Below are 72,089 nucleotides of genomic sequence, written 5' to 3'. Positions count from 1 at the left end.
CATTAACACACAAAATTCGGCCAAGGCCCGGCCACATTCAAGATCCCCGGCTGCCCCAAGAAACAGAAAATCATCAAGGTAGTGCATTACATCTTGGAAACCTGTTTTCTTTGTGAAGACCCATTGTAAAAAACTACTGAATTTCTCGAAATAAGCACAGGATATAGAGCACCCCATTGGCATACACCTATCCATGTAATAACAACCCTGAAACATGAATCCTAGGAGACGCTGGTCGTCTGGGTGTACCGGGAGCAATCGGAACGCTGACTCGATATCTGACTTCGCCATCAGCGCCCCGGGCCCCAGGCGATTCAAAATGGCTACGGCCTCATCGAAGGATGCGTACCGCACCGAACACACTTCTGGATCGATTGCATCATTTACGGAAAGACCTCGTGGAGCTGATAAATTATGAATCAGTCGGAACTCACCGGGGTCTTTCTTGGGGACTACCCCTAAGGGAGAACAAACAAAATTCTGGACCGGGGTACACTAAACGGGCCGGCGACCCGACCTCGAGTCACCTCTTTCCGGATCTTATCCTGTACTACGGTCGTATGCTGCAGGACGGAAAGTTGATTTTTACACTTTTCCACACCCTGAAAGTCCCCTACCGGGATGCGGAAACCATACGAAAAACCGTTCCGCAGCACCCCAGCAGAAGTACGATCCGGGTATTCACTGAGCCAAGGAATCATCGCCAGGGTATCAATCGGAGTAGGTAAAGGCGCCCCTCGGACTATATTAGACCTGTTTGGCACCTCCTCTCCCCCCGTTATCACCCGTTCTGGCTCTGCACGAGGACTCAGGATGGGACGACCCACAACCACTACATTCATGTTTGAATTTACACGATCCCTGGGGTCTAGTACATTTACCTCTGTTGTAATTAAAGCAGAAACCCCTTTTTCCGGTATTGCCGGTAGGTTTCTGGTAATCGTCGGCACCCGAACCTGATCGAAAGGGCGTCCCCGCATATTGCCGGGAGGATTCGCCAACATTACTTCCCACCAACGGCATTTTCAACATTCCTGACTCCTTCATTTTATCCCAAGTCAAGGCATCATAACAGTCCCAGGTTAAACTTTTATTATGCTCCTTTTCCTTTCTGAACAGATTATCGTAACAAAACCAATGATTACCCTGGTGCGATGTCGAGTACCCCATGATTCGTGATTGATAGATTGGGAACTCAGAAAGCAACTCAGGTCTACGTTCCCCCAAGATTGATGTAAAGATTCCCCAAGCATTGCCCCAATTGCCGATATTCTCATTCACTTTAAAGGCGGCCATTTTTGCGCGCCAAACACTCGGATGCATGAGATCCTTCTGACTCTTTACATGCTCTACCTCATAATGATCAACAAGCAATGAGAAAATGTTCACATACTCCCCCGCCCAAATCTTTTCCTTAATTGCCAAAGGAACATGTTGCCCCAACTTTTCTCTCCGAGAGGGTGTTGACTCATCCCTCGCGATCGGCAATGGCCGCTTACCTGCACCTGACGCTGCCTCTGTGGTCGCAATCGTCCCTGGTGTCTTGTCCCCTACTGCAGCCGGCACGGGCACCTTGGCTGCTTCCCGTTTCTCACGCAATTGCTTTATCAGCGCCTGCGCATCGACAGCGGTGGCGCCCTCGTTACCTTTACCCAACCACGCTGCCAATTGTGCTGCCAGCTCGGGCGGCATATCATCCTCGGACACGGGGGTGACCACAACGGGAATCGGATTCCCCTCCTCCGGCACGGGAGTTGGAGCCTCGAGCGGGGCACTGGGACCCGGGATGTCTTCACCCGCTGCCCCCCTCCTGGGCCTCTTGTTTTTCCCTCCCGGGGCTGCTCCCGCCAAAGGACGTTTTGGACCCCTTTCCTCATTCTTGTCCACCCGCTTCTTTAGCTCGGACATCTCCTTCATGAGAACACGCAGCATCTGGTCAGTAGTCATGCGCTTTCCCACCTTCTTCGGCATTCTCCAACAAAGTAACTGCAAAACAAACAAGAACGATTAAAACGCTCAAAATTGGCTCTTCGTTCCGTCTCGAGCTCACGTGCAGCGAGGAGGTGCAGCTTCAGAGCACAGGAACAAGAGGATGTCTTCTGGTCTTGCGTCCCTTTTTATCCATCTTCAGGGCGGGCGTAAACCCGCCCCTGCCTGCCCCGAGGGCGTGGCCGGCCGCGTCAGTGTCTAGGCCAGCCCACTCTAGGGCGGGAAAAAGCGCGCCCCGGCTACGCCGCTTCGGGCATACCAGCCGAGACGCGCCTCCCGCCCAAAATGGCTTCCCGGGGGGATCGAGGCACTCTGCCATACGTTCGGGGGGACCGAGTGGTCGCCCCTTTCCATTCGCGCTACTTATCCGCCGTCAGAAGACGTTTTACGAGAGGAATTTAAATTACCCATTAACAAGGTTAGTATGAAATTCGACGAAATTAATAATAAATCTAAAATTCGTGTAATGTAAAACGTTAGCGAGACAGGGTCTATGTGTTTTGTTTTTGGGCCTCTACAGCTATACAACGGTTTCAAAACACAGAAACACAACAATCCTTCGCATCTGTGATTACTGAAAGAGTCGCTACATGATCTAAGGGTCAGGCGTTTTTGGATGTAAGGTCAGTAATAAATAGACAACACCAGTAAGAAACCTAAACATGTCTTCTCAATACCAAGCATTAGTAAGACAGGGTCTGTTTGTTGTTTATTTCTGGGTCTCTGCAGATAAACATCGGTCTTAAAAATAAATGAACACAACTATCCTTCGCATCTATAACTAGTGGAAAAGTCAATACCTGAGAATATTGGTAAGCATTTTGGATACAATTACTTGAAAACTCCTTTATTAAACCGCAACATCTCAGAAAAGTGATAACATTTGTTCTCACTCTGATACAGGAAGTTACATAAAAATAAGCCCTGAAGTCATTGCTTGAAGTTGGATAGGAGTCCATTCATAAAATTGAAGGTATACTATTTACCAAATCTACGTCTGTTTTTTTTAAAGTGACAATAATCTCACCCTGCTATGTGGAAATAATCGTGCATATATGAGATAGTCTTAAGCCAGGGAGACTCCTCTGAGATAAACAGACAGTCACATATAGAGTCATCCAGCTACGTTTCTTTTTGCTTAAAGTGACAATACCCTCAATTTGTTATTTAGTAATAACTGTGTATATATGAGATAGCCTTCATCCAAAAAGTCTCCTCTAATAATAGCACACATCTTGCATGAAACTTTAAATTACCCTTAATGATATAAAACCCTACAATAATTGATGAGGTCAGGGTTTTGTGTCTGTGATGAGAGTTTCAGTGATACAGTTGCATTGCTTATTTCAGGTTCAAACACATGAGAGATAAAATAACTAAAGAATAATATATGTAAATGAATAGTTCTTTTTGGTTGTACATAGGGCAACGCAAATAATTCAAATGATGTAAAAAAGATATGAATTATGAAGAATAATTGAAACAAATGTATGTTATTTATCGTTACAGATACCCAACCATGCAGGGGCTATAAAATATCGTTTGTGAATATATGAGTATTCTGCAAGATAGGTCCTGAGGAAGGCGGTCTTACACTGCCGAAACGCGTCGACCTTGCGTATTAATTCGCACTTCTATCAGCAATCCCTCAGATGCAGAATTAAGAATGAATGCAGTATGTATGATAGGAATGGTGTACATGTAGTTGTGAGAATGTTCAATTTTTCATATATTGTTTTCTCTGCATGGAATGGCTTTTTATTGATTGTATTATAGTATTGTGTGTTTTACATTATGTGTTTTTTGAAAATATATAAACTGATGTGACAAACTGATAAATGAGAAATTTTTGTACTAAGAAATATAACTAAAGTGGAAAAAAAATAATAAAACTATAAAATTTAAAAAAATGTTGATGTCTGCCCTTATGTATTGAAATACAATAACTAAAGTGTTGGATGTGTATCGTTAGAAAATTATAGAGGTCAAGGGGGAATATTGATAGTGTTTACCCGAGGACACCATTTTGCTGCCTCATCCCTTCTCATATATGAGGTTTGCCCTGGAGGATGCTCTCTCTGGGGGCCCCTACTCCCACCCTTGTCAGGGTCCTCAGCAGTGGTCTGTGCTGCCTCCTGCTCTCTGGGGCCCCCACCCCATTCTCTTTCTGGCCCTCCTGCTCTGACTGAAGAGAAACAATGTTAACTTGTTACATTGTTTCTCTTCAGTCAGCCCAAAGTTTAGGGGGAGGGGCTCAGAGCAGGCGGCAGACAGCCTTCACCTGCTTTGGAGGGAGAGAGGGTTGCTTTAGCACAAGCCTCTCTCACAGCTCTCAGAAGAGCTGAGGGGGCCTGGGCCCCCTTCATTTACTGAAGAGAGTGCCCCCCCCCCCCACCGCCGGGGCTGCGGGGGTGTTTATATGCCTGTTCCCAATTAGCTAAAAATATCCAAAAAGAGACAACCGGTAGATTAATATCCACTACCAAGCATAAGGGGAAAATTAATTAAAAGTGACAATTAATTCATATGTAGCCCACTCTGAATTTGTGGCTGACGAATCTATGAGCATAGCCCCAAGAAAATTTAACAAATCACTTACTGGTGATCATTCCAAACTTTATGTAATTGGGATCGGAACTTGAAGATGCCCAGATTTCTAGAAAAGGAGCAAAGACAAACAATAGTTGTAAAGTCAGCTCCTCAACTGACTAGGGACAAAAAACACAAGGGGACAATTAACAAAAGAGCCTCAGAGTGTGCATTTCCATCACTGGAAGAAACCGATTACGTCCGTCCGCGGCAGCGTAAGACAGAGCACTGAGGCAGCAGCCTATAGAAGGAGAACGGTACTGTGCAAGCATTACGTTCCAGTTGGCAGAGGCTGAATGCTGCTGTACGAGGGCTGCGCTGTCAACAGAAACGTCACCCATCAGAGGGAGATTGAGAGGTCACGTAGTCTCGGCTACTGGTATTCCAAAATTAATCAGAGAAGAACCAGTATGTTTGTAACCGGGTTATTGTGGGGCATGGTATTCTAAAGCAAATAATGTTTGTATACAATGGATCAATAATTGTGTAGAACATTCCGGCTGCCTACTATAAAACGTTCATATATGCAATCACTAAATCACGCCATTGAAGGAACCATTGGGATTACGTCAGTGTTCAATCAAAAACGTCCTGTTTTGTGTCCCTGGTGTTGGACATAGTCACACTGTGTTACCGACATCTAGGAGGGCTTATGGATACATGATGAAACTATGATCATAAGCATGGGTATTCATGTCACTGATTATTTAATTTAGACAGTGGATGCTGAAATGAAGGCAGTCCTAACAGTCCAGAAGACAGTTGCATATTAAAACGGTATACACAGAAATATTAGTATCATCAAGTGATATGCAGTGGGATATAAAAGTTCATATATGCAATCCCAAAAGTGGAACATTGAAGAACCAATTTGGATTACATCAGTGTTCAATCAAAAACGTCCTCTTTTGTGTCCCTGGTGTTGGACATAGTCACACTGTGTTACGGACATCTTACAGGGCCTTTGGATACATGATAAAACTATGATCATAATCATCTGTATTAATGTCACTGAGCTGGTAATTTAGACAGTGGAAGCTGAAATTAAGGCAATCGTAACAGCCCAGAAGTCAGTTGCATATTAAAACTGCATACACAGAAATATTAGTATCATCAAGTAATATGTAGTGGGATACAGTCATACGAGTCCACCCCATAGTTGCATATTGGCACACAGTACACAGCAGTAATGGGGTGATCAACTAATATACAGTGTAATATAGCTGTAGATACCGAGGATACAGATTACTCCGTCATTAGACAGGCTAATTGGGCATTACTAGTGTCCAATTTGTTCAGTCCACTGTGAATTGTGTCAAATGTATGCATCCATTTACACTATTGTATGCTGAGGACCTGCTGTATATCGCCACCCCTGATTCCCAAGGTAATCGTTTCCGAAATGACCCATCTAATGTTCCCAACCTGATGGTTTGCTGTCTGGAAATGTCTTTTGGCATGTCTGTCCAACATACATCAGTTTGCATGGGCATAGGATAGCGTAGATGTCATCAGCCGTGTTACATTTGGAGTGAATTTTGAAATCAATTGTGTGTTGTTTTATTATACGTTAGTTGTTTAGTCTGGATGGTCAAGCTACATGCCTTACAGTGCCCACATTTATTATGTCCAGTAACCTCAGGGAGATCCCAAAGTTTTTGGATGGTGGGCGCTGGTGTGGTGGTTAGTAGGGAGTGTGCTACATATTTGCGTATGCTCTTCCCTCTCCTGAACAAATGCATGGGAGGGTCACTCATGTCCAGGTCCTCCGCAATAAGTTCCCAGTAATGGTTGATGACCATTTAACAGCATTACTGCAGGTATTGAACATGGTGACACATATCATTCGATTCACAAGGTTTTTCCTGGCTTGTATTGGCAATCAGTAGATGTTCCTTTTGGTTAAACCAAGCCCTTTTTCTTGCTTTTTTTGACTAGCCTCCATGGGTATCTACTCTCTATGACACGGTCAATTAGGTGGTCTGATTCGGACATATAGTCTTGTTTGCGGGAACAGTTCCTGCATATATGCAAGAATTGCCCAAATGGTAAGATGTCGCATAGACCCCTGGTATGGTGGCTGCTGTACCTGAGTAATGAGTTATGCTCCTCCGGTTTCCTATGCAGGGTGGTGTATAACTTGTTATTGTCCACTCTGATTGAAAGGTCCAAAAAGTCTATGCTAGAAATGTCTGAGTGCATTGTAAATTTAATGTTCCCGGACTGTTCATTTAGCCACTCGAAGAACGTCTCAAGCTCATTAGATGATCCCGTCCAAATCATAAAGACGTCATCGATGTATCTTTTCCATAGGTTAAGGTGTTGTCGGTATGGATTTTGTTCACTGAGAACGAAGGTCTGTTCAAAGTGGTCCATGAATAAAACGGCCATGTTAGGGGCAAAGCTGGCCCCCATGGCAACTCTTTTCGTTTGCAGGTAGTATTCCCCTTGAAAAAAGAAAAGGTTATGCATCATAGTAATTTCCAACAGTTTGACAATGAATTCGGTAGGCACTTGAGCTAGGTGCTGGTCTTCTGTTGAGGGCAGCACAAATAACGTTAAGTGCTGGTTGTTTGTGGGATGAGCATGTATAACAAAACTATGTCCACTATGTAGAGCTCAGCAGTCTGACAATAATGTATCTGGCTCATCCGGTATCCAGTGCCTCTGCTGAGTATGTAATCAGTGCAGCTGGCACACTTGTCACAGTGAAAAAGACCAGTCTCTTACCTCAAAACATGAAAAGATTGGCCATGATCAAAATGAACCAACACTACAGACCACACAATTACACAGTTCCTGAAATACCACAGGTGGATGATGAGGGTGATTGGTCAGACTCAAGTGTGTTAGATCATGAAAACCAACTTCTGGGTGAACCACCTGAGTTTGAGGATGAACTCTACTTCTTTGACTGAGAGTGTTTGACCTCAGAATATTTTAATTATTTATCGTCAAACTGCTTTGCCACAAAAAAGAAATTAAAAAAGATATAGCTAGTGGAACATTATGTTTGTGTCTGACTTATGCAGCTCCACCATTTTTAGCCGCATGTGTGGATGGATTGGAGTTGGACTATTGTGAAGTGAAGAATCTTTCCTATTTCCTTCTAGGGCATTGGAGACAACGGGTGCCTCCCTCCTATGCCTTTCCTTCTTTTTTATCCCCTAGCAGGTGTACCCCAGTACAGATCATTTGATTTACAAGACTGCCAAATTCCAATGTTTTGCATGCATCAAAGAGGCGATACAGATGTGTACCTTACACCTACAAGCATGCTTGGATTGGAACAAGTAACTATTGAACCAATGAGTGATATATTACTGAGCGAGTGTGACTAATGACTGATGATTCATGTGGTATCAGACAGTGGGGGATGGTGTTCAACTAATAATTTGTAAACTTGATTTTGAGGATTTGCAATGTTTGGGGCCTGATGGGTGATATTTTTTCCTGAAGGCGATTGGCCCTTTTACACTAAATGAGACTTACTTGCAGGGTCCACTCCCCTTTTCTGGTTCTTCAGGGACAGGTACAGTCACTTTAGTTAACAATCACAAATCTACACAAAATACTCAAATTATATTTCTCTTCTTGTTCTTCAACAGCAGTGCACTACAGTTATCGAGATGGAGTTGGACTGGTTTGTTACTCGGAGTCAGGAGGACAATAGAAAGACTCAGGGTGGGACTACCTTATTAGCCAGAAGAAAGAAGGTGGTTAGTCTATTGATTTCATGAGGCAATCAACATGATGACTACTCTGAGGTCTCCTCCGCTCTGTGGACTGAAGAGAGGTGGTTGAATTGGGAAATGCAGTTGAGTGTGTGTGCTGGCTCAAATGTGAAACTCCTAATATGTGGTTGTGGTTGGGTGGATCTGTTTCTTGTAAGTGGAGGTAGACTTGTGATGCCACAGGATCATCATCATCATTGTCTTCATCACATGATGCCTGCACTCGGCTAAATGCTATGATGACAGTTGTGAGGTTGATCAGCCTGGTACATGCAGCTACTAGTCTGAGTTTGGTTGTGAATTGCTCTCATTTCTCGGTTAATTGATCGGCATGATTTATAAAATGAATGATTGCAGCAGCATATGCTCTTTATCTGCCTATGAGTCTTGGTAGTTGGTACACTCCTCATTAAGCTTATCTTTTGTCCTTTTCCTTGACTCTACAATATCATTTCTATTTTATAATCCACAAGTCTCTTCTTCTCCTATCTGTAATGCAAAAGCTCAATAACGCTCGTACTTACCTTACCACACCAGTTTAGTTAGGCACCAAACACAGACTTTCCGAGAAGAATACAGATGCCCTGCCCAATTTAGCAATACAGTATCATTTTTCTTTTAACAATCATCATTTTTAGAACTGTGTAGGATCACTGAGTACATAGGGAGCCAGGCTGCACACAACTTGGTCAGGGTTGTACAGGAAAATTTAGCATGGAGCTTTTGACCCCCCCTAACTGTGGGACCACATCCAGGATCCCCATACTTCTCTGCCTCTTACACATTATTTGACCTCTCAGACAGTATCCCATCTCATTGCCTCTCAAATGTTCCCTCCTGAAACCCAAACTTTGGTAACGCACCAACCCATTTTCAAGCCTTTGAGGGACTACAAACAAACACCCTTTCTATTTGCCATCGATTTGCATTCTCTTAGTAACCCAGGTGCTTCTGTCACTGTTCAGTCTCAAGTGGCCAGTTGAATGCACATTGCTTGGGAATCCAGGCAATTTTTATTCCATACAGCGCCTCTCAGCACACCCAGACTACACTTCATTTCACTCCTCCATAATTGGTATTTCTTAAACCTAGATGACAGAACATTTAGATATATAAAAACTTGGGTATGAGGACTGTTTGTTATGGATCTAACTGAACTGTGTCACTCATTTCTTAATTTCCTTACATAAAAGATTTGCTGTTGATGTACTGTTCATCAGCACTCTGATTAAAACTGTTGTTGTGTAGCAAGCCTTTTTCACACCTTTCCCCAAATCTCCGTTCCTATCTATTCATCAAACCTCTAAGCCTCTTTCCCTGAGCTGTGTGATTTATTGAGGTGACTTAAATTATACCATAAATGGATCACACACTTGGTGGGGCCGATGTGGTGAAAGCGACACTGACTCACTGTTGGATCTTCTATTACCTGAGCAATATCCCTCAACAGCTCCACTTACCCAATCACACATAAAAGTTATATAGATATAGAACATAATTTGTCAACATCACCATTCAGGACTTGCATCGTGTAAACTCTTCACCTTGTTGACGCCACCTGACTATGAATGAATGAACGAATTAAGCATTTATTGAGCGCATAGCTACCCTAAGGCATCCCAGCGCTATCTGCGGATGTTAACCTAGAAGCCAGCACTACTAAGTGGTAAGTTAGAAGAGCCAGGTTTTAGGTTGTTTCCTGAAAGACAGATAATTGGTTTCCTTTCGAACTTCAAGGGGAGGACGTTCCATAGTTATAAGCGAAGGAATGGCAACCGCTTCTTGCCCTCTTTATTTTTGGAACTGTTGCAAGCAACTTGTTTGTTGAATAGAGGCTTCTGTTTGGGTGGTATCGGGTAATCATGGGTTCATTGATTACCGGTCCCATTCCCTGGAAGGACTTTGGGGCAGTACAGAGCGCCTTGAATTTGATCCTTTCTGATATTGGCAGCCAGTGTAAAGTCTTCAGTGGCTGATTGCCTATGGGAGAGACCCAGAAGCAGACGAGCTGCACAATTCTGGGTAATCTGCAGTCTGGTTATCGTGGCCTTTGGGGCTCCCAGATAAAGTGTATTTCCATAGTCCATTCATGAAAGAATGAGGGCCTGGATCATTATCCTTCTTGCCAGGAACAGAAGGAGGGGGAGCACTCTACGATGCATCCTCATGATGCCATAGCAACATTCCGGCTGCCTACTATAAAACGTTCATATATGCAATCACTAAATCACGCCATTGAAGGAACCATTGGGATTACGTCAGTGTTCAATCAAAAACGTCCTGTTTTGTGTCCCTGGTGTTGGACATAGTCACACTGTGTTACCGACATCTAGGAGGGCTTATGGATACATGATGAAACTATGATCATAAGCATGGGTATTCATGTCACTGATTATTTAATTTAGACAGTGGATGCTGAAATGAAGGCAGTCCTAACAGTCCAGAAGACAGTTGCATATTAAAACGGTATACACAGAAATATTAGTATCATCAAGTGATATGCAGTGGGATATAAAAGTTCATATATGCAATCCCAAAAGTGGAACATTGAAGAACCCATTTGGATTACATCAGTGTTCAATCAAAAACGTCCTCTTTTGTGTCCCTGGTGTTGGACATAGTCACACTGTGTTACGGACATCTTACAGGGCCTTTGGATACATGATAAAACTATGATCATAATCATCTGTATTAATGTCACTGAGCTGGTAATTTAGACAGTGGAAGCTGAAATTAAGGCAATCGTAACAGCCCAGAAGTCAGTTGCATATTAAAACTGCATACACAGAAATATTAGTATCATCAAGTAATATGTAGTGGGATACAGTCATACGAGTCCACCCCATAGTTGCATATTGGCACACAGTACACAGCAGTAATGGGGTGATCAACTAATATACAGTGTAATATAGCTGTAGATACCGAGGATACAGATTACTCCGTCATTAGACAGGCTAATTGGGCATTACTAGTGTCCAATTTGTTCAGTCCACTGTGAATTGTGTCAAATGTATGCATCCATTTACACTATTGTATGCTGAGGACCTGCTGTATATCGCCACCCCTGATTCCCAAGGTAATCGTTTCCGAAATGACCCATCTAATGTTCCCAACCTGATGGTTTGCTGTCTGGAAATGTCTTTTGGCATGTCTGTCCAACATACATCAGTTTGCATGGGCATAGGATAGCGTAGATGTCATCAGCCGTGTTACATTTGGAGTGAATTTTGAAATCAATTGTGTGTTGTTTTATTATACGTTAGTTGTTTAGTCTGGATGGTCAAGCTACATGCCTTACAGTGCCCACATTTATTATGTCCAGTAACCTCAGGGAGATCCCAAAGTTTTTGGATGGTGGGCGCTGGTGTGGTGGTTAGTAGGGAGTGTGCTACATATTTGCGTATGCTCTTCCCTCTCCTGAACAAATGCATGGGAGGGTCACTCATGTCCAGGTCCTCCGCAATAAGTTCCCAGTAATGGTTGATGACCATTTAACAGCATTACTGCAGGTATTGAACATGGTGACACATATCATTCGATTCACAAGGTTTTTCCTGGCTTGTATTGGCAATCAGTAGATGTTCCTTTTGGTTAAACCAAGCCCTTTTTCTTGCTTTTTTTGACTAGCCTCCATGGGTATCTACTCTCTATGACACGGTCAATTAGGTGGTCTGATTCGGACATATAGTCTTGTTTGCGGGAACAGTTCCTGCATATATGCAAGAATTGCCCAAATGGTAAGATGTCGCATAGACCCCTGGTATGGTGGCTGCTGTACCTGAGTAATGAGTTATGCTCCTCCGGTTTCCTATGCAGGGTGGTGTATAACTTGTTATTGTCCACTCTGATTGAAAGGTCCAAAAAGTCTATGCTAGAAATGTCTGAGTGCATTGTAAATTTAATGTTCCCGGACTGTTCATTTAGCCACTCGAAGAACGTCTCAAGCTCATTAGATGATCCCGTCCAAATCATAAAGACGTCATCGATGTATCTTTTCCATAGGTTAAGGTGTTGTCGGTATGGATTTTGTTCACTGAGAACGAAGGTCTGTTCAAAGTGGTCCATGAATAAAACGGCCATGTTAGGGGCAAAGCTGGCCCCCATGGCAACTCTTTTCGTTTGCAGGTAGTATTCCCCTTGAAAAAAGAAAAGGTTATGCATCATAGTAATTTCCAACAGTTTGACAATGAATTCGGTAGGCACTTGAGCTAGGTGCTGGTCTTCTGTTGAGGGCAGCACAAATAACGTTAAGTGCTGGTTGTTTGTGGGATGAGCATGTATAACAAAACTATGTCCACTATGTAGAACTCAGCAGTCTGACAATAATGTATCTGGCTCATCCGGTATCCAGTGCCTCTGCTGAGTATGTAATCAGTGCAGCTGGCACACTTGTCACAGTGAAAAAGACCAGTCTCTTACCTCAAAACATGAAAAGATTGGCCATGATCAAAATGAACCAACACTACAGACCACACAATTACACAGTTCCTGAAATACCACAGGTGGATGATGAGGGTGATTGGTCAGACTCAAGTGTGTTAGATCATGAAAACCAACTTCTGGGTGAACCACCTGAGTTTGAGGATGAACTCTACTTCTTTGACTGAGAGTGTTTGACCTCAGAATATTTTAATTATTTATCGTCAAACTGCTTTGCCACAAAAAAGAAATTAAAAAAGATATAGCTAGTGGAACATTATGTTTGTGTCTGACTTATGCAGCTCCACCATTTTTAGCCGCATGTGTGGATGGATTGGAGTTGGACTATTGTGAAGTGAAGAATCTTTCCTATTTCCTTCTAGGGCATTGGAGACAACGGGTGCCTCCCTCCTATGCCTTTCCTTCTTTTTTATCCCCTAGCAGGTGTACCCCAGTACAGATCATTTGATTTACAAGACTGCCAAATTCCAATGTTTTTCCTATTTCCTAGACGACTTTTGGCTGTTTGGTATCCAAAAGTCAATGAGCGGTACAGCCACATACCCAGACTTTTAATCAGATTTTTTCTGGTGGGGCTAAAACAGATTGGCCATAGTGGCCCTATGCTAGAGATAGGAGAGTTGCCTAGGCGCATGAGCTCGGTCTTGTCTCCATTCAATTTTAAGCAGGAGAGCTCCATCCATTGTTCGACCTTCTCTAGACAGGGACCTAAACTTGCAGATGTATTTTCTGGACGATTTTAGGCCACAACAAGTTGTGTGTCATCGGCGTACGTGACAATTTTTATGCCAAATGGTTGTACTTTGTTGGCTATTGGCCTAATGTATATATTGAATAGGGGTGGGGATCAGGAAGGATCCCTGAGGCACCACACAGCTGAGGGCCATATGCTTAGACACCACTTCTCCTTTGAAGACCTGAAAAATCTAACTTCTAAAAAGGATTCTAGTCATGTGGCTACATCTCCTGACACTCCCAAACTCCTGAGTCTATACATTAGAATGGCATGGTTGACGTTATCAATTGCGGTGCTGAGGTCCAGGAGGATGATGGCTGCAACACCTCCCTGATCCAGGATCCTCCTGGACTCTTCAGCCACAGTTAAGTGTGCGTTTTCTGTCCCATGACAGGGCCGGAACCCCGTTTTGAGGGGGGAGCAAGAAGTTAGATTCTAGAAATCCAGATGGAACCGAATTGACATGCCTTTCTAAGATTTTGCTAACTACTGGGAGTAGAGAAATCGTCCGGTAGTTCCCCATTGTTCTTGGGTCAAGGTTGGGTTTTTTCAGCAGTGCTTTTACCATCCCAGAGGAGATGGAACTCTTGATAAGTTCTAGAATCATGGAAAGAAGGGGTAGCCTTGGCCAATTTCAAAACATGTGGGGAGGCTGGGTCCTGGGGTGATCCTGATTTAACCTGAGTGAGAATGGATTTTAGTGAACCAGTGCCCAAAAGGGGAATATGCTCTAGTTCTATTTGTGCATCCGGGAATTGCGTATCCGATATGAGTCGACGTGAGCTGATGAACCCGGGAATGTGAGGTATATGTCGTGAATTTTCTTATGGAAGAATTCAACTAGGTCATTGCAGCACATGAGGGCGCCATCTGTGCTAACTGGTGGTGTGGAAAGTTTGGTGAGGATTTTAGCAATACGGAAACTTTTTCGTGGTGCATTTGCGGCAAGGGCTATTCTTTCAACATAATATGTAGCTTGTTATTTTAATTACTTTTTGGTAGATTTTAATGCTCGTCCTATATTTTTATTTGCTAGATAATGCATAATCTCTTCTCCATTCTCTCTCTAATGTTTTGAATGCTTGTTTAAGATCACAAAGTCTCGAAGAATACCATGGTGATATCTTAGGTCTATTATTTTTTGGGCATGATTGTTTAGGAAGGGTTTGATCTAGCGAAAGTTTAAGCCTTTGATTAAACATGTTATTGGCCACATTCGGGCTGACATTTTTAGGAGGTATGGTGGCGTCCAAAACTGAGATCCACTGTTCAAGGGGAAGTTTGGACCATAGACGATCCTTGCCAATAGTCTTATTAGATAGCATTGGTGGTCCCATAGTGGCCCATGAGAAGGGAATAAAAAAATGGTCCAACCATGAGAGTTGAGTTGAGGCCCCTACCCAGAGATCCTCGATGTTGGTAAACATTGAGTCCAGGAGGTGGCCTTTGATGTGAGTACAGCTGGACACTTTTTGATTAAACTTAAGTGCTGAGAAATTCTCAACTAATTCTGAGATAACTGAATTGTCAGTGTCATCTTAGTGCAAGTTAAGATCTTCCATATCTGTAAAACTGGAGGAGATGCTGGCTAAGTTGGCGAACATTTCGCTGAAGGATTTGAGAAACCGGCCTGGTGTTCCCGGGGGACGGTAAATCAATAATCCCGAAAACGTTTGTGTAGGTGAGAAGCTAATGGAAAATGTGAGGTTCTCACAGTTAAGTAGTAGGTCAGGTAACCCTGGGCATAGTTTGCGCAGAAGCGCTGCGCTATCGAAGTGCACTTTGCACTACGCAAGCTACGCGAGCTGCGTAGTGCGGTAGGGAAAATACTATCCGCACTGATTGCACAGTGCCGATGCTTGTCCACACTGTGCAGTCATTGCAAACGGCATCTTGCACAGTGCAAGCGGTCGTCTTCTGCGGCTCAAGTAGATTTGTACTCGATCAGCAGTTTTCTCAATGAGGACTGGTAGTTTCTGATTGCGAGGGGTCGTGAGCATACACGACCACTCGCTATGAGAAACCTGACCTCCCAGTGTTGAGAATCTCGCTGGGAGGTTTATTTTCCATGCTCGCGATCAGCAAGTTGACGTTGCTGAGTGGAAACAAGGAGAAAGTCTTGCCGGGTTGTCAATTTGGTCGCTCACTGTCACCAACTTGACGTTGTAGATCGCAAGCATTCAAAAAATGCCCGCTACGCTATGTGTTTTTGCACTGTGCAATTTGTGTGGCGTGTAGTTGCGCAAACTACACAAACTACGTGAGGGTAGCATAGCACCTCGCCAAGGGTTAAGGTCAGGTGTGACGCGACAGGGGAAAAGGTCTTTATATATAATGGCAATACCTCCCCCTTTACCGCTTTTGTGATCTAATCTCTGAGTAAGATAGCCGACGGGAAGAGTTTGTACCAGAGCTGGGTCACTTCTCCTCCTGACTTGAGGATTTTGTCAATTTAGTTTTAATTAAATTGCTCCTCATTGCTCAGGAGAAGGTAATATTGCTAGTTTTTATTATAATATCAGGTATTCTCTTCCTTGTTGAGTGATTGTGGAAGTAGACTGGTCTCAGTAAAGCTATGATAAAAATATATAACCCACTAAATCTGTGCTTTTATTTCAATGTAGTTGCCTGTGCTGGATAATCCTTTTAGTTAATCCTATAGTTGGAGCTCACCTAGGTGGGAGTGGGGCCGCATGTGCTGTGATGCCTTCTCTGTTAGTGTATTAGTCTGCTACTACTACCACCACCATTAGGAAAGCACCTTGGGAAACCATGCAGTGAGGTTTGGAATAACCCTGGGCAAAGTACTACGCTACGCTCGCGTAGTTTGCGAAGTTTTCGCTACTTCGCACTACGCAAATTGCACGTAGCTGTGATGAAATCACATGCAGCTGTGGGATAAAGAAGTTTCATGCCTTTCTTGTAAACTCAATAGTAAACAGTAGCTTTGTTGGTGTCAATGCTTGTTTGTTTCTTTAGCCTGTATCGATCTCCTTCCATGATGTAGCTCTGCACGTTGTACTAATTTTAATAACGTTCTCCGCTGACACGTGAAAGCAGCCAACGCCCTGATTCAAGAAAGCTATAAAAACCCTGCTCACAAACTCGGAAACGCTTCGCTTCCTGCTCATCGGTGTCTTCGCGAGTGTTCCTGTCTGCAGCTCCGGTGCCCGTCGGACTTCAGCATCTGGCTTCCCAGCCCTCCTCCTGCAACCCATTCCTGCTAAACCCTTCCGAAAGCTGAACTCCTTAACTTCTTCTCGTCCTCTCCGGTCATCTTCCCCGTATGCCGGCATCTCCGGTCAGGTTTCCACCGTTCTCCCCGGCATCGCGTCTTCGGCCTGACTTCCGGTTGGCTCCTCGCTCGGACAACAACTTCCTGGAATAACAGTAAGGTTGTGGCAGAAGCCATCAAACCTTGGTAAAAACAATCTATATCCTTTTAAGAGACTTGTGTTTATCGAACTTTGGCAATTTGCTAGAGACAGTGTTATCTTCGGAAACAAGCATTGGCAAACTGCAAAAGACTTTGAATAAACGAACATTGGTACATTGTATTGTTGCTGCTTAAAAGAAACTAGTGCAGTATGATTAAGCAATATTGCGCTATAGCTTATAAATTACTGCATGAGGGGTTGTGAATGCAGTTGCTGATATCAGGCAATATTTTAAAACCATTGTAAATTCACAGCAACTAGAGAGGTTCCGAGAATTAGGAAACTTTCTATGTTCTTTTGTTTCTTTTTCTTTTCTCTTGTTTTAAAACAAAAACCCCTTTGGAAAAGTCATCATACAATTGCAAGGTAGGGTGTGATGTTTCTTTAACCCATAACTAACCACTAATAGACTTTTAGAGTTTTAAGATAGTTTGTATATTTAAGCCGAGAGTCTTTTTTTCACTAAGTGTTATTTTCTGGCATTTATCTTGAAGGTTGCAAATTACCAAGCACTTGGCATTGTAGAAGTGTGTACAAGGGCTTCTAGTTAATTTGGTATGTACCAGAAGATTCATGCATTAATGCTGAGGAGTAATATATGTTGTATTGATATAGGCGGAAGAATCTATTCCTGATTTTCTTGTTATAACTGTATGTTCATTCAGCAACCGGACAAACGAAGTCTCTTTGAATAAAGAAGCCCAGAACACTTCCAGAGAAAAAACCTCGCTGAATTCTCAAGAAGAGATCCAGTGTTTTTTCTAGTTTTTTCTGTCCAATTCCCCTTTCCCTTGGGGGTCAGTCAGCTTGGTCAAGTTAAAAACATTCTTGCTAACTGGTTGACTCACTAGGGACTTGGGAGATTGCATCACCAAAAAGAAACAACAGGAGCCTCGTGAGCATCGCCTGACAGTAGCACAGTGCAAACATGCGTAGCGGTCATTTTTTACTTGCTCGTGGTCCTCTACTTCAAGTTGGCGATCGTGAGTGAGCAAAATGACATCCCGACGAAACTTTTTCCTCGTTCGCGCTCAGGAATATCAAGTTGCCGATCGCGAGCGTGGAAAATAAACCTCACGGGGAGGTCAGGTTTGTCATTGCTAGTGGTCGCGTCTGCTTGCGACTGCTCGCGTTGAGAAACTACTAGTCCGCGTTGGGAAAGCTGGCGCCTGAGTAGAAATCTACTCGAACGGCAGAAAACAACCGCTTACACTGTGCAAGATGCGGTTTGCACTGATTGCACAGTGCGGACAAGCATCCGGCAGTGTGCAATCCGTGCGAACATCATTTTGCACAGTGCGCGTAGCTACGCGTACCTCAAGTAGTGCGAAGTGCACTTCACGTAGCTACGCATAGTGCTACTACGCGAACTACGCCCAGGGGTAGTTTGAAAGATAGAGGGAGATAGCAGCCATCACTTCATCTATTCAGGTAAGATAACTATTGAGTAAAGTAAACTAGTTTAGTTAGTAAGTAGCTAACTTCTGTTGCAGATTTGACTTTCCTTTATTGTTTATCTTGGTAGTTGTAGGCAATACAGACTATGGCAACATACCCTACCCCCTAATATTAAATAATATAGTAATAGAGGGTAGTATGATTTTCATCATAGAAACACACCCTCTCCTCCAACTGCAGGCTAACCCTCTCCCCAAATAAATAATCCCGCCCCCAACCACTTGCTAAGAAATCTCAAAGTAAGTTAACTACCCTTCCCAATTCCCACTTTCGCCTCTCACAACAAAAGTCCATCAAACCAAAACAAAAAATTTAAAAAGGGCCAGAAGAGGGCATTCTCCATGTGTGTCCCTAGCTCCTCCAGCTTTGCCTCCATGTGTGCCATCCTACCATCCAGGTGCGTCAGATGCTGCAGGGCACAACATTGAAAAAGACGGTCTGAGCGATACTGAGCAGCAGAGGTGGTTGGATTGCAGCTGCCAGATGTGCTGATAATGTTGTGACCGCTAGGCTTGTAAAACTGGGTCCCTGGGCAGTGGCAGATGCATGAGCCCCCTCCTCCTCCAGGACCACCAACCATTGGTATTCTATGTGGCTGGCCCCATCCTCTGCTGCCGCAGCCAGGCTGCTATCTCCTTGTGTGTAGGTGGACTAGCAGGAGTAGCTATATCGAGAGAAAAAAGAAAAAGACGAATTGTAAACAGTGCTCTGTGCCATCACTTGTTTAAAATTATAATGGGACAGTAGCAGTACATTGCTGGTCCCCTAGGGCCACTGGAATTTGATGTGATTACACGTCACAGGGCCATTTTCTACCCACACTTGCCTCACTGACTGCTTGAGAGGAATTCGGCAGAACAATAGCACACCATATTGAAAAAAACGGTTTTGTTTTCATTTAAAGGATTTCCTAATAAAAAACTAAACAGACACTTTGTGTGGAAAAATAAAAGTATATTACCTCTTATTAATGAGTAAGGCATTATGAACTATGGAGTACAAGTTGTGCTTAATTAAAGGAAGCATGCCAGCTAACACGTCAGGTACTTGACTACTCTCTGCAGTCTGTAGCTGGGGCAGCTGTAATGGACAATTATCTCAGCTTAGTTCCACTTGCCCTGCTCTTCTCCAAATGTGTTTGTTTTCAATCCTATCCTCACTCCAAAGAGGAATATGAATAATAATTGTAGTATGTCACACATGTCACTAAAGTACAAGGAAAGGAACAGGATACATAGATAGTGGCAGAGGTGTGGCACAGCAGCCAGGGTGTCTGACCCCGGACCACGGGGTTCATGGTTTGATCGTTGGTGCAGGTGGCAGGTTAGCCAAGCACCATGTGATGCCGGGCAATAATTCTCCTAATTTTCCCGACAGCCCGCAGCGCCGGGATACCTCTCCAGAGGTAGCTGTGCGCTTTACAAATGCTGGTATTTCATATTTCATTTTGTTTCATATTTCATTTCATTTAATTGTATTTGGCATGTTTGTCACAGACTGTCCCATCCACAAAACACAAAATCAGGAACTTAGTCCCACTTTACTTGCCCTGCAAAATAAATTATTTCCAACAAATGCATTTGTTTGTCAGTAAGGAAAAAAAACGTAACTTACTCAAAGTCTCTATATGAGGGAAACTTACAGAGATTAGGCAGAGTAGGTAGAGTTTTTTTTATAGAATAGTAGGGAGTCACTGATCATCATCATGTGCCTCAGCTTTGGCTTATTCAGTTACTATAGTTGACAAATGTCGAAAGGGAACAATTTGAAAGCCATGAAATATATCAATCTTTGGCCAGAATGTGGTTTTTAATGTTTTGAGTAGGCAGGGACATAATTTAGGAAAGAATAAAGGAGTGAAGTAGCAGTAGGTGACTGAGTGGGATTTGAGAGGGAAGGGAAACACTCCTTGTTTTCGGTTTGCAATGCATGGAAACCTTTGTAAATGCCACATTTACTGAAGCAGATGAACATTGCACAGCCAACACTGTAGTGCTGAATTGAACCATTCTGCAATTAGGTCATGAGTTGGAAATGCTATGGGCAGGGAGGTGATGAATGATGATGGGTGGGATAAATATCTGCCCTGTTTAATGAATATAGTGAGTCAAGGGAGTAGAAAAAAAATTAAAATACCCCCCACTGTGAACCAACGCTTGTGAAGGAGCTGAGCAGTGAGCATGCCCCTCTCCAGAAGGGATCTCTTGTTTCTTCATCCAAGCAATTATCCATTCATCCTTTCATTGTTCTATTCACCTTTGAGAACCACCATTTAAGCTTTACTTTCTCTCATCCGGTCTTTCCTATTCCAATCCATCCATCCATCCATCCATCCATACATCCATCCATTCACCTATCCATACTTTCAACCATTCTTTCACCCATCCATCCATTTACCCACCCATGCATCCTTTTACCCATCCACACTTTCATCCATCCTTTAACCCATCCACTCACCAAGTATTTTTTCACCCATACATCCATTTATTTATTTATTTATTTTGCATCTTGTACCGCGCAAACTAAAACCCGAAGGTGTCAAGGCGCCTAACAAAAAAGATCAGAAAGCGGGCACTCATGCACTTACATGTACGCTTGAACAAAGAGGCGTGTTTTAAGGGCAGCTCTGAAGGTTTGGAGGGAAGGGAGGGACCTAAGTTCTAATGGAAGATCGTTCCACCATTTAGGGGCCAAGAGGGAAAATGCCTTACCACCCCATCTGGCTTTCCGAATGCGAGGGATGTGGAGGAAAGAGTGATTGGAGGAGCGGAGGCTCCTGCAAGGGTTGTAATAGGTCAAGATGGCTCTAATCCCTGTGGGTCTGCTTTTAGCCAAGGCCTTATAGACCATACACATGGATTTGAAAACAATCCGCTCCTTTATCGGAAGCCAATGCAGCTGCTTCCTGGCCAGCGTGGCCGAAGAGCGACGGGGAAGATCGAGGACAAATCTAGCTGCCGCATTCTGGACTACCTGCAAGCGCTGCATCTGACTCTTATTCAGTCCAGCATACAACGCATTACAGTAGTCCAGACGCGATCCCAAAAGGGCGACAGCAAGTTGCCTTCTTGCCGGCTGGGAAAGGTAGTTCCTAATTTTCCTAAGAACATGAATTATGCCCCAACAGGTCGATACCGTCCTATTGACTTGCTGGCGCATGTCCAGGGTGGGGTCAATCATTACCCCAAGATTTTTAGCCGAAGAAGTTGGTTTAGGGCAAAGACCGAGCGAGTCAGGCCACCACTCCATGGACCAAATATCTTCCCTTCCGCCGAACACCATCACCTCGGTCTTCTCCCCATTCAATTTGAGTGAATTGTAAATCATCCACTGGCCGACGGCCTCCATACAGGATCTAAATCTGGAGGCGGTCAGCTCAATTGACTGGGAGAGAGACACGAGGATCTGAGTGTCATCCGCGTAGGAAACTACCTCCATCCCAAAAGATCTGATAAGTCTGGCAAGGGGGGTCACATAGATGTTAAAAAGGGTGGGACTAAGCGCCGACCCTTGAGGGACCCCACATTGCACAGACAGGGATGGAGATAGAAATTTTCCCAGCATTACCCTCTGCTCCCTATGGTCGAGAAAGGAAGAGAGCAGACCCAAGGCTGCCCCCCGGACCCCAATCTCACCCAGTCGAGATGTTAAGACCTGGGGAGATAGGGTATCGAAGGCAGCTGTGAGATCCAGAAGGATCAGGAGGGATGTCCGGCCCTCATCCACACTCATGCGGATGGAGTCGAGAACCAGGGTGAGGGCGGACTCGGTGCTATGTTCCCTCCTGAAACCATGCTGGGAAGGGTCAAGGCAGCCTGAATTCTCCACAAAGGCAGCTAGATGCTCGTTAAGATGGGACTCGAGCATCTTTGCAGGGGCCGGAAGCAGTGAGATGAGGCGAAAGTTTTTTAAAACCCCAGGATCTAGGGAGGGTTTCTTAAGAAGAGGTTTGACCACAGCATTTTTCCAATGCTGTGGGAAGACACCCTCCCTCATGGCCCCGTTCATGATCTCAAGTAGGGGGGGTAGAAGAGATCCCCTACACTGCTTCAAGATCTTAAGAGGGCAAGCATCTAGTGGAGACCCTGACTTGGTTTTATCAAGCCGCGTGTCGAGATCTTGTAGGGAGAGCGGGGGGAAAGATTCCAGATAGCCGGCCAAGGGAGGCTCTGCCGAGGGAACATCCGGGACTACAGTAACTGGTGGCTCAACCGTAGAAAGCCTCTGAGACTCCAGAGCAGTGTAAATGTCCGCTATCCAGGCATCCTTTCACCCATATAGCCTTTCATCCATCCTTTGACCCACCTGCGCATCCTATCACCCACCTATGCATCCTTTCACCCACCTATGCATCCTTTTATTCACATAACATTTCCCCCATCCTTTCTTTTACCCTTCCACCCTTCTTTCCCTTTTCCATCAACCTATCATTTTCAGCATTCATTATGAGCTTTTGTCTGCTGAGTTGGAGATAGAAATAGGCCATAAGAACTCAACCCCGCTGTAGCTGCTAAAGCTGGTGCTTCATGACACCCTTGCAGAGTTTAATAGTAATTGTCAATAAGTACCGGCCATCCCTGCTGCCACTGGGACTCCCCCTCCAACCGACATCGCGTCTATCAAACTGGTGCTGCCACTGGCCCTGGCAATGGTGGTCTGTGCGTCTAGAAAACAAATTACACATTTTAGGATGACAGATACGCCTCCCCATGTTACTTTTTTTAACAAAATAATACAACCACAATATATCACTATAGTCGGTTAGCAGAATCTTCTTTCAAAAATATCACTTTGGGCATTTTCTTGGTTAACACTGTTAGGGAAGCCAGGTAGTCAAGCCAACCAAAAATGTTTCGTAATGGAGGGGCAGAGCTATGATGACTCTAAGTCATTGAGGTGCAATGAAGGGGTAAAAAAATTGGTCAATGAAGGGCATATGGTCTTGGTTGGCAAATGCAAAGGGACTGTCCTCATACTAATTTCAGCCATATTGCATTAGAATCAAAATTACTGGTATACAACTGTATAAATGATTGATGGATGATAATACGTACAACACATTGATGATAATACATACAACACGTCATTAGGGTGGTGTACACCATGACAATGGTCACTCTCTTGTTTTGCTGTTTGAGCTTGAGCTAGAAAAAGAAAGCCTTCTCAACAAACATGTTTAGAATAACTTACTTGGGCATTCAATCATCGCTGTTCTGTTAGTCTTACAGTGCCAGTCCACAAGACAGGAGAAGCCAGTTACAGACACATGAAATATAGAAAAAGAACTAGGATAATGCAGAGATGACAAGAATTTAATAAATATTAGAAAGAATGAAGAGCGGTTGAAAAAAGGAAACAGACACAGCAAAAGAAAAAAAGGAAATAAAATTCTAAATGAGGAGAGGTAAAAGTTAGGGTAATAATAATATTATTAACAGCAGATCAGTCAGCCTTGGGACTCGTAATGGCACCCCTGGCTCACTGACCCACCTCCAAAGCTCTGTTCTTGACCTTGGGTGCTGATATAAAAAACATACAAGAGAAAAACAATGGATTAGTGGTACAGTTAATCTCCCCAGAAATATTTTGATAGCCAAAGGCAAATGCAGTAACATCATACTTTGAAAAACAGATCACCTATAGCACTACCATAGAGTTGACCTATACCTAATTTCCTAAACCTAAGGCCTATTCCAAATTTCCAAAACCTAAACTACATTAGGAACTACTAATGCATTGCAACAAAAAGTATTTGCTTCTTATCTCATTCTCAACACCCTTTGATGGGGCAACTCAGTCTCCCTCTATAGATGCACATACTAAACATTACTGGGAGATTGCTTGTTATTGGACGAGCTACATAAGGAAAGGCCCAGAGAACACTAAGTCACTGATATTACTTACTACTACCAAAATCTTTGTGACAGGACAGAGGAGTCTGCATGGCTTCTTAAATAATCAGCCCAGTACGATTAGGTAGCGTAGAGCAACTGGCTCACACAAATTGAATCACATAATATTCATAATGTGAACTTAGCTTACCACTGAGTGTGAGCAGCATACTATTTGAAAACAACCAGAATTGTAGAAGACAACACAATAAATAATTACTCACTGAGCCCTGCAACGTTGAGGTTGCAGGGCTTAGTGAGGCTGAGCAGGTCCTGCTCCTGGTCAAATATGTAAACCCAGCTGTGCGCCAACTGTAGTTTGGTATGCCGGACCCCACTGTTCTGCAAGCCACACCTGCGCGCCCTCCCCCACAGCATCCAATGCTCCCTCAGGGCGTACACACTCCCAGACCTGCCGCCTGCTGCCAACATGGAGGGGAGATGATGCTGCACATAAAAAAACAAGAGCAGCCCCCTCCACTTCTGAAAAAATGTCACAGGGCTGCACCCCTTGGTGACGGAAGTGATCACAAGGTAAGAAGGTAACAGCACCACTGGCGCCACCACTAGTTGTCATGCCCTCCTCTGCCATGGTGTTGGGTAGTAAAAAGAAAAATACAGAGGAAGGAATTAACAAGAAGAAAGAAGAACTAAGGAAGTAAAGGGAAAACCATAAAAAGGTACCAAAAAGTCACAGGAAAGGGAAACAAAATACAAAAACTTAAAATACACAAACATAAAGACACACACTAATAAAATGAAGGTAAATGAGGGGTGAATGAATGATATAAGGAAAGAATTGCAAACATGTAATTTAAATTACAAAATCAGGCCCAGCACATGCACAGAACAGGAAAGTAGGTGAAACAACTTGGCTGCACCCATGCGAATCGCGTGGTGCCGTTTGTGCTGATTTTGCAACACGGAAAAGCACATCATTCTTCTGGCATGTAAAAAGCCAACGCAAATGGGTGGACGAACACTTCCACCCACTTGCAAAGGTCTGCAGAATCCCAGAGTTTTTTGCACACTCCACGGAATTCCGTGGAACAGAACTCTGTAAGTTCTGTCTACCCCTACAGTTAAAGAATTATTCAAATCCATAGGGTTCTGGTGCTACAAAGAGGAAGGAATGGCTGCCAAATTACTCCTTAGTCTGAAAAAACTCCCAAGAATGGCAAGGTTAGTCCCCGAGCACTCTTATCATCCAGTCAAAAAAAGCAAACCCAGCACTGGCAAAATAAAGGAATATTCAAGATTATTTCCAGTACTGGGTTTCATTCTTATGACTGAATTATAAGAGTGCTTGGGGGACTAATCTTGCTATTTTACATTTTGTTTTTAAACTCTGAGACCTTTTTTCTATTTTGATTTCTTTGGGGATAAATAAATCCTACGTGTAGATCACTAAGCATTGCACACTCGGTGAGTTTGATTCTTGTTTGTTCTATTTATTTGTCTGTACATTTAGTCATTGTTTTTCTTCTATTTTTGTTTTAGATAAGTTCATATAAGATATGCGATTCTGGCACTGCTGAAGTAATTTTCATTTTGCAACACTTGTTGGCCTATCTTTAAATTTAAATAACAAACTTTGAATCAACATTTTATTGGCCCCTCACCATCTTTGGGATTTTAGTATATATTTTTAACCTGGATAGTACAGTTCATCCTCAAATTCAAATAGGCCAGCTGGAGGATGACCACTCTCTGCACTTGTGGTGTTTAAGAAATTTCCATCACCTATGTTTGTTTAATCTGGAGCCTTCTTTTAGGTACAAAATGTTTACTAATGCTAATCATTATCAGTCTCTGCATGAGGAGAGAGACTGACAATTCCCCCAGCTGCCTAGAACATGCCTTTCAAAAATACTCTGAATAGAGGACATGCTAGATACTTTATTGTCAGTCTGATGAGTTCAGTCCATTGTTCCTTCTTCCCATGCCAATGGGTCAATAGTCTTGATGCAGATAGACCTCTGTTGAGTCATCCATATAGTCTTGTACCATCTTCTCAAATGTCATTGTTATTGACACTTGTGTTTGTGTTGCCTACTCCCTTTGCACTTGATTTACTTCCTGTCATATCAAGAAACGAGCCTATTGTAGATGTGAGAAGTGAAGCAAGAAGTGCTGTAGGTTTCATATTAGGCTGTGGTGCTACCACTGGGGAGCACAGCAGCTAATGTTACAATATGCTTCTGGACAGAGAGCCAACACTGCACTCTCTGGAGGTTTAAGGCAGCACTTCAGTTATAATATGACCCCAAATACATGTTTTGATTGCTCATCTACTAGGACACCTGCTTTCATGACAACCTAATTATTGTAAATTAAGACATCCACTGTTGAAAAAGCAATAAAGTGGCCAGTACTTGTTTGCACTGTTGATCCAGTATCATGGCACAGATGTACTTTTCAGGGCATATCATTTATTTTTGTAGCCTTTAATTTGTATTTACATGAAGGATTAAGCTTTTGACCAAAGCAGCAGCTTCTTCACTAACATTGGTAAATGTTCACCCCACCTTTTGTAAATGTTGATTCTGCACGTGCAACAATGGGATCACCCAGCTCGAGGTACTAACCTCCTTACTGACCTACTATGTCAAGTCAATAGCATTCAGATCATGTACTCCACTAGTCTCATTTGTCAACCTCCATCATGATGGCTTTTGTAGTTGCATTCCTTCTCCTTTGTATGTTACCATTTGATAGATCTATAGTGCTCAAACTGGCATTGCAGCATGTACAATGTAGGGTTCCAATGGGTTGGGAGTGTTACCTCCAGTATAAGGGCTTCACAGATACTCCATTAGCACCTTCAATATGTTATGTTATGTTATGCTATCTTATGTTATAGTATACAGATTTGTAGAACAAGTTATCACCCAGGGGGATGTCCTGATGCTCGCCGAGGGCCAGGTGGGATAATTCGTAGAGCCATGTTTTCAGCTTCCTGCAGAATTTGCTAAGTGGTGAGGAGCCTCACAAAAGACTCGATTGCCAAAGCTGGTTTTCTGTATGCATGGAATATGTACGAGTAGTAGTCAAGATGAGTAGAGGTGTCTAGAAAGTTTGTGAAAAAGGATGGAGTTTTTGAGATATGCAGGGCTCGAGTTATGTAGTACCTGGAAAGTGTGCATCAGGAGTTCGAAATGCGCTTGCTCGTGTATAGGTAACCAATGTAGCTCGTTGAGGTGGGGTGAGATGTGTGTTCATTGTGGTAAGTTTCGAGTAATTCTTGCTTCAGAGTTCTGAATGGTTTGCAGACTTCAGATGAGTACCTTGTTTATCTTGGTGAAGAGGGTTTTTCCGTAGTCAAAAAATCTGGTGACGAGAGCATGGGTGATGGTTTTCTTTCCGCATCTTCAGGGTGCGGAAGCATGAAGTGGTGCCGGGACTGACTTTGGCTGTCATGTTGAATTTGGGCCAGTGATGATCTCGAGGTACTTGGTGTGGGAGTTTGGGTTGGGGTGGGATCTAGCTCTGTTGGCCACCAGGTGGTGCCCCATGTTGAGGAGATTTTTCCGAAGATCTGAAGTCATGCATTCCACGATTTTGTCTTGCAAGTTGTGTAGTTGTTGTAGGTGCTGGGTGTCTTGTCTGTTAGATAGCAGATGAGTTGTTTGTCATCAAAGTAGGAAAGGACGTTGAAGTAGAAAGAGTGGATGGGGATGGCCAGCTGATCATGTACACATTGAAAAGGGTTGGGCTCAGGGAGGAATCTAGTGGTGCGTTGGAATGAGGATACAGTGGGAGTTCATGTCAAACAGTGCAGAGAGGTCAATGAGGATGTAGGCCACCATGTCCAGGACCATGCAGATGTTACATTTAGACCTCTGGTTGAAACCATTCGTAGACTTTGGTATTATATTTTCCAAGATGTTGGCAGCCTTATGTAATTTTTCCATAAAGAACTTTGCAACTGTTGTATGATGCTTAATGTCTTGAAAAGCATCCTAAATAGTGAAACCATTGATTTGCCATTGTTTAATGCCCTTTAAAATATATCATGTGTGAAAGGATGCACATGTAGTTTGTTGCTTGACATCTGGTCTACAGTTTTGTTATGAGGTGGATGGACAGACCAGCTCCCTCCTTCATTGCTTCACCAACAACTTCCAGCACTTCAACGTGCAGTTCTGCCAAGGCAACTGTGGAAAAATAGATCAGGCTTGAAAATCCCATTTTGGACCGGCAGTCTCCATAAATTCCAAAGGCCCTTCTAATTCCTCCAAAGAAAAACATTTTGGCCAGCATCCCATTATATAAAGTGACATTTTCATGGGTTTGGTGGTACAGCGACTCCCTGCTGAACATAAACTTTATAGAGGCTTGTTGTGACTGTTTCCTCATAAAGATACCTCCACAAGTGATTTATCGGTAGGATTTTAGTTGCTTAGGCACTTTGGGGTGACGGTTGCCCTCTTCTCCTTTTGTCCTGCCGAGGTTGCGGCAGATGTTGACTGTACACTATGAGCGATAGTCACAGGGCTGCTACACATGACAATATCTTCTTATTCCTTACTGTCTCCTCCTTCTATCAGTTCAGCTTGTTCTCCTCTCTCATCATAAGCTTTCCTGCTGAAGTGCACTTTCCACATGATTGAGTGTTGATATACCTTTTCCGCATCATGTCTCTCCGCAGCTACATGAGCTTCATTGGCTCTCAGTAGCCAAAAGAATCGAATTTAAGGCCATGACTCTGTCCTACCGGGCTCCAAAGGGAAAATATCCCAGTTATCTTAAACAAAGACTCTGCTGTTATAAGCAAAAGCGATCTCTGCAGTCAAATTCTCAGAACTTGCTTTGTACTCCCTCCTTTGTAAAAGCCCGTCTGGGTGGTAGAGCGTTCTCAGTGAGAACGGCCAAAATGTGGAATGCCCTGCCTGGGAACCTTCGCCAAGCTAACTCAGAGACCTATTTCAGAAAAGCGCTGAAGACATGGCTCTTTAGACTTGACTAGGCTTGGGTTCAGTGCCTAAACCTCCCTGCGTGTAATGTCTGCTGCTAGAGCGACGGGACACCTCTGTTTTGAGGTAGCTGTTTGCGCTATATAAGCTCCAGTATTATTGATATTTCAAATTGGCCAGGTGGCCCTCGGTATCATAATGTCCACCTGGCTTACCATAATGCACTGGTTTACAGTGACATAAGCACTCTGCAGTGTGCTCCTTCTGCTGTCTAAATGTGAAGAAGTCCCAATCTGTTGAGGAGAGTTTTCTTATTGACTCAATATATGAAGAACTTGTTAAGGTGGAGCTGGGTGGTTGTGTTTGCCTTTCTCTAAGGCAAGCTGTGCCTTTAGTAAGGGTGATGGTTGCTGCAGGTTTTTGGGTTCTCCAGAACATAGAAGCAGGTGGTATTTATGGTGTTACAAGTCTCAGAGCATTTTGAGTATAGGTAATCAGCACAACCTCTATGCAACTCTCCACAGGAACAATCACTGGTTCATCATCTTCCTCTATTCAAAGGCTATCAGAAATCTTCCTTTTACTTTGTCTCTCAGGACAAGACTCTGTCCGGGGTTCAATCCATGTCAAGATCATTAGAAGAGGGCTTGGAGAAGAGGGAGGAGTGTTTCTTCTTTTCCTTAAAGGAGATTGTGAAGACAATGTGTACAATGGAACTAGAGTCACAACATCTTGCTCTACAACAATTTCACATTCTTGCTCTGATCCTACCTCCAGAAGCAGAAGATGATGTGTAGAAGACTGTGATTGTTGTTGAATTTTTTGTGAAGAAGATTGGGTTTCTGATGTCATACTCACTGCTCTTAGACATGACTCCAGTCAGTGGCATGCTGAGAGTGTTTCAAGCAGTGGTGGCACTGTTGCTGATCCAGGGTGATCCTACTTCTAGTTCCTTCCTATTCCTTTCTTGTCCAGAGGATGGTGTATTGGGTATGCCACATTGCTAGAAAAAAGATGAGGACTTGATGCCTGTGGTGGCAATGGACTTCTTCTTCTCCTCATTAGCTACTTTCTTGGCAGAAGCACTTAATAGAGAGTCTCTGGTGTCACTGTCAGCTAAATTAAAGACTTGTGCACCTTCAAGCAAGACGACAATGAGACTTGGGCAATCTAGTCAATGTGAAACAAGCCATCATCATCATAAATGCTTAACAATAATGTACTCATTCCTTAATTAACTTTTTGTTAGACAGTTTGCAGGTAAAATTACATGGTGTTCTCCAAAGCCAATGGGATCCCTAGTGGAACAAGGCGGGGGCCGCAAAAATCAAATAAATTAATTTTAAAAAGCTGGTGTCCCTCCAGATCCCAGGTGCCCCCCAACAATGTACTGCAGACTACTAAAAACGGCCACAAGCAAAAACAAATTAGAAAACAGAAACAATATATTGGAAGAAAAACAAAAAAAATGAACAAAAATAAAATAGGTTTCTGAAGGACCATAACAATCAATGCTCCTGCCATAAGGCTTTCAGAAATGGAATAAAATCATTATTAATGGAGACAAAAAGAAAATGGCTGCCTATGACATGCACACATGTACGCCACAAAATGGTGCTCATGGCTTCAACAGGGCCAGCAAAGGAGTCTTGGAGACCAAAGACAAAATGGTCACACAAACACACACATACACACACATACTGGTTTCACAAATTGGTGGTCTCATACAAGGCCAGCAAAGCAGGAACTAAGGAGAACAAAGAGAACATGGCTGTCTTGCCCTGGATAGAACCCCTTCCTGCTCCAACAAAAAAGTTTTGGGTTGCAACAATAAATAGCCAAAATTTGCCTGGGTCCACCAATGTACCTTCCCTTTACTCACCACCAGTAAAGCAGGAAAGGCAGAAAAGAAATGAAGTTTAAAAATGTACCAAACACAAACAGCCCAAGGCAACAATTACCCCTGCAAAATACTTCAAAGGGTTGCAGAAAAAACACAGTAATGTTGGCACATGGTAAGTGAGAACAAAGGAAAATTCCTGACTACATGTAAATAGACTCCTGAAGCCCATCTTACCCTAGCCATGACCAGGCACATGCAAACAAAAATAGCCAACATGTGGAATGAATACAAGGCTATACACAAGCCTCTAATAAGGCTATCCACAAACCCCTACTCTAAATCCCTGTCAATCTAACACCAAATAAACAAAATGAAATTAAACACAAAAAATTAATAACAAATAGTGGTGTTTGCCCTCCCCCAAACTTTGTTGCCTTGTACCAAAACCTGTGAACATCCTGGAGATTGTTTTCTTTTTGGAAGTATGCTTGAAGTTGAAGCTACTTACACAGAGGTATTCTAAGGAAATTAGGTGTGTGTGGAAACAACGAACATGAGTGCATAAATGTACTCTGTCAAAGTAACCTTGAAGGAGTATAAACCTTTGTATTTTGATGCACATTTAGACGCTAAACTGCCTGAGTAATGGGAAGAATCCACAACTTCTTAAAAGTCTGTTGATATTTTCACAATACATATATTGTATTTAAGAGAGAAAAAAATGCTTAGGAAAGTGAATAATTGGTCTCACTGCAAACAATATAATACTGAGAATGTTTGTTTATAGTAGAGGTAAATATACAGCCTTTACTGTATATAAGAAAGTGTGTACATGCAAAATAGAAGTTAGTTGCCTTTGTCAGAGAAATGAGTGAGATGCAATCATGATCAAATAACATCAATTCCATACATTATATTTATTTTTCATTTCCAAGAATGCCAGAGTTCCATTAATACTCCAGAAAGTCTCTAAGCAATTCTAGAGATATTTCATTAATGGTAGCATGTACTGCATGATTTTGTAGAGAGATAAAGTATTAAAGATGCCAATCTTTTCTTTTGATATCCACTACGACCCTGCAGATGCCAATGCCAACCAGAATGGCGAGTCTACTTGGTGAATTCCAGTGTCTCTATTTTTTCTATTACCCCATTTCCTTTTCCACAGTATACTGCTGACTAACTTACTTCTTTTATTGGCTGTGTATTAGGCCCAGACGATTTACACGTGCACATGTAACCTGGGCTTCTATTGGAATTCTTTAACACATATTAGCAACCACATTGTCGCAGTTTTAGCGGCAGTTTCCTGCAGCTAAAACAGCGATAATTTTAACGAGGTTCTTGCTAATATGCCCCATAGTTCCCCCAACCGACCACTGAATTCTTCACCCACCACTGCCCGACATCTAACCTGGGCTCCTATTGGAATTCTATAACGCATATTAGCAAGCCCATTATTATGCCCCTGAATTTTTCATAATTTCAGTTCTAGACGATCCCTGTTTAGCGGCAAATGATGATAATGTCAACAACCTGATTTTGTTAGGGTTTTTCAATAGCTTTAGACAGTGTTGGTCACTCTCTTTTATAAAAGCAATTATGCAAGGCTGGGAATGGCATATTTATTGTTCAGTGGTTCTGTTCCCTCTTTTCTGATAGAACACAGAGGGTTGCTCTGGGGGAGTTTTTATCATCTCCGTACAAACTCTCTTGCAGCATTCTTCAGGGATCTACTATGCCATCTCTCCAAGTTAACCTGCATCTGAGGGCTTTGGTCATGCGTATTTGAGCCTTTTACTTTTAATTTTATTGCTATGCAGATGACACCCAAATCCTATGCAAAAATGTGTAGTTCTTCCACTTCTTTCAGCAGCGTCTCTCCAGTGTGCGCCTTGATGGGCCACCACTTGTTAAAACAAAACACTGGAAAAAATTAGATTATGGTTACTGCTTCGAGGTTTCTTTTTTGGCATCCTTTTCGCCGACCAAATTCGGGACATGTCCATGTTTGAGGAACTAGGGCATCAAGATTGACAACCCTCTTAAATTACATTTTTAGGTCTCCGCGGTTGCTTCCTCACGCCTTTTGTTTTGAACAAGTTAAGCATTCTTCTCCCTTCCCTCTTAACCGAAGCCCATTGGACAACCATCATGACATTACCCTGGGCCAGATTACATTACTATAATGGTGACTATTTAGGCATTAATCTTTACCTGTTACAGTGCCTAAAAGCAAATCATAATCATTCAGCAGCCATCTGGTTACTCTAACTCCAAGTTTTTGCCATGCACATTCTAAAATCCTTGCACTGGCTGCATATTCAGGCAAATACCTATTTTAAATCTTATGCTATGTGCATTGTTTACTTCAATGCTCCTGTCTTGGCCTTACTGCCTCTCTCCTGACCAGATACTCTCTTAATAGGCTTCTTCATTCAACATATCCTGCTCTTAGCTCTAAATGTTGTAGAACATGTCTCGGTTGTTGCTCTTTTTCTGTACTCGCCCCAATCCTCTGTAATACTCTACCCAAGGACGTCAAATCCATTGCCAATCACTGGTACTTCAGAAAGGAACTCCAAACCAATGTGCTCTGTAAGGCCAACGAGTAGTCACATTTCACTTTTTGGGCTATTTTATACGCATCCACTAGCTCCTCTGGGTGGTAATGTGCTCTGTAAGTCCTTTTAGCATAACAGCAACATAATATAGCTGTAAATGGATTTTAGAACTCAGGTATGGAGGTGACAACATTTATTTATAAAAAATATATATAATTTTAAAATATTTTAAAAGTAATGCTTTAAAACTCTAGGAGTAGAACAAATATTGCCTCGTGGACTAATGAGATGTGATTTAGTTATCTGAACCTAGAAGTGGCTCACATTGAGGCATTTTGGGCCTAATGTAGTCATTACAGGGTGTTTCTGTGCATGCCAATATAAATAGCTTGTTTCAGTAGTTGAGATGTGCATTTACTACAATGTGTATTACAAGTGCTCGTTTATATGACAAATAGGAATGAGTCCGTGTATGTTAGGAATTTTGAGGAAAGTCAATTAGGGCCTTCCTTTGAGTTAAAAAAATATCAACTCTGTCGTAGCTTGATAGAGCTGAAGGTAGTCATCCAGCATCCAACCACGAATATTTCCATCAATAACTCAAGGTCTTTAACCAAATTGGGGCCAAATGTAGGTAAATTCAATTTTGCGACTCCTTAATATCGATTTTTACCGAATCGCTATGAAGGACTCGCAAAATTGAATGTAGGTAGGAGTCGCAAAAATATTTGCGATTCCTTAATATTCCTTAATTGCGAATCGCAAATTGAGATTCACAATCAAGGAATACCATCCCATTCCTTCCTATGGGCCAGAAGGTCCATAGGAATGAACAGGATTTGCGCCCGCAATTTGCGAGTCACCAAGAGGCACTTGCAAATTGCGGGCGCAATTTCAAGGGTTCCAAAAGGACACCCTGTTGCACCCCTGAAATGTGCATGTGTGTCACATGGCACTTTGTAAAAAGCCAAAAAGTGCTTCTTGAAATGAAATCGCAAAATACCAACAACTTGAAGTTGGTGGTATTTTGTGATTCCGTAAGGCAAAATCGCAATTTGCGATGCCTACCAGCTTAGCATTTAGGGAATCACAAATTGCGATTCTCTAAATGCTTGCGCAAAATAACGAATCACAATTTTTGCGATTCCTTATTTTGCGAGAAGGTTCAAACTTACCTACATTGCTCGCAGCCAAATTGCGATCGCAAAAGCTGAAATTCTGCGAAAATTCAGCGTTTTCGCTCGCTATTTGGTTTCCTACATCTGGCCATTGGTGTCATAGGAGAGCCTGATGTAGAGCTGCATTCAGTCTGCAATACCTTGAAGCGAGACTTGGAGAAGATTGAACATTCAGGTATACATAGTTATACAACAATGTAGTGGATAGGAAAGACCCTTTAAAGCCTATATTCAGTTACACACTTCTTTGACAGCAGTGGATCTATTTTGACCTGTTGAGGTATATGATCCGGGAAAGGAACCATTTGATAGTTTCTATTGTAGCCCATGTCCCCCAAAAACATTGGCACAGCTGACTCAGTACGATGCAGAGGTTAGAAAACTGAATTGTAAGAGTGGACAGAATATCACTGATATTCAAATAGCATGGCAATTGCTGAACCATTATTTTTTAAGAACTTAGCCTATGACAACAGATCAATAATGGGGTGGAAAATAGTTCCAATAATGGAGACATGCTTGAGTTTTTGAAAAGGGGGTTATTTGGCCCTCTTTCACTGCGTCGGCATGCATGGTTCGTTTGGACAGGTTTCCAAGATGTTGGAGAATTAATGAGAATAGGGTTTCTTACTATCATAAAAGCAACGCAGATGTATGGTCACTTAGAACCAGGGGCTTGCCTTTTGCTAAGAAAGTGGGTAAAATCATCAGCAGTGGCTGGGTTGAGCTGAAATGAAGAGGACTTGTAAACTAGAAATAGGGTTGTCTTTGATACTTGAGGGTAACTCTGATCAATTAATAATTGTGGAGAAGTTTGTCTCAATTTGGAGATGGAAAAAAATATACTATGTTGGTTGCACAACTCTTTAGTTGGAGTAATGTTTTTTTAATTTTTATTTTATAAGCATTTTATTAAAGGCATACAATGCTCGAAACAAAACATACAGGCTGCAAGAGATTATCCATACAGTACAGTGCAGAATTTCAACATTACCATCAACCATACCATCACGTTTTATACATCAATTCACAACTATACAGTTCGGTGTGTTTGGAGATAGGTAACCAAATGCATCCAATATTCTCTCAGTTTGGATCCGGCAGGTAGCTCTTCCTCATATGTTTTAGGGTCCCTTTACAATAAGCCATATCCTTAATCCATTGTTTGTCCCTGCTACCCCAGTACAATGAGATTCTATATTTAGCCAAGAGCAGTGCTATCATGCAAAATGTACGTTTGGTGGCTCGTACATTATTGACGAGGCCCAGCAGACATGTTCGAATTGTACAGTCAATGGACACTCCTAATATCTCACTCAGAATCTGAGCCACCTCAACCCAGTATTGGCTAATTTGAATACAGTGCCATGCAAGATGAATACAATTGGCATTATCTGCACCACACCTTTGACATTTTGCATCTGGACAGAGGCCATATTTGTATAGGTGAGCAGGAGTATGATATATTTGGCGCAGGTATTTATAGTGTAGAAGGCATAGATTGCCATTCAGAGTGAGCATACCAGTTATGGTGCAGCACACAGCCCATTCTTTCTCTGGGAGGTGAATATTGAGTATATTGTTCCATCGCTCCAATGCTTTGCATGTATTGCATCAATGTCACCTTGAAGCTGTGAGTATAGTCTTGTCACCATATGGGTATTGTGCAGTGTGGTGATAATTATTTGAAGGGTATTTAGTTGCGACGGCTAGTTTAGATAAGTGGGATAGAGTTTCTTAATGGCTCCATGCAATCTATGGTAGGTAAACTGAAAAAGTAACGTCTGATTGCTAATGTAAAGTAGATCTTTAGGCTCTATAAAGGTGCTGTTAGCATACAAGTCTCCCATTTTGTCTAAACCCACTTGCTGTAATAAGTCTGTTACTTCTTTTTCTTGGGTGACCGATAACTTTGGGTGAAATTGTAAGGGCAGCGCCGATGCATAGAGTGGCAGTTTATTTGCCAGCTTCCCCATCTTTTGCAAAGCTGCATTAGTAGTATCAATGGTGTTTATTGCGTGCAGATGTATTAGGGCACGTTGATGTGGTAAAATAGTATGTAGTTGGATGGGATGTGCATCACCGACTTCAATTGCTTTATGGGGTAGGTAGGGGATGAGGTGATACCAATAATGTGCATATTGCGCTTGAGCACATAAATAATAGAGGAGGAAATCTGGGACATTAAAACCTCCTTTGGAGAAAGGTAGTGTTAGGGCATGTAACTCTATGCGCGCTTGTTTGCCCGCCCATATGAGGCGAGTTACAATAGCAGTTAACCTTTGGAATACAGCATTCGGTGGAGTGATGGGAATGCTATTAAAGAGGTAGAGGATTTTAGGCAGGATGACCATCTTGACAATGGCCAGGCGGTCTGCCAATGATAAGGGTAGTTGTATCCAGCGCTCTACTTTTTCTTCAAGTTTACTAATTGCTGTTCCATAATTTACGCGGATAACTGTTCTGGGGTCGCGGTGGTACCAAACACCGAGATATTTGACTGGGTCTGTTTGCCATTCGAGTGGAAATTCTGCCGGGTTTGGATGGGTGGTGTCTGTTATTGGAATAATAATAGATTTAGTCCAATTCATTTGGAGGCCGGAATGATGACCGAATGTAATATATTCTCTTAGTAACGGGGAAAAGTTTGCAGCCGGGTTTTCTATATATAACACCATATTGTCTGCGTATAGAGAGATATTGAGTGTTCTTTGTGGAAATTGCAGAGCTGCATATTTATGACCCTGTTGTATTTTGCATGCCAGTGGCTCCAAGGCAATTGCAAAAAGTAGGGGGATATGGGGCATCCCTGACGTGTGCCTCTTTCAATTTGTATAGCGTTGGATACGTATTTATTAACTCTTATCCGCCCTGTGGGTTTCGTATGTAATATCTGAATCCATTGTAAGAAGATTGGGGGGGGGGGGCGTTTTTTTACAATATGGTGTTGAGATACTTCCATTTGATGTAATCGAATGCTTTTGCTGCATCCAAGAGGACTGTAGCTGTTTGGAGGTCTGGGGCCAGATAGTGCGATAGTGCAAACAGCGTGTGGGTGTTGTGGGCGGTGGACCAACCGGGTATAAATCCCGACTGGTCTGGAAGAACGATATTAGTCATTAGTGGTTGCAGGCGTTTGGCAAGTAGTTTAGCTAAGATTTTAGTGTTGGTGTTTATTAAGGATAATGGCCTGTATAATACACACTTCTCTAGGTCTATATTGGGTTTCAATAGGGCAATGAACATGGCTTCTCTCAATGTGAGGGGTAGAATCTGATTGCTATGGGCGTCCCCATACATTTCTACAAGGTGAGGTGCAAGTAGTTCGATATAAGCTTTATAAAATTCGCTAGTAAAGCCATCCGGGTCCGGTGCCTTACCATTGGGAAGCAACTTGACCACCTCAGTGACTTCTACCGTTACTGGTTGTGAGAGATACTCCCTCTGTGCATCCAACAGCCAGGCTATCACCACATCTTCCAGATATGACATAATCTTAGACTGTGTGGCGGTATCTAATGATGTATAAAGATCGCCTTATGTGTCCATAAATGCCCGTAATATGCCCTTTGTATCGTAGTGGAGTGTGCCGTTATCATCTTTTATTGAAAGGACCGTATGCGTTTTATGTCCTGTACAAATTTTATTTGCCAATACTCGGCCCGGCATTCCCCCTTCGCCATATGTGCATGCAGTGTGACGTTTTGAGATACATTTGAGTTCATCATCCGCAAATTCTTGGTATTCTGACAGAACCTTTCTAATATCACTTAGTATGGCCATGTTATGTGTTTGTTTGTATTCACGTTCTAAGGTGCCTAATTTATTGTCCTGTTGTGGGGCGAGTTGGGCTGGGATGTCTTTTAGAATGCCAGCATTGGTGCTAATACATACTCCCCGTATGGTAGCTTTAAATAAGCATGAGCGAATTTTGCGAATCTGGCGTTCGCGAATTTTGCGAATTTGCGAACTCGCAATCAGCAAAATCCGTGAATTCTCGCGAATTTGCAGATTTTTTTTTGTGTGTTCGCAAGGATTTCTGCCAGTTCGCAAGGGTTTTGTACAAGTTCGCAATTGCGAACTTACATGTCGGCTCGCAACGGTCGCGATTATGTTGTTTCTACGTCTGGTTCATCATCACAGGTTCCCAGCACCCTCTGTTTCACCCCTGTCACCCTCTGTTTCACCCATGCCACCCTCTGGTACATCAATGCCACCCTCTGGTTCATCATCACTGTAGATTATGGGGGGAAAAGCAAGCACACCTGCCCTGCTTCAACTGACATGAATTAATTTGGGGTTGATTTAATTATGTGTCACTGTTTTAAAATTCCAGTCTGGCACCTGCTTCCTTATCTGTAATTTGCTTTCTGTTGCAGTGCATTTTTTTTTCCAGGACCTTTGTGGCCTACTTGTAGCTATTCTATGAGCCTGCTGTGAGGGTCAGAGCAGGGTCATACCATTGTTGCAACTAGCAACTAAACTCTGGAGGGGCCCCAGTCAGGAAGCACTACAGGGAATTGTTACTAATGATGAGTTTGAACTTTTGAACCTGCTGAATGCTTTCACTTTTGCAAAACTCGTTTTTCTGCAGAACAGCATTACAGCAACTGTAATGCCCCAAACAAGCTTACTTGTGAAAGTTGATTTCTAATCCAAAAGTGATCCAAAGAAAGTCAAAAGGCCTCAAATCCAAAAAAGTCCAGGCAAATGTCAACCTGAGGAGTTATTCTGATAAAAATCATCATTTTCAGAAGGTCTATGATGCTTGCTAGTGGATTTCTTGTGCAGAATTGCAATTTTTGTAATTTCACGAGTGGGAGATTGTTGCTGCCGGCCGCACCTACATGTTCGCAATTGCGAACTTACACCGCACGCCGCAAAATTGTATCACCAAGAAAAAAAAATCCGCTGCGTGCGAATTTGCGGATTTTCGGTAAATTCGCGAGCGTTCGCGGATTGCGAATTTACCAAAAATCCGCAAAATTCGCGAGCGGAACGGATTTTTCGCCCATGCTTAGCTTTAAATGCTTCCCATAATATACTTGGATCGCCTGTGGATGCCTGATTGAATGTAAAATAGTCAGTAATGGCTTGTCCAATTGTGTCAGTGTATGAGGAGTCTAGTAATACTTTAACCTTGAATCGCCATACATATGGTGGAGGTGTGTAATGGGGAAGTTCGATGGTCAACAGTACTGGTTTGTGGTCAGAGAGGGTTTTGGGCAAGTGTTGGATGTGTTGTGTCCAAGATGTGACATCTTCTGTCCCTAGCCAGTAATCGATAGGGGACCAGCTGTTGTGGATTGTGGAGCTATGCGTGACCTCCATGTGATGAGGATAGTGCATCCTTCAGATATCTACCAATCATAATTGTCCTGCACCATATCCCCCGCTCGTTTATGTGGTTCTCTAGAAGAGCCTGATCTGTCCAAGTGTTCATTTATTGACAGGATTAGATCGCCACCCCATAGTAAGGCCATTTCACGTAAGTCATCCAATTTGCGCCATATTGATTTATAAAAAACTGGATCGTCCATGTTCGGGCCATCGGTATTGATTAAGCCTATGCGATGCCCTCTAATGTGTCCAGTAACAGTAATATACCGGCCGAAGACACCCGTCAAGGTGTGGTCTATGCGAAATTGTGTCCCCTTTTTCACTAATATTATCATGTCCCTAGAGTAAGATGAGTATGAAGTGGTCAGAACCGTTTCTGCCCACTTGCTCCCTACAGTACACCTATGGGAAGGGGCCAAATGAGATTCCAGCAGGAGGGCTATATCTACGTGAAGCCTGTCTAGATAGGCAAAAATCTGGCATATCTTTTTTGTGTTATTATGCCCCCTGACATTCCATGATAGTAAATTAATATGCGATGGTTGTAATCTATCTATAGTCGTTGGTGTGAACTATACTTGTGATGTGGTCTTGTTTACTGCACATGCCGTGAGCTCCTGCTATAGCTATCCATAGTATGGTGATAGATGGGTGGTTATTAGAGACTTGATGGTTGTAGTGTATTGCAGATGAGGTAGCCTGTAGAACAAAGACATTCCCAACCTCCCCACCCCGCCCACTCTGGCATCCCAATCATGCCAAAGACATGCCCACTGCAACAAGTTCAACATAACTAGAACTGTGTTGGGGAACTCCCTCTTAGGGGGATCCACCGAGTGAATGCATCAGCATCCACCAGGGTGTATGTGGTCGGGGATTGTGTAATTGGTTCGGGTGTATATTTTAACATAAGTAGTGTGCCTAGTTTATTAGAGACGTTGTTCTCTTTGCCTCCCATAGTCATGATAGGTAGTGCCCATCTAAGGACCCACATACACCCCATATCACGGCGTTGTATTTTGCCTGTTGGACTGTAGGGGAATTCGTAGGATAATGCATAAGATATAGGCCCAACTAGACCACCCTCCGTGAAAGAAGCGAGGTCTCATTTCTGCATTGTCTACATATACATTACAGCTATCAGCCTGGATAATAGTCTAATAGTACTGCTCAGCAAGAGTTCACAGGCTAAAAGACTGTGGGCCAGTGCTAAAGTGTATAGCTGAGTATATCTGTAAGTCTAAGTACAGTGCCACACATTGGGGTCAGGTTTGGGGATGTGCACCTTATGTTTTACCACCAATGAAGACCAGTTCATGCCTAGATCCAGCCAATGTCCAGGTTGATGTGTGTTTCTGCTGGCAGGTAGTGATTTCAAGAAGTCCACCATCTTCCCAGGATCCGGACGCACAGTACTTGACCGTCGGGGTGGTTTTATGCAGGCGAGTTGGGATACGCAACATGGTATCTAGAGTTTTCACATCGTGACCTGTTGAGCTTGTTTGTCTCCCGTGTCATCTGCATCCGGAGCAGGACATCTGGTGGACATATTTTGGTGAAATTTTCATTGTTGTGTGGGCCTTAATCGGAGTCCGGTTCTGCTTCTCTGCGACTTTGCACCTTTTGTTTGGTGACTGACTTCTTTATGAATTCCTGTGCTGCTTTCAGTATTTGAAGTATTGTCACTCATCCGTCGTAAGTCACCCGCAACCTGGCTGGGTTCAGCATCGCTTATTCGATGCCCAGTTCCCTTAACTTTTTTCTTGCAGGGTTAAAGTGTTGGCGTGCTGTCTGAACCGCCATCGTGAAGTCTGGGTAGAATGCCAGGTTATTGCCTTGGTAGGTGATTTGTTGTTTCTCCCTTGCCATCCTCAAGATTGCGTTGCGGTACCTGTAGTTGAGGATCCGGTTAATTATGGGTCATGGCGGGGTGCCCAGCGGAGGCTTGGGTGCCAGTGATCGATGAGCTTGCTCAATGATTAGCACCGTGAAGAAACTATTGGGTCCAAATGCATCACGTAGTATGTCTTCCACGTATGTTTCCATCCGTCCCGTGTTTGTGCTTTCAGGAATTCCTGCAATGGGAACATTGTTATTGCATGATCTCGCTTCAAATCTTCGGTCTTGTTTTTTAAGGTCTCCAGGATCTTCTCCATTTCTGTGCATTTACGCATCGTACTGTGACATTCGTCTTCCACTGCAGTTATGCGGTCCTCTGCTGCGTTGAGACGTTCACCTTGCTTATCCAGTTTAGCGGAAATATTGTCCACTCTGTGGGTGAGTGGGTTTAATTTCCCGTCAATAGCCTGGAGGCTTTTCTGTATAGCCTGTAGGGCGGTTTCCATTGCTTTGTTTGTCTTTTGCTCTGTGTGTAATTCAGTGTCCGAATGTGGGGTTGTGCCTTTAGAATTGCACTTAGTGTCGAAAGAAAGTTTTGGTAGCTGTTTATCTGGCTTTCCCATTATATCAGTAGGTTTGGAAGAGGAATTGACGTCAAAGATCCGTTTACATGTTCACTGTGCAGCCGGACATGTGGTATGGTGGTTGGTAGTTGTGTAGTGCAGTTTTAGCAAAGCAGCAGAATAATCAACTGTATTGTACTCCTCAAGTAGTTACGTGATCCCTATTGTATCAAGGACATGATGTTAGGCCGCAAAGATGTGTCGTGGTTGTACAGGCCTTAGGGATTTACAGGACTGGCACATATGACACCCACATCAAGGGTACGTTGCAATGTGAAGGAGGTCTTGTGGTGAGTCGGGACTTACTGGCCGTACCTCAGCGCCCCTCGAGTTGTCCAGTCTAGTCAGTTGTCCACCCCCAGATCACGTGTTATGATAAGACCCCCTCAGGGGCACCCCCTGAGGCCGCCGATATCTTGCACAATGCGACACAGGGGGCCTCACAGGCAGTATACAGGTGCCAAGAGTGTTGGTCAGCACCTGGTACAGATATAGCCAGCTCTCGGCGTGTTCCACAGACATTAGCTATTCCATGACAGGGGCGAGTCCCAAGAGCACACACGCCAGCAGCAACCGGCTTCGCTATGTTAAGGTGTATTGGCGATGCAGGTGGTGAGTGCATAGACACAGCTTTCGGTAAGTCAGGTGGCATTGGGAGAGCTTTGGTATAAAAGATCCACGATTTGGCACCAGTTATGGTGTTCCATTGTGCAGGTATGCGGGTGCACCGCGTCAGTATGGTACGCAGCAGGGTGCTCCACAGGGGATTTTGCGCACTTGCCTGATTAGTAGCGGAGTCTTGCTGCAGTCCAGGTCGTCCGCCCCAAAGATCACAGTAGCGGTGCACTGGAGGCCCATCCACGGCTCGGATCCGCCATCTTGTTAGACTCCGAGCCGCACTGTCAATTTTGTAGGACTGATGCATCACCGGAGATGTAGGGCCCCCAATTAGCGGCAGCAGTGGGTGTCGATACGTCGCAACCGGCACGGAGCATGGGGACCCTCACTCTTCCAATTGGTAATCAGCACACACTGCCACCATCTTAGAGTCACTGAGCAGATTCTCCGCGTCTCACCTTCATAGTTAGTTTTCTTGTCGCAAAGACCCTAATTTTCAGATGTAACCTTGCCCAGCTGCTGTGTAGGCATTCCGACGAACTGGGCGGTGTTTTTTATATAGTCAAGTCGCTCAGAAGAGTGGTTTATAGCCGGATATTGTCCCCGACCGGCGGAGCAACCTTAGGAGGCAGCCATTATACAGCGCACCCTCTAGCGCCCCCCCCCGAGTTGGAGTAATGTTGGAGGAAATACTTGAGTTGCTACTTGTCTTTGTTACAGATCAAAATACGATTATAGATTGACTGGAATTCTTAATAATTTCCTTACTCGGAAGGCATTTTTGGTTTTATGGTGGCTTTTTTGTACCCTTTTGTGTATGCAGGGAATTCTTCTTTAACAATATTTTAATTTTCCTCTCCTACTTAGTTTACAGTTGCAAACTACTTGAGGAGCCTTGGCTCTGATCTAAGCCATGGAGTTTAATACAATTGGATTTGAGACTGGGATAGACATTGGGATAGAGGTTTGAATATAAAAGAGTTGACTCATTCATGTTTTCATATTCTCTTGAAAGCTTTGGCACAATGAAGTTTATTGTTCACCATAGAATAATGTAGGTTGTCATATCTAACCTATTGGGTCAGTAACCTGATTACGACCTGGCAACAAGCTACATAGCAAATATGCAAGTCTTTTGCTTCCAACAGTTTGTTAATGGCCCAACTCACATAGCAAGGCGCACACTTGAACTCATCTTCATGTGTAACCTCTTTTTATATTTTTTCAAAAACCTTTATTGAAATGGAAACCACGATACATTACAGGTTATCATTGCAGCAGTAATACAGTAGCAATTATACTTACATTTGCATTCCACCTTGAAAGATGATGGCAGGCGAAAAAAACACAATACACAACCTATCTATAATGAGTGGTGATTAAGGTACATGGGGGGAAGCGCAAATAGGCTAGCTCGATATGGGAGTACCACCTACGGCACTATCTCTGGCATTTTGAGAGTCATGATAGAGGATTCTGTTATTGGGTCATCAGAAGCAGTTAATCATTGCATGTAGGAGATGAAAAGAGCCCATATGTCTGGGGGCCTGCTGGCCGCAGACATCAAATCCCAAAATTCACCTAGCAGTGTCTGGTAATGGGCTGCATCGTCCAGCCAATTTTTAACCATGGGCGACTGTTTGCGCCCCCAGTGGATGGACGCCCTGTGCTTGGCAAGCACTAGAAGCATTGCGATGAGTTTGCGATTGGCATCTGATATATGCTTGACATAACCTAGGAGGCACACCAAGGAATCTGGAGTGATGCATTCAAGTGTGATGTTACTGATAGCTGCGCATACCCAATGCCAAAATGCTGAAACCCTGGGCAACAACCATGCCAGGTGGGCAAAGTCCGCACCGGAGGTCGAGCTCCGCGTGCATCTGTTGTTATCGAGAAGGCCTATCTTGTCTAATGACGCAGGGGAGCAGTAGAGTCTGTGAAAATACTTAAAATGAATGAGCCTCAGGTAATAGTTGGGGAAGAGGCGCTTGATCTGGCTGCAGCAGTAGAGCCAGAGCTCAGGAGGAAGTCCCTTTCTAAGTCTACACTCCTTGCATTGTTGGCACGTTCAGTGCTAGTGGAAGAGGCGGCCAGTGTGAGAGCTTACAGTCTAGTGACCAGCTTACGCAGGGAGCTGGAGGAATGGACAAAGTCGAGGGAAGCATTGGTCTGGGGGCCTGAGGGAACGTGGGGTTATCTTCTCTGCAGGTCGCATTAATATGATAGCGCAGTAACTTGTCCATTGGAGGAGCATTTTCGTGAAGGGTAAGAAACTTATTGTCTGGGTAGACATCCGATACAGTGTTAAGTCCTAGTTGGCCTGCGCGGCAGGCCATGCCAGCTGTCTGCAATAGGAGGAATGCTGGGTTGCGGGTAAGTTTCATGGAAGGAGCATACAGTGCGCAGGAGCCAGTGTATTTGCTCAACCTGTCCCAAGCCCAACGCAGGCATTCAACCGCTTCAATCTCACTGCGTGGGGGTTTGGGGGTGAGAAATAGTGGGGTCCGAAGTGGCCAAGGAGCAGCAAGGTCCGGAAAGGTGTGGGATGGAGCCAAAAGTGGAGGAAGCTGGCTTGAGCACACAGCACGTAGAGCTTAAAATCTGGGGCTCCCATACCGCCCCGGACCAGGGGTAGTATAAGGATATCATAAGCATTTCTAGGCTGACGCCCTGCCCAGACTGGAGTGATAATGTTGGAGCATAATTTGTGGAAGAAATGGGATGTGAGTAGGCCTGGGCGGTGAGCTTCGCTCCGTTTGCGGGGTTTGGAGGTTTCTGCACTCAGCGAGCTCAACTGAGTGCAGAGTGCAGAAAACTCCAAACTCCAATTCACGATGTGCGGCGGAGGTTTTTCCCTGCTTGCGATTGTGAACGGTAAGATCGCGAGCTGACGCTCGGGTAGAATTTCTACCCGAGCGGCAGGAAAACCAGCACAAACTGCAGTTCGCACTGCACTCCGCCACTCATGGACCATCGCTGAGTTTTTTTGTAACTTCGCGAGTTCCACGTAGCCATACTCCGCGAACTACACCCAGGCCTTGATGTGAGAGGGACGGAAATTTTTAAAAAGATACAAGAATTTTGGGAGCACCACCATTTTAGCAATGGGAATGCGCCCGGCTAATGATAAGGGGAATTTTTGCCTCACACGGATCTTGGTCTCCAGCCTGTCCATCGCCAGGCCAAAATTGGACTTCCAAAGCTCATCCACATCCCTACTCAGCCAGATGCCGAGGTATCTAGTGGGGCCCGACGCCCAAACAAAGGGGTAATGAGGGGCAAAGGATTTTGCAGCGTCCATGAGGGGGAAAAAGGACCGACTTGCTCCAATTGACTTGGATTCTGGATAAGCAACCAAACTGAACCACCTCACTTGTCATGGACACAAGATTTTCCTGAGGGTCTCCGACATAAATCGTGACATCTTCTGCCTACATTGAAGTGACAATGGTACAGGATTAAAAGCTGATGCCCCGGTGGGTGTGATGTTGGCGTAGATGGGCCGCCAGGGGTTCCATGGTGATGGCGAAAATCATGGGGGAGAGGGGACTCTTGAGATGGCAATGGGGTCAGTAACCTGCCCATTTATTCTGATGCGAGCGGTGGGAAGCGTGTATAATAATTGTATCTTACGTATGAAATCTAGGCTGAAACCCAAGGACAGGAGGAGGTAGAAGAGGAAGGGCCACTCCAGAGTGTTGAAGGCTTTGGTAGCATCTAATGAGTAGCCTTAGCCGGGAGAGAGGGATTAATTTAGTGGAAGACTGAGAAGATCGTTCAAAGATTTTGAGAGGTGGTGCACCACGAAATAAAACCAGATTGATCTGGGCGAGTGATTAGTGACATAAGTGGGAGGAGGTGGATTAGCCAGCAATTTGGCGTAAATTTTATTGTCAGTGTTTATGAGGGACAGAGGGCGTAATGACTCACTCACAGATTTATACGGTTTTAAAAGAAGGGTGAGCAAGGCCTCGCGAAGATATGGGGGAAACTTCCACGTTCGAGAGAATCATTATACATGGTGGCTAAGTGCGGGACAAGGAGAGGCGCGTATTGTTTATAGAATGCAGGGGTGAGGCCATCTTACCCGGGAACCTTGTCGCCTGGGAGCCCTGCGATAACAGTAGAGATCTCCGCCTGAGTGAATGGTTCATCCAAGTAGTCCCGGTGGTTATTACTAAGCCATAGGAGTTAGATTGTGTCAAAATATTGTCCATAACTTCGTGTGGGGCCACCTCGCCGGCAGTGTATAACTGGGAGTAAAAGGTTGAGATTCTAGCGATGATATCCGTAGGGGAAGTTGTTCTGCCAGAGGCCTCATCCTGCAGTGCTGTAATATATGGACCGATCACCCTCGCCATACCGAGGGGCGCTTCTCTGTACCCAAAAATGTGATCTCCCTATCTGAGTCATCGTGGAAGTATCATCAGCGCAAGAGTAGCAGGACTAGGGTCTCAGGACTGCTGGAGATCTAAAGCTTTAATATCGCTCTCCAGACGCTCAAATGTACCCGGGAAGGATCTTAACACCCCATATTGCTCGGTAATACACTCCCCCCGAATTACAACCTTAAAGCCCTCCCAGAGGGTTGAAGGTGACTCCACCGAGCTGACATTGTGTTCAAAGTAGGCAAGTATGGCGCTGCAAGTTTCATTACAAAAAAGGGCATCTCGAAGGGCATTGGGAGCAATCGCCACACACACATACACCGCAACGTGAGCGGTAACCGCAAGCACAGGGGTGTGATTGGATAGGGTGCGACCAATGTGATCCAGGAATGTGGTCCAGTAGAAGATGTCATGAGTAGTGATCCAAAGGTTAAGGTGAGACCATGAGCCCTGCAAAAAAGTGACGCAGGTTTCATCGTGCCTATCAGGGTACACATGGCCCCAAGCATCTAACAAGAAATTGTCTGACATAATGGAGTAGAGAAGGTAAGTGGCCTGAGGTGAAGGGTGCGGTCTCCAGAGCAGTCTAGCACCTGCGAGGTGGCTATGTTAAAGTCGCCTCCTCAGATCAGGGAATGGAGTCCCAGGGAAGAAATTAGATGCCAGACGTGTGCGAAAAAGTCCAGATCGTCTGGATCATCCAAAATGGGGGCGTAAAGTGCTGCTAAGCTCAGAGGCTGATTTAAAACAGACTCCTAATTAGAGTGAGCATCCAAACCCACCCCAACCAGGGACCCCAAACTTGGAGAAATAGCTATAAAGATGGGAAAGGGAATTATCCCAAGGGGGCATGGTTCTACCTGGCATACACCCCTGCCATTGAGACAGGGTGGCCAAGCCACAATAGTAGTCGGACAGTGCTGATGCAAATCATTAGGAAACATGTATGTATGTTCTTATATAGCGCTCAACTTACCCTAGGGCATCCCGGCGCTTGCCTTGGGAACCCGTCCTGGCTTTTCCCTGTAAGATAACCCGTACTGGGCATCCCCAAGGTGAAAGCCAGGCATCCCACCGCAGAGGGGCTGTTTTGGAGATTAAGCAAGCTAATGCTCAGAGTGTGAACCCGTGATTAGAGTGGGCACCGAAGCGAGAATTATCGAGTCGTTGGACAATTGGTCTCGGGACCCTGCCGCGCCGGGAATTGAACCCTGGTCCTGGGTCTGACCTCTGCTTCAGGGTATGCCTCCTCTAACCAGTGAGCCACACTTCTCCACATATAGGCAACCCGCCCCAAAAGGGAATTAACTGTGAGTCTAAAACATCGTCCCATCAACAGGTCTGATAACCAGACTGTATTAAAGTATAATTTAGTTAATCATTGTCACTGAACTGTCCGTTTGCTGAGACAGGGTAACCAGGCAACTCTAGTAGCCGGGCATTGATAAAGCAAATCATTAGGAATCATATAGGCAACCCACCCCAAAAGAGTTGTAACCAGGCAATGAGCAGTTCGGGCATCTTCATGCAGCCTAGAGGGCAATAAGGGCAAAACTGTGAACTCCAATTAGTCATTATCGGATAACTGACACAATATCGACGGTAAAAATATCGACCTACAAAAAAATCGACGTTGGAATATCGTAGACAAGAATATCGAGAGCCTATCTACAACATGGTAAGTACAAAAATATTGAAACCAAAATATAGATGTTAAAAATATTGTAATTAAAAATATTGTTTATTTTTTAATTTAAAAAAGTGTAAAATAAAGTAAATAATAATTATAAACCAAATAAACATGGGTAAAATATTTAATAATGTTTAAAATGTATAAATAATACATATACAATGATATAAAATTAATTGAACATATACATAAAAATTATAATATATACTTACTTAATAAAACTTTTTAATAATTATTTTAATAACTTATAAATTATTAAAAAGTATTATAAATTACAAATACATTACACACATAAAACAATAACTTCAATAAAAAGTAAATAATTATATTCAATAAATTAAAAAAAGTAAATATACTTTCAATATTAAAAAAATTAATAATATACTATATTATCAAAAATATAATAAAAATATTAAATAGCTAAATAAATAAAACTACTATTCAAAGTCCCAAAAAAACTACAGTAATGATAACATTGGTTAGCGTAACACTTAAAATTACTATTCCAACTTCAGAAAATGCAACAGTAGGGAAAATGTTGGATAGCGTAGGGGTAAAAATTAATATTCCAACTCCAGAGAGGGAAACAGTAGGGAAAGCATTGGATAGGGTAGGGGTAAACATTACTATTCCAGCTCCAGAGGGTGCAACAGTAGAGAAATTGTTGGATAGTTTGGGGGTAAAAATTACTATTCCAGTTCCAGAGGGTGCTACAGTAGGGAAAACGTTGGATAGCTAGGGGTTAGAATTACTATTCCCACTCCAGGGAAGGCAACAGTAGGGAAAGCGTTGGATAGCGTAGGGGTAAACATTACTATTCCAACTCCAGAGGGGGAAACAGTACGGAAAACGTTGGATAGCATAGGGGTAAACATTAATATTCCGACTCCAGAGGGGACAACGGTAAGGAAAGCATTGGATAGCATAGGGGTAAAAATTACTATTCCAACTCCAGAGGGTGCTACAGTAGGGAAAGCGTTGGATACCGTAGTGGTAGAAATTTCTATTCCAACTCCAGAGGGTGCAACAGTAGGGAAAATGTTGGATAGCGTGGGGGTAAAAATTACTATTTCAGCTCCAGATGGTGCTACAGTAGGGAAAGCGTTGTATAGCCTGGGGGTTAGAATTACTATTCCAACTCCAGAGAGGGCAACAGTAGGGAAAGCGTTGGATAGCGTATGAGTTAAAATTACTATTACAACTCCAGAGCGGACAACGGTAGGGAAAGTATTGGATAGCGTAGGATAAAAAAATTACTATTCCAACTCCAGAGAGTGCTACAGTAGGGAAAGTGTTGGATTGGGTAGTGGTAAAAAATACTATTCCAACTCCAGAGGGTGCAAGAGTAGGGAAAGCATTGGATAGCGTGAGGATAAAAATTACTATTCCAACTCCAGAGGGTGCAACAGTAGGGAAATCATTGGATAGCGTAGTGGTAAAAATTACTATTCCAACTCCAACTTTTTATTAACTCTACATCATTTACAAATACCCGTTAATAATTATTAAAAACATAATTAAAAATGAATAATTAATTAACAATAAATTAACAATAAATACCAATAACTAATAATTATTAAATATTAGTCACCAAATAAAACATATTGAATAAATATTTTTCATTACAAAAAAAATTGATTACAGATTAATTCACAATTAAAAATTATTAAACAAATAAAATTATTTTTCATGCCAAATAATTATTTTATGAAACATTGATTACCAATTAATTAAAAATATTTTCCAATTAATACAAATTAATTACCAATTAAGATTAGTAATTGCCAATTAACAAAATTAATTACCAATAAAAAATAATTACCAATTAGAACATTTTTTGCAAATTAAAAACATTAATTACCAATTAATAAAATAATTATCAATTAAAAAAAATATTTGCCAATTAAAAAAATGAATTACCAATTAAAAATGTATTATCAATTAAAATAATTAATTGCCAATTAATAATTAATTAAAAAGAAAGTCATTATCCATACCAATAAATAAAAATACATCATTAATTAATTACAATTAAATTACTTCCCACCCTATTCCCCCATAAACCCACAACCCGCTCCGGAACTATAACAAAAGATTTGCTTAAAAATATAAAAATAATACACATATAATTTAAAACAAGTAAAATACTTAACAAAAAAATATTACACATACATAATAAAATACAAAACAAAAATACAAATATCGATATTAGTAACTTCGATATTACTTACATAGATATAAAAAAAATCGATATTACTTACCTTAGGTTCGATATTCTGTCCAACGATATTCTTGACCTCGATATTCTGTACCTTAGATATTTACAACTCGATATTTTTGTAGGTCGATATTTCAAACTCGATATTTAGACTGTGCACCGTCATTATCACTTGCTCCTCGACACTCAGCTTGCTGTGAGTTATTTGGTGTATGGCTGTGTTGCTTTTCCAGTTTTTTGGTGAATGCCAAGGCGGCTTTAGGGTCGTTGGAGAATTGTGTCTGCGCCTTAATCTTAATTCTCGGCTTGGCGGGGTAAACCAAGGAGTATGAGACATCTTGTTTCTAGAGTAACCTCTTGGGCGGCAGAAACTCCTGTCGGGCGTCCAGTACTGCCAGCGTAAAGTCCTGGTAAAGTGCCAGCGTGTTCCCTTGGTGTTGCACCTCAGCTTTTTCACATGCAGCATGCAGAACGGCATTGTGATAGCGGTAGTTCAGGAGCTTGGCGATTAACGGGTGGCCGAGGTCCTAAGGATCGATGTGCCCTCTCAACAATAAGGACCGATGCGAGCACCTCTCCAAAGAGGTCACACAGTAGCTCCTCTACAAATTATTCCATCTTCAAGATATTGGAGGTCTCAGGTACACTTGTGATGCGGAGGTTGCTCCTTCGACAGCGTGCCTCCAAATCTTCGTTTTTTGCTTTTATTAGCTCCAGTTTCTGTACATTTGGAGCAGCTTTTGCTTATTGCCAGTCATTGTATCTTCTACATCAGACACCCTTGCCTGCAATTGCATGATTTGCGAGTCATGTTTGTCCACGGTGGTCTTAACGCTGTCTAAGCGGGCGGACAGTTGGTCAAGTTTAGTGGTGATGCCGCCGAATCTGGCCTTAACGTCCAGCAGTAGCGTTTTTAAATCGTTGTCCCGCTTCTCGCCAAGTTCAGTCTGGGTGGCAAGCTCACCAGTCTCCTGGGCAGATTACTCTTGCCGAGTTTGCCTGCGATGTTCAAAGGCAAGCTTATATTGTTTGGCATCCATCTTACCCATTCTGCCCATGGACCCGGTAGGGAGGATTCGCAGCATGCCGATTCAGTACCCTGTAGGATGACCTGTTTGTGCCAAAGGCGCGAAGGAACAGTGGAGCCTTAGACAGTGACCAGTCAGACTTTCAGGAATGTAATGCTGCGGGGCCTCAGTGATTGTAATGGTGCCAGCAGTGGGGGTTGGTCACTGTGCAGCAGGCAAAGTGGCAGACCGACCTCCCAGCCGGCACACTAGGGAGTAGCTCACCGCCTTTAACAAGGTACTTTTAAAGTGGCTGCGCTGTGTATTTGCACTGTCAGTGTGAGAATATGGTTTTCCTATGTTGGCCCCAGCCGTGCAGGCATAGCCACACCCCCGGTGCAGTTTAGGCCCCCCTCAGCAGGAGGCCGACTCCCGGGGGCCAGCGAGCAGGGACGCCTGCCGTGCAAGGAGAAGTGCGGGGGAAATAGGATCCAGAGTATGTGGAGAGAGGCTACAGCTCGCCGCTTGGAGGCCAGACCCCCGTCACATTACCAAGCCACCCCGGGCACCATCTTGTGACACCCGTGCCACCACTCCTCCACAAACTGCCTCCCGCAATATGGCAATATTCGCTGCACTCACTTGGTGTCCTCTTCCGGAGGCCGCCACCTACGCAGGATCAGTGCTCGCAATTCAGGGCTCAGGCGGAGCGGCGCACATCCGGCAGGCGCGCTCCGCAATATCACTGCTCTACCGCTGAGTCAGCCTCCCAGCCGCGAGGGAGCCCCAGCCACACGTCTGGCATCTGTTCATCTCACCACAGGGCAGTGGCTCGTGGGTGAGGCAATCCACTTGTGCCCCAGAGTGCAGGCAGCCCGAATCACTGTGCGTGGGACGTTAGCTCCACGCTAGTCCGCAGGATTGTGCCGGATTATGAGCTTGGTCGGCAGAGTCTACTTAGAGTGTGGCCATCTTGCAGCCGGCTAAGCCACGCCTCCCTTCATGTGTAAACTTAAGACATCATATCTAACGATACGACCAACTATTAGACCTGGCCTCTTTTGGCGTGGTTTCCCCTGACATTTTTTGCTTCTGAACTCCTGTTCGGACTTTGTTTTGCTGCTTAAGACATTGCCACTGGATTGAAGCTAGCCAGGCTGATGAGGGGTGTTACCCCGAAACCAGTCCCAGGATGCTTGTTGCCGGTCCAGGGAAGACTTAGTTTGACAGTTCGGACTGGACTGTTGCCATGTGGCTGGATCTGAACTGGGGTGGCAGAGTGAGCTAAAGAACGATGATAGATTCAACCCAGATCTGTGACAAGGGGTGAGTGTCTGAAAAGTTTCAGCACTCTGTCCATCATCTCTTTGTATTAACTTTGTTCACTCTAAGTTGGCATGGTATGCATAGGCGTGGGATCCTTGCTCACTTTGCCACTGGATTCAAGCTAGTCCAGCTGATGAAGGGTGTTTTCCCGAAGCAGGTCCCAGGATTCTTGTTTCCGGTCTGGGGAAGAACTGGTTTGTTAGTTCATGCTGGACTGTTCCCATGAGGAACAGGATCAAGACTGATCTGCATATGGCTGGGTCTGAACTGGGGTAGCAGTGTGAGCTACAGAACTATGATGGATTCAGCCCAGATCTGTGACTTGGGGTGAGTATCTGAAAAGTTTCAGTGCTCCATCCATCATCTCCTTGTATTTGCTTTATTCACCCTAAGTTGGCATGGTATGTTCAGACATATTTTCCTTGCTCACTGTGCAACTAGATTCAAGCTAGCCTGATTGATAAGAGGTGTTAGCCCGAAACTGGTCCTAGGATGCTTGCTTGCAGTCCAGGAAAGACCAGGCTTGGCAGTTCAGGCTGGACTGTTCCCATAAGGAACAGGTTCAACATTGATTTGCATATGGCTGGGTCTGATCTGGGGTGGCAGAGTGAGCTAAAGAACAATAATGGATTCAACTCAGATCTGTGACTGGGAGTGAGTGTCTGAAAAGATTCAGCGCTCTGTCCATCATCTCCTTGTTGGCTTGGTATGCCCAGATGTGGGTTTCTTACTTACTTTGCCACTGGATTCAAGCTAGCCTGGCTGATGAGGGGTGTTACCCCAAAACTGGTCCCAGGATAGTTGTTTCCGGTCCAGGGAAGACCTGGCTTGGCAATTCAGGCTGGACTGTTCCCATGAGGAACAGGGTCAAGACGAATTTGCAGATAGCTGGGTCAGAACTGGGGTGAGGTTTATCTTGGGGGTGTCGAAGGAGATTCTTTCGTGGAGATATTGGGGTCCCGTGTTATGGAGGGCTTTGTAGGCATGTGTGAGCAGTTTGAAGGTTACTCTCTTTTGACGGGGAGCCAGTGGAGGTCGCTGAGGTGCTGGGTGATGAGGCCATGTCGTGGTCTGCTGAGGACAAGTCTGGCTGCGGTGTTCAGGATGGTCTAGAGTTTGCAAATGAGTGTTTTATTGATTCAGGCATAGAGCCTGTTTCTGTAGTCTACCATGCTGGTGATGACCGGTGGGTGAAGGTCTTCCTGGAGTCAGGAGGATCCATTTGAAGGTCTTGCAGAGTATGCGGAGGGTGTTGAGCATGTGGAGGACACGGCCTTATTCTGACGGTTCATGGTGAGTGAGGAGTGCGGAGTCGAGTATGATGCTGAGGTTGTGGGCGTGGTCCATTGGGATGGATGGGTGGGTTTCTGAGGGCGGGGGCCACCAGGTGTCGTCCCATGCAGAGGGGGTGGATCCGAGGATAAGGACTGCTGCTCATCCAGGATGCAACGTCTAAGCATGGGCGAAATTTGCGAACTCGCGCTCCGCGAATTCATGGATTTCCCGGCGAAATCGAAAAAAAAATCCGCGAATTTGCGAATTTCCCCGCGAAATAAAGGATTATTTTGTGATTTGCCCTGGAGTACTTTCAACTGGCTAATCCAGTAACTGCCTCCTCATTGGGTAAATGTATAGTGTTTTTACTACACTGCAGCTGCGTAAAGGGCCAGAAGATGTGTCTCCAGTGACCATGTGTGCCTGTAACACAGGCACAGGCACACATGGTCACTGGAGACACATCTTCTGGCCCTTTACGCAGCTACAGTGTTAGTAAAAGCACTATAAGGCAGATTTACAAGCCGCTTGCGCCTCTTTTGCGCCGCAGTTGTGTCACTTTTGTAACGCAGCGGCAGCACAAAAGATGCGCCATGGTGCTGGGTATTAACAACGTGACACATCTGAGAGATGCGTCATGTTGTAAAGCCCTGCACCATCAGGAGGCGTTCCGGCGCAGGGGAGGTTTTTCCTGCGCAGGAACGCCTCCTAAAAGTGGCTGAGTGAAATCTACAAGATTTCACTCAGTCACTTTTAGGCCAATGCTGCGTCAAAACCCTGCGCCTGCTTGAAGCAGGCGCAAGGCTTGATGCAGCATTGGGGAGATAGGGCCCCCCAGAGCATTGCTTGAGCTGCGTCGTGCATGTGAGGCAGCTCCAGCAATGCATTGCTTTTACGGCACAGATGTGTGCCGCATCTGTGCCGTTTTTGCCACATGGTGCGCCGCATTTACATGGGTGGTGGAGCTGCGGCGCACAGTAACTGGTGCATCCCTGGGGATGCAACAGTTATTGTAAATCGTCCCATATACATTTAGCCAACGAGGGAGCACTTACTGATTAGACAGTAGAAAGTACTCCAGTTGAGTAGAGGTATTGCACAAAAAGGTGGCATCTTCGCGGACTAACACGCAGGGCGGGATTCATTCTGCCCCCTGTTAGACTCGTTTTTTTTGCCCTTCTGCCCTCTGTTAGACTCGTTTTCCCCTCGTTTTTCTGCCCTTCTGCCCCCTGTTAGACTCGTTTTTGTGCCCTTCTGCCCTCTGTTAGACTCATTTTTCCCTTGTTTTTCTGCCCTTCTGCCCTCTGTTAGAATCGTTTTTTTGTGCCCTTCTGCCCTCTGTTAGACTCGTTTTGTGCCTTTCTGCCCCCTCTTAGACATGTTTTTTGTGCCCTTCTGCCCTCTGTTAGACTCGTTTTTCCCTTGTTTTTCTGCCCTTCTGCCCTCTGTTAGACTGTTTTTGTGCCCTTCTGCCCTCTGTTAGACTCGTTTTTCCCTTATTTTTCTGCCCTTCTGCCCTTTGTTAGACTGCTTTTTGTGCCTTTCTGCCCTCTGCATCACCACATCATCACACAGCGCTATCCCAGAATCCCTCAGCACCACCACATTATCACTCAGCACCACCACAATATCACTCAGCACCACCACAGCACCACTGAGCACCACCACAGCACCACTCAGCACCACCACAGCATCACTCATCACCACCACAGCATCACTCAGCACCACCACAGCACCTCTCAGCACCACCACAGCATCACTCAGCGCCACCACAGCACCACTCAGCACCACCACAGCACCACTCATCGCCACCACAGCATCACTCAGTGCCACCACAGCATCACTCAGCGCCATCTCATTATCACTCAGCACCACCACAGCACCACTCAGCACCACCACAGCATCACTCAACGCCACCACATTATCACTCAGCACCACCACAGCATCACTCAGCACCATCACATTATCACTCAGCACCACCACAGCATCACTCAGCACCACCACAGCATTACTCAGCACCACCACAGCATCACTCAGCACCACCACAGCACCAATCAGCACCACCACAGCACCTCTCAGCACCACCACAGCATCACTTAGCACCACCACAGCATCACTCAGCACCACCACATTATCACTCAGCACCACCACAGCACCACTCAGCACCACCACAGCATCACTCAGCACCACCATAGCATCACTCAGCACCACCACAGCACCACTCAGCACCAACCAGCGTCACTCAGCACCATCCCAGTATCACTCAGCACCACCACAGCACCACCACAGCACCACTCAGCATCACCAAAGCACCACTCAGCATCACCAAAGCACCACTCAGCACCACCACAGCACCACTCAGCGCCACCCCACCATCAATCTGCGCAACCATTCAACAACTGGTTCAAATATGTTCTCTCAATGTTTCAAGCTTTATTACAAATGTCACAAAAAGATGTTAATATTTCACTTCTGTTCTTGGATTTTCGTCACAATAAAATACACTGAACATAATCTTCACAAAAGTTATTTACAAAAGTTTAAGCTACTGCCATTATAAATTACAATCACTTTTATTTAAGAATTAATTAATTTAAAAAATGTAAAGCCATTGTTATTTGTAATATCAATACATCTAAGTCACGTAAATACAAAACATGTTGCATTACAAATGCTATAGGTGTCACATTTGGGAAAGTTATAACTATTGGCATTGTAAATGACAAAGCTATTATTTTAGCTATTTTCAAAACCAACACATAAATAAAAAAATTGGCATTTACAAGAACTATAGCTCAAACTTTCCTAATGCGAGACCTATTGCATTGTAAAATGGTTGTTTTTATATCTGTCAGTGCTTCCTGTTGAGGTTTAATTTTCGTAACAGGCACCTCATTGCCTACTTGTAACTATTCTCTGACCCTGCTTCAAGGGTCAGAGCAGGGTCAGAGAATAGTTGCAAGTAGACAACGAGGCGCCAGGAAGCACTTACAGGCTTACAGCAGCAGGTGCCCAAGTTGAAGTTAATTTCTTTGTAACCCTTTTGTAAAAGGTTACAAAACATTTTCTGCAACTTTTGCACCTGCTGCTGTAACCCTGTAAGTGCTTGGCTGAAAATTCGTCCCCGCTGATTCGCGAATTTTACCGCGATTTCGCGAGATTCGCTGATCACGAAATCGCGGAAAATCCACAAATTCCGCGAGAGGAACGAATTTTCAGCCCATGCTTAGCGACGTCCTTCATTCCTTCCTGGAAATTGTGCCTAGTGATGTCAGGTTCCTTGGTGAGGAAGAGGATGAGCTGGGTGTCATCGTTATAAGATACTCTGCTGAGTGCATGTTTTTTGATGATGGTTGCTAGGGGGGCCATGTAGATGTTGAAAAGCGCGGGGCTAAGGAAGGATCCTTGGGGTACTCTGCATCTAATCTCTGTGGGCTCGCAGATAAAGGGCGAGAGTCTTATTCTTTGTCAGCCGCGGCCAATACAGGTAAGAGTGGTGGGGCCGGGTGGAGGGGATTTCAGACGATGACGAGCGAAAATTAATTATTTATTTAAATTTCCCTCATCATCGAAATCCCCCAAACTGACCGCACCGCCCCAGCCACCTTACCACTCTTACCTCTAGCGTTTCCTGGATATCGGCATAGTGCAGTCTGGCGGCTAGTGTGCGGTGGGGAAACGGTGTCGAAGGATGCTGAGGGGTCTAGTAGTATGGGCCTGCTGTGTGACCTTGATCAAGGAGTGTGTGAATGTCAACAGTGGCAGCTATGAGGGCGGTCTCGGTGCTGTGGTTACTGTGGAATCCAGATTGAGATGACTTCAGGATGTTGTTGGTTTCTTTGAAGTGTGTTAGCTGTGTGTTGACGACTTTCTCCATGACTTTGGTGGCGAATGGGAGAAGAGAGATGGGCCTGTAGTTCTTGAGGTCAGTCGGATCTATGGAGGGCTTCTTGAGGAGGGGTTTGACTTCAGCACGTTTCCAGTCATCAGGGAACGTGGGTGTTTCGAGGGCGCAGTTGATTGTCCGTCAAAGTTCAGGTGCGATGGCGGAGGTGGCCCTGTGGAAGATGTGCAGTGGGCAAGGGTCAGTGGGTGGTCTGGAGTAGAACTATTTATAGTCTTTGCAGTGTCTTCTTTGGTGATAGGCGTCCAGGTACGGAGGTTCGGCTGGGTGGCGTCACTGGTGGAGGGTTTAGGGTCGGTGTCATGTTGTTGGTTGTTGAAGTTATCGTAGAGCGTCCCGATCTTGTGGAGGAAGAAGGAGCTGGGTTTGTTGCAGAGGTCCTGGGACCGAGGGACATCAGTGTTTTTGCTGTGGGGTTGTGGGAGTTGGAGAGGATTCTGTCCTGAATTAAGTTTCTCTTCATTGACCTGATGAGTTGTTGGTGTGCCGTGGTGGCGGCCCTGAAGGCGGTGCCTGCATCTGGGGTTTTGCTGTTTCTCCAGTCGTCGGCATGAGTGCTTGTATTCTCGGAGGTGTGTGGTGAACCAGGTGTCCATTGTGTTGTGTCATCTGTTGGAGTTCTAAAGAGGGGCGGGAGTGCTGGCACAGTTGATATCCATTGATGAAGATCATTGGCTGCAGTGTTGGTGTCTGTCGTGGTAGGAGGAGAAGTGAGGCTGAGGGCGGAGGTGAGGGGGCGGGCCAGCAGCGGAAAAAAAGGCAGAAACAGGGTAAACAGAAAAATAGGCAAGAAAAAGGCAAAGACAGAAAAACTGAAAAAAGACAGAATAAACAGCAGAACAGAGAAATACAGAAAAGGCTGCCAAAGCGGTTTAGCAGTAGAGCAGGTTCTTCCACTGGATCACCAGGGATGAGGAGCAGGCAGGAGCATACAGGTGGTGGAAGACCTCGAACACCTACTTGGACACCAGAAGGTGCTGCGGGGGCAGTGTTTTAAGGACAGAGCTGTGTGAGGGGAGAGCAGTTACCCTGACCAGAAGGTCACAGGTCTTGCTTTGTGTAGGTCAGATAGCAAGGAAAAAAATTCTATGTAATAGAGTGCGCAAGGTAACCTTATTCACATTCTTACAATGAAAGTAAGAACTTCTGTCAGAAAAAAAGGGCAAGACATTTGTGACTCTGCATTTTTTAACTTGTCACGTGACCGCCCTCCCAGCCTGAGAGTACACAGGGCATGTATCTCAAATGCTCCTCTGTGGGCCTTCAGCATTGATTGTGTCATTAATGGAGGCAGCTCATCGATTGTCCCACAGGATTGCCCTGGTGGGCCTGTGTGCATAGGTTACTTAAAAAGCTATGTGCCAAGCTCTGCATGTCTTTGGCTATATTGGAGTTCTCCTTTGGGACAGGGTGCAGTGTCCCGAAGAGGTAGGGCATGTGCATGTTTGTGTGTTACATGCAAGGGTCGTGAATGGAACTGGATGGTGTCTTCGGTATGACGGGCCTGCTTCTTGTATTGGATTAGCATGGGGCAATGTAGCGAAAGGCTATTGAGCAGTATTTCCTCTGTGCAGAATAGTAGCAGTATAGTTTTTGATATTGATGATTTCATAATGGCAAAACCTTTCCAGTAGTGCGAGTGGATCTGACTTTATGTGTGTGGAAATGTCACTGTAGCAAAGTGGGTATTTCAATGCTTGCTGCTCTGTGTGCCTATCAGTCTGTCTCCAATTCACATCTGGATGCTGGGGGGACAGCTACATCTGTGCATTACTGATAGAAGACCATAAACTAGGGGCTTGTGGTAAACAAAGACCTCTGTCTCGGAGGCGCTTTTCTGGGACGGTTACGTGGGGTGGAATTGGCACCTGCATCCCTTGGGGCGGGATCTTGGCCCCACAAAAGATAGTGATCAAACCTCCTGGGGTAGGATGGTAGACAGGACCTAATTTAGAGAGGGTCTTTGCATTTCAAAGGGTGCCTTTTGAACTGGATGTATCTTCAAAGGCCATTGTGGGTATAACTATGGGGCTAAGGCCTCCAAAATTAGAGACGCTTTTGAATTTTGATTTTGGAACCATACTATACTGGTCTGATTCTGGGACGTCACTAACAGGTATCATTAGGGCAGAAGGGATTGCAACTAGATTATCTGCAGGCTTGTGGTGGCCTTGAGCTTGTCATGCTCCACATAATATGGAGGACAAATGATCAAAACTGGAATATTGACATGTAGGTAAGTCTATATTTTCTGTACCTATCTCCACATATATGTACCTTTCCGATGTATATATCTTCCAGGTACATATATGTGGACGTCGCTGGCCTGCAGCTAAGTGCCATCTGGCATGGCCCTGGTCTCTAAGTACTCTCCAAGAGCCGGTTGGCTGACCTCCTGGCCATGAGATCCCAGGGACACAAAGGATCTCCCTATTTCCACAAGATGGTAAGGACCACACAGTGTGTGGCAGAAATGAGTGGAAGTGATCATCGGGTGGGACAAGGACCAACCTGATCTACACCATCATTTCACTGTGCAGGAGTGTGCTCGTAAATATCAGATGCCCACCTGAGGTTCCAAGAAGTGAGGAACTTGAGGATTGCCAAAAAAGTTTGCAGAGTTTGAGGGACCTATGCTTGCAACCAGTAAACATGTGAAAGTTTGCATTCCGGAGCGTGTGGTGTCCAAGGGGTGTTGGGGGACCTGGGCTGAGATTATGTACGGTCTCCAGAATGGGAGGATGACAGTACCTGAATTCATAACCTGCATCGAAGGTCATTGGCTCCTTCTCCTTTGACCCACGGCACAAAGTACTTTGCTGGGGAGGACATCGTGACAGACCTGAGGAGGTTTGTTGTACCTATGGCTGGATGCCGGGAGCTACGGCAGGTTGCACCTCCACTTGCAGGGAAACATTTCTCCAGACTTGGAAGTGCGCCAGCTCTGGGTCACAACTTTTTGTCTACAGGAGTGATACAGATCCTGCACCTGTACAGGTGCGGCTGCGGGCCAGGAGGTCTAATCCAGATTGACAAAACTAAGTAAATGTTTCTTTCCATTTTAGGTGGTTCCGACAATCTAATCAACATGGCACCAGCAGGGACAACGTGTATAGTTGGCTGGTGTAGTTGAGTGACTGTGGGGCTGGGTCCAGAGGTGTAGTCAATGACCTGTGGTTGCTTGACTATTGCAACTGTTGGGGGTATGCAATATTGGGGAATGTCTTGTTGGATAAATGTCTCTGAATAAGGCAATTATGTTCATGCTGTTCTGTTGCTAATGGGAAAATTTGACAATTGTATATAACTGTAAAGTGTATATAGAATGTGTATTTTGTTTGTTTTGATTTCAGTGTGTGCAAAATACAAACACCAGTGTTTCATACATACGGCATGGAGTCTTTTTGTGGTATACACAGTGTGTTGGGAGCGTGATGTTTTGCCAATACTTTACACTTGGGTACTGAAATAAGCCTGACTGCTCAGTGCCAAGCTACCTAAGGGTGAGCACAGGTTATTGGACACACATTTTGTACTCATCCCATCTAGGTCAGTGGATTCTAACTGGCTTCGATGTGTCCCAGCCAGTCGGAAACCCTTGTGTCTAACACTACCCATTCATCTCCATTAAGCTGACAAACCTTACAGGGACACCCATTTTCTGCTAACACAACAACACTCCCCAGTGTTTACAGGCATTTCAAAATCATCTCTTCTTCAAAAGAATCGCACCTCACTCATAAAACTTCATATTATTGATTATTTGTCTCAGAATACCTGCTGCCCTTGACATTCTTGCCCTTGTCAAATTTCACAAACCCAATCAATATATCAAAGAGCTCAACAAGTGGTTTAAAGAAGTTGCTGCACTAAAACACATTCAGCTAGATTCATCAAGCATTTTTGCGACTGCAAACGGTGCGAATCGCAAAATTCGGCCGTTTGTGCCCGCAAAAATGGCATTTGGAATTCATCAATGGGTCATGAACTCGCAATTTGAAAAATCGCAAATAATTGCGATTTCTCAAATTGCGATCGCATTTAAGGAATCTCAATTAGAGATTCCTTAAATGCTATTCATGAACCCCTAAAAAAATGCAAATTCGCAATTTTTTACTGCTATTTTCCGTGAAGTCTGACTTCATGGTAAATAGCACATTAGTGCTTTTTTTCTAAGTGGTATGTTACACACACACATGTCCTTTGGACATGTGTGTGCGCACCATCAGTCTACATTGACATTTCAGGGGTGCTACAGGGTGTCTTTTGGACACCCCTGGCACCCTTGAAATCACATCCTTATTTGCGATTAGCAAATTGCTAATCGCAAATAAGGAGGCTGTAGGAATCGCAATTTATTTTGTGATTTCTACATGAATCCCGGTTTGCAAGTCCTTAATAGCGATTCCTTAATAATCGCTATTAAGGACTCGCAAATCGGGACATTGATGAATCTGGGTGATAAACTGTAATCCATATGCTAAAGTCAGAAAAAGACAAAATTTTGATTGAATTGATTCAAGGATTGTTCATTTGAGGTCATCCTCAGTATGTGCAGCTTCGAGAAAGTTTGTGACCGATGGTGCATTCATAATTTTGCATTTAATTTGAGACTTGTGTTGGTATCTCCTCTTTCTGATCTCTTGGCTTTTTTTCCGATGTATACGTTTTTTCAAGGACAAGGTATATCAACTATAAAATTTTTCGTCTTGCAAATAAAAAATGCTTTTTATGTTACTTTTTGTCCTTGGTGTTCAATCTCATGGCCTTTCGATGTTTGATTGCAGACTGAACATTCACAACGGTGATGTCCCTGAATGGTTTGTAACTGCCACACCTTGCTGATGATTTGTCGTAGTTTCAGAGCTGCTTCTGTGTAGGCTTTAAATTAGAAGGTCACAGGATGTTTTCTCATTTTTTAGATCAATAATAGGTTGTGTTCGAGGTGTCTTCAACGTAGAGAGTATGTGCCAATTTTGATAGATGATCCCTTTAAGTAAATTTGTAGACATGCTGAAAGTATTTATGTAAACCACGTTTTTTTGCCTTAATTTCTGCATTCAAGCAGCATTTTTTGTGGTGTGAACCAAGCCTTTCTACAGGCAATATTTTCATTTTCCTGGGTAGTGTTCTGTCATAACCCTGTCAATCAATGTTTCTCCACGGACAAAATATTGATCTTTAATACTAACAGTTTGTTGAATTCTTAGGAATTGGCCATACGGAAGATTGTTCTGCAAATTTCTCAGATAAAAGCTGTCATTGTGTAGCAAGCTGGTCTTATCTGTTGGTTTAATGTAGAGATGTGTTGCTAAACACCCAATGCTTGTTGTTACTTTAACATCCAGGAAATTAATGCATGAACAGTATTATACTAGGTTAAGCTTTAATGTCACAAGATCTTTCATTAAGCCAGCCCACATAGTCCTGCATGGTTCCAGTATCACCAGTCCAAATGCAGAAAGCGTTATCAATGTACCTGTACCAAATGGTAATTATGTCAGAGTAAGGGTTGTTCTGAAACACATATTTTATCTTCATATTCAGTCATTTATAAAATTGCCATTTTAGGTGCACTGAGATAACCCATTAAAGTCCCCTTTGTTTATGAATAGAAGTCACCATTTTATAAAAAAATAGATTTTCGCCAGTTCCAGGGACGAAGTTCTTCAGGATCTTGTTTCTATGTAAAGCTCAATTACCTCAAGTGCTTGGTCTTCAGCATGATTGATGTATAGAGATATCACATCTAATGTAACTAATAACTGTTCATCTTCAAAAGCAGAACTGAAAACGAAACTATCGGATAGATTGAGTAGAGATAGATGGGGGAGGAATCGCGACAAGTTTATCGTTAAGCAATACCTTCTAATGCCGAGTATAGATAACCATGTGTCTTCATATTTAACATTAGTTTCTAATCTTCAGCACAGATATGTGCTGTTATGATTCAAGATGCAATATATCCCTCTAATGCTAGGTTTCCCAGCCAATATATATTCTAGCAATGCACTACCACTTTGTCAATGTGACGGTCAATCCTCTCAGAATGACCTCCATTTTTTATTCTTTTGTGATTTATATGTGGATGAAAGGAAAATATATTTTTTACCGCTCATGCGAAAAGTTAATTTTAGTCAGTGTCGTCCAGCTCTGTATTACCTTTAACTATTGTCACCCCCTTTTGTATGTTACTGTGTAGCCTCTTTTCTTCTGTCTGCCATAAGACAAAGAAAATTAATTCTATACTAAGGAGTGCATGCACATGCAGAGAGAGGAGTAATATAAATTAATTAATATCTTATTGGAGAGAATACATTTAAATTTGTATGCCATATGTAGTGGCGAAATAAAGTTATTATGACTGACTGATTGTTCATCTTCATTAAATGGAATGCCCAAAATGTGGTTGATGAAATCTGTAGTGTCCTGAACACAGGATTTTGCTGTTTTTGGAAAAGGGTATAAGAAGTCATCCATATATTTTGACAATGTTTCTAAAATAGAGACACACTGATCAAGATTGGTGTCTTTGGAGGTTTTCCTGGATTCTTGTTTATCTTTGGGAGAGGTACAGAACCAATGTCCTCTGTGATTTATGTAGAAGATACTCAATATTCTTTTAGATCAAGCCAGTCCTTGTAATTTCTTTCTGCTTTCAGCCATCATCTGTCTTGAGGGGTCGTTCAAAATAATCTATAATGTTCATGATCAGCTACGTGATTAAGACCCTCTTTTATGTGTTTGTCGTTCGACCAAAGTACTATAGTTCTCCCTTTGTTATCTGGCTTTGTGATCAGTTACTGGTTCTTTTTCAGCTCCTCGAGAGCTTTTTGTGTGACTTCTACACAGATTTGGTTTGAAATATTTAGATTGTTTTCTCCAATTGGTTAATAGCAGTTAGTACTGTTTTCTCAAATGTGATTATTTCTTCTGGTGTTTCATACAAAGATGGAATGAAGGAGGATTGTCTTCCATTGGCCAGTTACTTCACTCATCAAATTTGTTTCCTGATACAGAAAATAACTGCACCTGTTCTCTTATCAACTCAACATTTGAGATATGGTGTATGTGGCTCATCTCTTGTAGAACCATCAATGTGCTTTTATTCCCCATGGCTATTCAACCTGTCCTCTATCTAAAAAAGGTTGATAAATGGCTTGTCTGTACTCAGTGAAGGCACCCTCACCTGTGTTCAATTAGTTTTTTGAGTCAGCTATTGAAGTTTCCGAAAATGTAATGACTCTTTTCGGTGAGCTGACTCTATGGTCAATAAGGGTTTTCATTGATTCAGGTCTAGAATAGATTAGGCCTGGGTGGAGATTGCGGAGTTTCACTACACGGAACTCTGCCATGTGACCAAGAAAATTCTGACACGCTACGCGGAGTTCCGCAAGAAGTAGAGTGCATTAGGTTGCGACGTTGGCGCTGATTTTTAGCACCAGGCGTTTGTCCTGCACTGGAAGATCAGCACAAACTGCACCATGCGCATTCTACTCGAGTGCCTGCTTCCTGAATGCGACCAAAAGATTTCTGCAACCACTGGTGTTGAGAAATCATGCCGATAGGTGGTCTCGAGTAAGATTTTCCTTGCTCACGTTGGGGAGCACACACGAGTGAAACACTCCACTCCATGTAGCTGAGGCGCAGTCTTACGGAACTCCACACGCTATGCAGAGAGGGAAAAACTCTGCAAACTCTACGAGTGGAACGGAATTTCACACCCAGGTCTAGAATAGAAGCCTTCTTTCAAATAGGGATAAACACTCTCAAGCTTAAAGTTATCTTTATCCTTCTCACATTTTGTAACTTTCTGGTCAACTGTAGATTCTTTGAATCCATCTGTTTGTTATTCAACATTTACGAGAAGGTCCTTGCTTTCTGTGATAATTTCAACGTTTATTAACATGTCCTCTATTTGTTGAATCTCTAGAAGTTCTAATTTGCAAATTCTTTGTGCTGCCTCAGCAGAGAGGATTATCCAGTCCCTACTACATTTAGTATCAATACAACAAGCATTTTTTGTGAATTGGATCCTCTGTAAATATGACTGGGATTTTTTTAACTTGAATGCTGAAAGGTATTTGGTTTACCAGGCAGGCTCTGAGTGATGGCCTTTCAGTCTTTCGCTCTGAGGGTACCTATATCAACCATAATATTTTGCAGGGGAGTTTGGTTTTAAGGAGTATTTCTGTAGAACCCCCCCCAACATGGGTATTGCTGCAATTGTCACATTTTCCTTGCAAATTTTGAAATTTTTCTTGACCTTAGAATTGAGGCTCATTCCTTCTGTCTTGTTTGTTTAGATAGCAAACACAACAAAATGATGGACAGAGTGTTAAAACGTTTCACCCACTAAACCCCAGTCAAGAGATCTGCATTTAAATCCATTGTTCTTTTTTCAAACTATGCCACCCCAGTTTGGACCCAGCCATATGCAAATCAGTCTTGCCCTGTTCTTCATGGGAACAGTCCAGCACAAACTGCCAAGCAAGGTCCTCCTGTGACTGGAAACAAGCATCCTGAGACCCGTTTCGGGTATCACCCCTCATCAGCCAGGTTAGATTGAATCCAGTGCACAATGAGAAAGGGACCCACATCTGGGCCTACCCTTGGCTGGACTGTTCCCATGGGGAGCAGGGTCAAGACTGATTTGCATATGGCTGAGTCCAAACTGGGGTGACGTGGCAAGCAAAATAACAATCTGTGACTGGGGGTGAGTGTTTGAAAGGTTTTGACACTCAGTCCATCATTTTTATTCGTGATGGAGCTATGTATGCCCTTAGTGGCTATGGGTATGCTCAGACGTGGGTCCCTTGCACGCTGCACCACTGGATTCAAGCTAGCTTGGCTGATGAGGAGCAATAAACTGAAACTAGACCCAGGATACCTATTTCCTGTCACTGGAGGAACTGGACTGGCAGTTCGGGCTGGACTGTTTCCATAGGGAGCTGGGTCAAGGCTGATTTGCATATGGCTGGGTCCAAATTATGGTGACGTGGCGAGCAAAATCACAAGTTTCAACACTCCATCCATCCATTGTATTTGTTATGTTGCTAAGTGCACTGTAAGTGGCTATGGCTCGCCGTGCCACTGGATTTAAGCTAGCCTGGCTGATGAGTGGTGGGACCCTGAAACTGGTCCCAGCATGCTTGTTTCCAGTCGTGGGAGGAGCTGGCCTGGCAGTTCGGGCTGGAGTATTCCCATGGGGAACATGGTCAAGACTGAATTGTATATGGCTGGGTCCACACTGGGGTGACGTGGCGAGCGAAATAACAATGGATTAAAACCAGATCTGTGACTTGGAGTGAGTGTTTTAAAAGTTTCAACACTCCATCCATTATTTGTATTTGTGATGTTGCTATGTGCGCTGTACGTGGCTACGAATATGGCTGGTTCCAAACTGGGGTGAAGTGGCAAGCAAAATAATGATGGATTAAACCCAGATCTGTGGCTCAGGGTGAGTGTTTGAAAAGTTTTAACACTCTGTCCATCCTTTTCATTTGGGATGTTGCTATGTGAGACCTACGTGGCTACGGGTATGCCCAGGTGTGGGTCCCTTGCTTGCTGCACCACTGGATTCAAGCTAGCCTGGCTGATGAGGGGTGATACCCCAAAACCAGTCCCAGGATGCTTGCGTCCAGTCCCGGGAGGACCTGGCCTGGCAGTTCAGGCTGGACTGTTCCCCTGGGGAGCAGGGTCAAAGCTGATTTGCATATGGCTGGATCCAAACTGGGGTGACTTGGCAAGCAAAATAATGATGGATTAAACCCAGATCTGTGACTGAGGTGAGTGTTTGAAAAGGTTCAACACTCTGTCCATCATTTTTATTTGTAATGTTGTTATTTGTTTACATGCCTGTCTGGAAGACATTAAGCATGGATTGGCCGTGAACTGTTTCAAGAAGAGCCTGGGAAGCTCCGGGATGAGATAGTGGGAACCCCCTACTTTTTCTGATGGGTATTAAGACTAATGACCCCCTTGTAATTCTGTCCAGGAATTGAAGAACTGTTATTGTATTGCATCATGTGTTATTGCATTTGGTCCTAATGAAGGTGGAAGTGAAATTCAGGTTGACCCACTGAAAAATGCATACACATTTTTAATCTGCCTACTGCTGTTAGCCACACAAGGAGGAAGGAATACATATTGACTCCTTGACATTGAACTATGTATATACAGCAGGGGCCTTGTTTTTAACTAAGGGACTTGATTGATGGTGTGAGTGACTCTATGAGGTGTGGGAGCTAGTCTGACTGTGGTAGCTTTACTTTGCTTGGGGATTCTTATAAAAATGTGTTAATAAATGTATGTTTGATTTCTGATAGATTGCTGTCTATTCTTCTGAGAAATGAAGTATTGATTTATTAACGAAATATGAATGAATAAAATAGTGAATGAATAAAAATATTTGTTTTGATTAATAATTGATTGGGCTTTGAAGAGCTGTGTGTTTTGTTGTGCAGGATAACAATCCAATAGAAGTGGTTAACAGCTAACCTTCTAGGAGTGCTGGCCTGCTAGTATTTATTCCATCAACTATGTTTAAGGGTATGGATTGGGCCCATGGAATGCCAGGGAGGTTGGGCCATGGGTACAATGCAAACAAAAGTAGTTCACCTCCTCCGCTGTTGATTCCAATAATTTTTAACCAAATTCTATTAATCATGAGGGTTTAGGTGAATAAAGCATAAATCTCATTAAATGCCTTAAATGTCTTATTCAACAGTGTATATATACAGGAGCTTGTTCAAAAAGGATTTTTCAAGTCAATTGGACATTGTAATAAGATATGGCACTCTCGCAGTACCATAAAGTATTTTCAGGTCATTCTAAAACCTCTCAAGAAACAAATCTACAAAAAGATCCTAATAATTGTGCACATAGCTCACAGAAGATAATGTGAAAGAAATGTTGTAGTGTCCAACACCATAAAAGGGCTCTGTGTGGGTGGGGTGGGGTGAGTAATTAAAACCACAATTTAGTTTCAAACTGTTACATTATTTATTCATCTGTAGGCTCCATGCACCAGTCCAATAATTCATGATTAATTAATAATTCATTATATGTTATGTGTATTTGTAAAGTGCACTATCACCCACGAGGGTATCCTGGCGCTGAGCAGGTGTGTTTGCCTAGCCCTGCCTATGGTAGGTTGGTTAACTGAAAAACCAGGCCCTCAGCTTCTTGCAGAATTCAAGAAGAGAGGAGGAGGCTCTGATGTGGGGAGAGGGGTTGTTCCATGCTTTAGGACCAATGCTCACCCTCCTGATATAGTTCTGTGTATGCATGGGATATGTGAGAGTAGGAGTTCTGCAGAGTGGAGGTGTCTGGATCGTTGGTGGAAGGAGAAGCTACTGTTCAGGTAGTTGGTGCCTGAGTTGTGAAGTGCCTTGAATGCATATGTGCAGAGTTTGAAATTAGTGCACTCATAATCAGGAGCCAGTGGAGCTCCCTGTGTTGCGGTGTGAGGTGAGTTTTGTGTGGGAGATTGAGAATGAGTCTGGCTGCTGAGTTCTGGATGGTTTGTAGTCTTCTGTCGAGTTGCTTGGTGATCCTAGCATTGAACATTTTCCTGTAGTCAAAATTGCTGGTGACTCAGACGTGAGTGAAGATTTTTCTGATGTTTCATTAGAGTAAATTAAAGATCTTCCTGATCATTTTCAGGGTGCGGAAGCAGGATGCAGTGATGGCGTTGATCTGTGCAGTCAAGTCCAGTTTGCTGTCAATTATTATTCCAAGGTTCCTTATGTGGGGTCTGGCTGTGGTTGTGGGTCTAAGTTTGGCCGGCCGACAGTTTGAGTCTTATGGTAAGGTATTCTTGCCAAAGATCAATACTTCTGTCTTGTCCCTCCCTGTTGAGCTTGAGATAGTTGTCCTTCATCTAGTTAGTAACTTTGGTCATGCAGGTGATGAACTTGCTTCTTGTATTTGGGTTCTTGTCCGAGAGGGTGAGTATGAGTGTGTGTCACCTGCATTGGAGAGGATGTTGATGTTGTGTGTGAGGATAACATTGGCCAAAGGGATCATGTATGCATTGAACGGGGTGGTGCTGAGCAATGAACCTTGAGGGACTCCGCAAATGAGTTTGCAGGCTTCCTACTACTATGATGCCAGGCTGACAATTTAGATTTTATCTTTTAAGAATGAGCAGATCCAGCGGAGAGCGGGTCCTTGGATACCAATCTTGTGCAGACGGCTGGTGAGAATGGGGTGTGAGACTGTGTCAAACACTGAAGAGAGGTCTAGGAGAATGGTGGTTGCCTTGTCTCCTCTGTCGAGGATCATGCATATGTCATCTGTGCTGGAAATGAGTGCTGTTTCTGTTCTGTGGTTGGTCTGAATCCAGAAAGTGTGGCCTCAAGGAGCTGGTGGCTGCTGAGGTGGCCGGTGAGTCTTTGGTTTTTTAATTTCTCTAGCACATTTGCTAGGTTTTGGTCGTTACCCGCTCACATTGAGTATTTTATGGGCACACATTAAAAACTGCATACATTACAAAATTTCTTTTCAGTGGTGTGCACTGGCCCACATGTTTGGGCGATGGGAATGCTAGGGTAGCTTAGCCCAAAGGCTGCCTTATTTTGATGCAAACACGAGGAGATGATGGACAGAACGCTGAAACTTTTCAGACACTCACCCCCAGTCACGGATCTGTGTTGTATTCATCATCGTTATTTTGCTCACTTCGCCAACTGAGTTCAGACCCAGCTATATGCAAACCAGTCTTAAGCCTGTGCCTCATGGGAACAGTCCAGCCCGAACTGCCAAGTCACTTCTTTCCTGAAACGAAAAAAAGCATCCTGGGACCGGTTTTGGAGTAACACCCCTCATCAGCCAGGCTAGCTTGAATCCAGTGGCAAGGTGAGCAAGGAACCCACGTCTGGGCATACCCTGCCAACTTAGGACGAACAAAGCAAACACAAGGAGATGATGGATGGAGGACTGAAACTTTTCAGACACTAATACCCAGTCACAGATCTGGGTTGAATCCATCATTGTTCTTTTGCCCACTTCGCCACCTCAGTTCAGACCCAGCTATACGCAAATCAGTCTTGACCTTGTGCCTCATGGGAGCAGTCCAGT

Source organism: Lissotriton vulgaris, chromosome 5 (assembly GCF_964263255.1).
Source record: "Lissotriton vulgaris chromosome 5, aLisVul1.2, whole genome shotgun sequence".
In the NCBI taxonomy this organism is placed as follows: Eukaryota; Metazoa; Chordata; class Amphibia; order Caudata; family Salamandridae; genus Lissotriton; species Lissotriton vulgaris.
The sequence above is the reverse complement of the archived record's forward strand: the minus strand, read 5'-3'. Positions refer to the sequence as shown.